The following is a 72,089-nucleotide window of genomic DNA, read 5'->3' on the forward strand; positions in this document are numbered from 1 at the left end:
AGCATATTTGGTGGAGGCAGTATTCATCGATCACAGCAAACTGTGGGCGGCTTATACTGAACCATGATCGAATCGCCTTGAAAAATGCATTGGAAAAACGCTTCGTTGAGCGGTTACGTTTGAACAACGATTTCTCGTTTTGTAGATAACATATAAACGTGAAAGTTGTTAGGTTAATAAAACAAGACATACTCTTTTAATTTGTGTTGGTTTGGTATTTTTATTGTAAAAATTGAACTGCTGAGAATTGTTACAATATAGTAAAGTTTAAGTTAGCGCTACATAAATATAGTGCCTACTTTAGATTGGCAATTAATGCATTCGAGTAGATGAAGCATAATGCCATCCAACGATAGTAAAATTGTTAGAATCCGAGCAGAAATGAGAAAGCTACAGCATATTTGGTGGAGGCAGTATTCATCGATCACAGCAAACTGTGGGCGGCTTATACTGAACCACGATTGCTCGTTTTGTAGATAACATATAAACGTGAAAGTTGTTACGTTAATAAAGCAAGTATTTTTATTGTAAAAATGAATTGCTGAGAATTGGTACAAAATAGTAACAGTTTAAGTTAGCGCTAGATCAATAATAATGCCTACAAATATTTAAAAATTAATAGGCATTCCGCTTTTACTTCTATTCCGCGTTTTTGCACCCTTCCTAAAAGTAGTTGCGTTTTTTTGCATGACGTCACAGATTTTTGTGACGTCACTAACCAAGGCGGCCGATCCTAAACCAGCACCTGAAATTGTTGGTGAAGGGACAGACCAAAGCTGTCATAGGCCATGCAAGGAAAGGTACGGTACATCTTAACCAATGTTATGTGACATTCTTGTAAGCTTCAAGTCTTTAGTTCAAATATATAAAACTTTTAAAACAAAACATTTCTCTTGCAACTTCGTTTCTTAGATTATTGTAGTTCTGAGCCAAACATTTAAAATGGTGAAAATTTGCTCTATCTATCACACAACATTTGTTTCTGGTGCAAAGGTGACATTTTTGCCTTCCCTAACAATTAACGTTTGCGAATTAACTGGTGCAAGTTTGCTCATCAAGTCCGCAAATGGAATGGACCCTTCCCTACCAGTGTTATCTGCTCAAATCACTTTCTTGAGCAGGATTTTGAAAATTATTTTGAAGTTAATATGGGATTTTGCAAACGTTACATTCTGAAGAAATCTGCTGTTCCCACCATAAAATGTACTTCTGCTACCGGTACGTCTGATGCTACTGCATCTAAGCTGGATAGAGATCATCGAATGCAAAAGCGGACAATAGTGAAGGTTTGTAGTTACACAATAGAAGCTATAGGCTGCATATCCTATGTAATGTTTTTAGGCCTACTTGTTTTAAATTTTATGAACATACAATGTGCCATCTGCTCAAAACGATTAAGTAGTTATGTAATACCGGTACCACTGTTATAGTCTAATTACCGTACAACAGATCACAACCTTGCAAAACAGCAAGGTTGCAAAACTTACTGTGTTGCTTACGGTACTTACTTTGACATAACACCTTTTATCTCTCAATTGGGATTAACAACTTTTGGCTCAGAATATGTGGCTTAGCAATTTTTTATACAAATTTGATGTCCAGATTGTTTTCTTTCCTAACTTTTACAGAATGTAGCTAGTGGGATTCATAATCTGATCATAATTCAATGTTGCCCAAACTACAATTGTGCTACCCAGGTCTTCATATGTGTTCAGGAGGTGTGTGAGACATACAGTAATCTGATATTAATTGTCAATTTTTTGTAGGCCATGAATGATGAAATGGGTGCGGGTTCGACCAAGAAAAGTAAAACCACTGCATCTCAACAAGCTGTGCCGACTGCTGCTGAAGATTCCATTGACGTTGCTATGCATGATGAGATGACAGTATGTAGCCTTGCATTGTTGTATTGATGAACCAACATAATTAATATAGGCTACAGGTTCAATCTAATGTGCTGCTTGTATTCAGTTACGGGTGATGTCCTCCTCTTTTATCTCTGGTGGTGGCCGAGGGGTTTATCGTTCTGTCATATTTCTTTTTTTTTTTTGTAAATTACCCAGTAGTCAAAATCACCGCATAATGCTGTTGCATTAATCTCTTATGTACAATTCAAGTGCATCTAATACTGGCATGGTACCAATTTCAAAACGTTATAATCTTCAATGGTTGTTAATAAAGCAAAGTGTACTTTACAATACATATTAGGTATTGGAGGTTGCGGAATGCGGATGTTGACAAACAAATGGTTAGCTGCGAGTTTTCAAGTGAGTCATTCGGATGTTTCCACCCGGTGTGAAACAGCATCTTTCCAATCCAAGGCTTGTCAGGTTTCATTTAAACAGGAGCAGACTACAAAGCGATCTGTTGGTGAGTCACCTATCAATAAGTGCTTATCTGCTATCTTTTTTTTAAAGTTTGATTGATTCTGCAGTCAATGTTAAAATGTTTCTTTTTGCTTATTTACAACTACTCATAACAGTCTATTGTGCCACTACTACAGCATTAGTTCTCAACAGGTACCCAAACGTGGTTTGGACGAAATACCGTGGGCACGAACACTGAAACAATGTTGCTTTCCAGTCTGGTTAAGCCAGTTGCATCTTCTACCCCACTTAAAAATAGAGATGCATCTGCTCATTCTTCATTTTTCTATCTGTCATCTGAATATGAACTATCCGAGAAGTCGTGGGACACAACAATTGAAGGGCAGCAATATTTGAAATAAAATAGTCAAAAAGATTGGTGGAGTATTGTAGAGTTACCTTAGTAGTATAACAATTGCATGTTATAACCGGCATATCTAGTATGCTCTTAAAACATATCCATTTGCATATGGGTGGAACCAGTATATGAAGTATATTCCTTCATTGCCTTGTAGGCTATTAGGTTTACATTTCTATTGACATCTCTTTTTCTTATGAGTGCGTTCACTTGAGCTTGTTTACTGTTCATTGTTCAACAGCCTTTCAAGAGCTGGTTGCGTAATTGTTCCATTCATTATTAAACGACTTGCTGTTACATTTCCCAGGCAATTCAGGCTGGTCGCCTATAGGCAGGTGCTGGAGTGGCTGTTAGATGGAGAAGTTCTGGGCAAGTCCAACAGAGTCGTGCTGCCATCCTGCATTGTGTCATTTATCCGCAGAAAGTATCCCAGTGACGATGGAGACTATGCTGGGTTCCAAAGACCAGTGTTAACATTTTAGTCTTGGTTTAACCTGGTTTATTGCAACCGTTTCGTTTATTTTTAGATTTGGTGTTCTTTGGTTTGGTTTGTTTTCGATTTGTGTGTCGTAATGTGATTTGTCATCAGTATTGTATGTTGGTTTATCCTTTTACTTTATTTCTGCTTCAATTTGGCTTATTCTAGTCTTTTTTTAGCTTCATCTAGATTATTTTTATAGAACGGAGATGTCAACACCGCCGAAGACAGTCCCAATGAATGCTAAAGCGTTATCGCATGATAGTCGACTGTACTATGTCCTGCAATACCGTACAATACAACATATTTTCGATATAACCAAGTTTGGCTGTTGTAATCTACGAAACTAGCCTTCGGCGATGGGCTTCGCAAACCACTCCTGGCACACAAGCATGAACAACTAAATTTGTATAATGCTGGCTGAAAGATGCGTCTTCACTATGGATGCCTTATAAATTTGCGCATTCAGTAGCAACCAAGCCTATCTCGGCTAGTTTGGTCTCGACTCCAACTGACGTCATATCGCTAGGTGGCGTTGACGAGTTTGCTACTTCCAGGTAGCGTGAGAGAGAAGCGCTTGAGAGCGTGAGAAAAGGATCGGTTTCTCGACTGTGGGCCTCAATTGTAAGGAAGTGAGTTATTCAACAGGTTCCAGATGTCTTGGCAATGGATTCTAGCCTATGTTAATTCAATCGTGCAGTTGCACTTTAACAATTTTACCATCGTTGGAAAGTACAGTTATATATCTACCCGAATCAATTAAACACAAGCACAAAGTAAGTACCGTACTAACTTTATCTTGTGATAACTTAAACTTCACCAAATTGTACCGATTCTCAGCAGTTCAATTTTTACAATAAAATCATTAAATTTTTGCAAATGGAAACAGTATGTCTTGCTTTATGCACCTGAAAAGTTTCAGATTTATATCTCATTTACCAAACGAGCAATCGTCCTTCAACCTTAACCGCCCAGCGACACTTTTTTTCAATGCATTGTAAAGGCGAATCAATCCTTATTCAGTATAGGCTACGCCACCCCCTGTTTGCTGTGATCGGTAAATAGTGCTTCCACTAAACTTGCGGTTGTTTTCTCGTTTCTGCTTGGATTTTAACAATTTTGCCATCGTTGGAAAGGAAGATCATACATCTACACGAATCAATTGGCTACGTATCCAGAACAAGTACTAACTTTATCTTGTAATAACTTAAACTTCACCAATTTGTACCGATTCTCAGCAATTTAATTTTTACAATAAAATCATTAAACTTTAGCAAATTGAAAGGGTATGTCTTGCTTCATGCAACTGAAAAGTTCAGGTTTATGTCTTATCTATAAAGCGAGCAATCGTCCTTCGTATTTGGACAACACTGATACATCTCACATCTAGGAAAAGAGCAAGATGCTAGCCGTTTTTGTCATTTGTCTAGTTCAAAGAACACGCGACACAATTTAAACCCTTTGAATTGGGATTGTTTGGAGGGTAGCTCATAGCTTTCCTACCAGTTCTGTAGCCAAGGGGGGGGGGGGGTTGGGGGTTACAACCCCCCCTTTAGCACACGTGTGACGTCACGATATTGAAAATGATGCTTTCAGTCTTTACGTCTCTAAAACAAAGTTTGCTTAATTTTAAACGAAACTGCATTAAAAGAGCGAGTTTTGCCAATACCAAACATTCAAATATCTCAACCAGGAATTCGCAACAAGAAAACATAGCGACTTAGCTCTATTACCAAAAAATGTTACGTTTGAACGACGATTGCCAGTTTTGTAGATAAGATATAAACTTGAAACTTTTCATGTAAATAAAGTAAGACATACTCTTTCCATTTGCAAAAGTTTAATAATTTTATTGTATAAAGTAAATTGCTGAGAATTGGTACAAGTTGGTGAAGTTTAAGTCATCACAAGAAAAAAATGGTATTTGTTTTGGATTTGTAGCCAATTGATTCGTGTAGATGTATGCTCTTGCTTTCCAACGATGGCAAAATTATTAAAATCCGAGCAGAAACGAGAAAACTACCGCACGCTTAGTGGAAGCACTATTTAGCCTACCGATCACTGCAAACAGGCGGTGGCGTATACTGAATAAGGATCGATTCGCCTTTACGATGCATTGAAAAAAGCTTCGCTGGGCGGTTAAATTTGAACGACGATTGCCTGTTTGGTAGATGAGATATAAACCTGAAACTTTTCAGGTGCATAAAGCAAGACATGCTCTTTCAATTTGTAAAATATTAATGATTTTCTTGTATAAAGTAAATTGCTGAGTACCGGTACAAATTGGTGAAGTTTGTGTTATCACAAGATAAATCTGGTACTTACTTTGTGCTTGCATTTAATTGATTCGGGTATATATATAATTTTACTTTCCAACGATGGCAAAGTTGTTAAAATCCGAGCAGAAACGAGAAAACTACAGCAAGTTTAGTAGAAGCACTATTTACCGATCACAGCAAGCAGGCGGTGGCTTATACTGAATAAGGATCGATTCGCCTTTACAATGCATTGGAAAAAAGTGTCGCCGAGCGGCTACGTTTGAACGACGATTGCCAGTTTTGTAGATAAGATATAAACTTGAAACTTTTTAGGTGCATAAAGCAGGACATGCTCTTTCAATTTGTAAAATATTAATGATTTTATTGTAAAAATTAAATTGCTGAGAATCGGTACAAGTTGGTGAAGTTTAAGTTATTACAAGAAAAAGATAGTACTTGTTTTGGATTTTTAGCTAATTGATTCGTGTAGATGTATGATTGTGCTTTCCAACAATGGCAAAATTGTTCAAATCCGAGCAGAAACAAGAAAACTACAGCAAGTTTAGTTGAACCACTATTTACCGATCACTGCAAACAGGCGGTGGCGTATACTGAATAAGAATCGATTCGCCTTTACGATGCATTGGAAGAAAGTGTCGCCGAGCGGCTACGTTTGAACGACGATTGCCAGTTTTGTAGTTAAGATATAAACCTGAAAGTTTTCATGTGCATAAAGCAAGACATACTCTTTCAATTTGTAAAATATTAATGATTTTATTGTAAAAATTAAATTGCTGAGAATCGGTACAAGTTGGTGAAGTTTAAGTTATTACAAGAAAAAGATAGTACTTGTTTTGGATTTTTAGCTAATTGATTCGGGTAGATGTATGATTGTGCTTTCCAACGATGGCAAAATTGTTCAAATCCGAGCAGAAACAAGAAAACTACAGCAAGTTTAGTTGAACCACTATTTACCGATCACTGCAAACAGGCGGTGGCGTATACTGAATAAGGATCGATTCGCCTTTACAATGCATTGGAAAAAAGTGTCGCCGAGCAGATACGTTTGAACGAGATTGCCAGTTTTGTAGATAAGATATAAACCTGAAAGTTTTCATGTGCATAAAGCAAGACATATTCTTTTAGTTTACAAAAATTTAATGATTTTATTGCAAAAATTAAATTGCTGAGAATCGTTACAAGTTGGTGAAGTTTAAGTTATCACAAGATAAAGCTAGTGCCTATTTTGTGCTACTGTTTAATTGATTCGTGTAGATGTATGATCGTGCTTTCCAACGATGGCAAAGTTGTTAAAATCTGAGCAGAAACGAGAAAACTACAGCAAGTTTAGTGGAAGCACTATTTACCGATCACAGCAAACAGGGGGTGGCTTATACTGAATAAGGATCGATTCGCCTTTACAATGCATTGGAAAAAAGTGTCGCCGAGCGTCTACGTTTGAACGACGATTGCCCGTTTTGTAGATAAGATATAAACCTGAAACTTTCCAGGTGCATAAAACAAGACATACTCTTTGCAGTTGCGTTAGATTGGTACTTTTATTGTAAAAATTAAAATGCGAGCTGAAATTAGATAGCTACAACACATTTAGTTGCAAACGTTTCATATTTTTTATTTTAAAGTTTAATTGGGTAAATTTTTAGCTGAATTGATGCAATTTGGTAAATTTTATGTCATTCTAGGTAGTTATATTCAACACTCGACGTTGGTTTAATGTTTTTATTGTAGAAACACAATAAAATTTTCAAAAAATCCATATCCATTCCGCTTTGTCACCTTCATTCCGCTGCTTTTCAGCATCCTTTTTTTCACCCTTTATGTAGTAGTTGCGTCCGTTTTGTGACGTCATATTGACCAAGGTGGCGGATTCTATACTTGCACCCAATTTTGTAGGCTCTGGCAACTTTGATACACTGCACTACAAATTCTGCATTGCAAAGTACAGTAAAGTAAGCAAAAATGCAAAATAAGTTTTTTAATGTTGACTTGAGCAAGTCGTGGATTGATTGATTGGAACTTTATCCTCGGACTTTGAAAGCTTCTTGCAGAGCTTAATCACTGGCAGTTTTGCATACTTGTAGAGGCTTTGAATCACTGACACAGGCCCGGTCACCGAGAGTGACAGAGTGAAGTTTTCCGATTGTTGAAGTCTTGTTGCCGGGAATTATTCCATCTATTAGATGCTACTGAATGGAGTGGAGGGCAGTCCTTAACATGCATTGCTCAAGTGCACACCCCAAGAGTCGAACCAGCGCCGCTTAATCTTGAAGCTTCTTCGTTCCAGAAGTGACGCGCTAACCAACTGAGCTACGGTATCAGGGCGGACTGTACTAACGGGGCAACTGAGCTAACGGGGCGCTTGTGATAGAGCGCAAAGGTCTCAAAAAAATGTGTCAGCATTGACCGGTTGGTCTAAAGCAGTGGTTCTTAACCGGGGGTGCGAGAGCTGTTTCTAGGGGGTGCGAGAATGCTGAATGATTAGGGTTGGTTATAAAGGATTATTAGGGAATCATGATATTCCTGCCTGCTTCCCTATAAAAAAAACAAACATTGATTCGACCCTTGACATGCGAGTATTAGTCAGCACAACACGATTTGATGCCATCATCAACAGGAAACAACAGCAAAAACGTCGCTGAGCTACTACTACAGAGAAACTATTTTGCATTTTTCACATAAATAACGGTAGCTTCGGAGCCAACTGCTGACAATTTATAAGGCAGAATTCGACGTCGTTCTGTCTTTTGCTATCTTAGTGACATGATTGGGTCTTTTGCTATCTTAGTGACTTGTAGAATGGAGAATGCCATTACAGAATAGAAGATTGTTGGCCACCAACCTTCATAATACGAGAACAGGCGTCGTTAAATCGCAGACATGAATAGAAACACAAAACATAAAAAACGCAATTTTCAGATCCCCCGTATGGGGAGCATCATATTGTGATATTTTATTCAAATATATGAATACCGGTAAGGATTAGAGAAACACTATGGTTTTGTTATTTACCCATGAGAACAACATTACTTTTAAGTAATTCTAGAAGGGGGTGCAAGAACTTGTTGTTGGCTTCAAGGTGGTGCCAAGCCAACAAGGACAAAAGTTAAGAACCACTGATCTAAAGAAAAGCTGGGGCACTTGTATAAACAAACCAGCAAAGGTACTGTATGCAATGTATCTGCTACTTTAAAAGTGCTAGTGAGCTTGAGATACCACTACAATATGCCAAAAGAAGGACACTCCTGCTACTTGGCAAGTCTACCAGTGTATGAAAAGTAACATGCTACTTCTACTTGAACTAAAAGTAGCAGTCATGCTCTAATTTTGTCTTAAACTGACACTAGAAAGTTCTATTCAAGTACGGTACGTCCGTACGGTGTCGGTAGCCCACTACTATTCCTTGTGAAGTCAAAATGATATTGAAAACGAATTTAAACTGCCATTTCAACATAATGGAAAACAAGTTCTAGGTGAAATTTTATTATATTTCGGTGTTTCCTTAAAAAATCTTTAAAAATAATTCTATTTGTCCTTTAGGACATGTTTGGTCGACGGCTTCCACAAGCCAAAATTTTTCCTCTCTGCTAGTATTTCAAACTTTTTTCTCCACTTGCGTTTGGATGTGAAACGTTTTTCTCTTTACTCGTATTTTTTTCACAAACAAGGCAAATATTGCTAATAAAAGTTTCGCAAAAAGGCGAAGATCATTGTTTGCATTGTTTTTACTTGAGTGAATGTAAAAACATGATATCAATTAACCGTTTTTACAAGCACAAATTTTTAACAGACATGTGTATGTGTCGAAAATGTTTAAGTTGATTTTTTAATCATGTTGTATATATATATCTCTTTGTAGTAAAACATGTAAAACCCACTAAAGTTACATTATTTGGTTTGTTTATGGTTCAACAAAGCAAACTCTCTACCAAAGCTTTATTGTTTAGACAACATGGCCACATCCCCTTTTCAGTCTACTATGGTACTATTCAGATCGGAGAAATCCCAACTAGGAGACAGTTTTTTCGGAAGAACCTTTTTTTGAAGATTTTAAAATCTTTTAGCAGCATCTGTTTAATGTTTATTTATAGGAATTAGCTTACAATTAACAAGGGGAAGGAAGACAAGCACCTTCACGTGGTCCCCCCCGTCAGTAACATACAAAATTATACAAAATACGTATGCGAAACGAAGCTTGTCAAACAAGAGCTAATGAGACTGTTCAGCGCAGGGTGGGTAGGAAAATGCCCTTTTCAGGGCACGGCAGTGCTCGCACTGTCGAAAAGTACCGACGACCCACCGTGCTGCAGCTGAACACCGAGGGCATCACGGCCAGCAAGCTCAACATCATCGAGCACCTGGCCACCAAGCATCAAGCCCCCAACCTCCTCCTCCAGGAGACTCACTGTACATCTGTAGATAAGTTGGTAATAACCAACTTCACACTCGCAGGCGCAACCTGCAGCAGGAAACACGGCCTCGCCACGTTTGTCCATGATCGGCTGAGCTGGTCCTTGGTTGACCAATCCCAAGCTCAATCGGAGATCGAGTGGCTTTGTGTAGATGTAGCAGGCTACAACATCGTCAATGTCTACAAGCCCCCACCTTCGCGGATAACATCAACAGCCATCCCAGTGTTCCCCCACCCCAGCCTCTACGCTGGCGATTTTAACTGCCACCACACTGACTGGGGGTACAACTCCATCAACAACGACAGAGATAGTCTGGCCGCTTGGGCAACCAACAACAACCTCGCCCTCTTATACGATCCTAAGGGCGCACCGAGCTTCCACTCCGGTCGTTGGAACCAGACCTGGCTTTCGCAAGTGATAACCCCGATGATCGCCAGCCGGACAGACGTGTGTTAGAGAAGTTCCCAAGGTCTCAACACCGACCCTCGCTAATCACTGCCCCCTTGCTTGCCACACCTATTCCGAGCAAGCCTGTCAAGCGATGGAACTTCAGAAAGGCCGATTGGGAATACTACAGCTTCCTCACAAACGAAGCTACGCAGTACCTCCCATCCCCACACACCATCAAAGTGGATGAAGCCTACCAGGACTTCTGTGATGCAATCATATCTGCGGCAAAAGACTCCATCCCGCGAGGTCGACGGAAAAACTACATACCTTGCTGGGATGTGGAGTGCGACAGGCTTTACCGCGACTTCCTCCGTTCACCCCAGGGTACCGCCACCACCAACTCAGCAACAGCCCTGCTGGCAAGATTGGATTCAAAGAGGAAGAAGCACTGGACAGAAGCCATAGACTCAATCGACTTCACGCACTCCAGCCGCACAGCTTGGAGTACACTCAACAACCTCACTGGCAGACCACGTGCCTCTCGTCGCCAATGCCCCATTTCAGCAAATGCCATCGCCTCACAACTTGTGAAAAATGGAGTGCACAGAACGAGAGACCGTGAATCAGACAAGTCCGTCCTCAAGGAAATGACGGACCTCTGGAAGGTCTAGGGTTGCAAAATTCCCGGGAATTTTCAGAGCCGAAAGTTTCCATGGAAATTTTGGGAATTAACGGGAATTTTCGGGAATTTTGGGGAATTTTCGGAAACATTCAAAACAATCTCAATTTGATGTTGAAACAGAAAAATAATGGCTTTATAGTGTTCAGAATAAAAGTACTATGTATAACTAAAATACTTAAGAACATACAAACACATGGTTTAGTTTAATAACTCCAAAAATGAATTATCACCAATCTGTTTTTTACAAAGAAAAACAATACTGAGTCAGTTACAAAGTCGTTGTTCTAGTTGCTGCCGGTTAGCATCTCCTCCTGCTCGGCTTCTTCAGATGATGTACCGTACTAATGACTGTTCTGGCAGCGTCACCGACTTCAGAGTCAACTTCAATTTGAGTTGACTTGTCTTCACAGGGCTCAAACAATGCCAAGTTTGACCTGACTGATACTAATTTTTCCACCCTTTCATTTGCGAGCGTATTGCGGACCTTGGTATGAGTGTTCCCAAATATGATCAGTATTTTTTTAAATATTGAAAAAGTATGCATAATAAGCCTCATTCTTAATTAACACCAAATTAGTGTTTAGAATAATTAAAGAAAATAAAAAATGCTTAAAATAGGTTTTTGATATTTTTTTCTAATTGATGAAATATTTAACAAATTTTTTAAACATAATAAATGCCAAATGAAAATTCCCCAATATTCCCGGGTCCTTCAAAATTCCCGGAAAGTTTCCAAAATTCCCGGAAACTTTCCACCCCTTTACAACCCTAGGAAGGTCCCAACACCTGTCGAGGGCAACATCTCTGGTGAGTTTACCCCAGAAGAATTTGCCTCCGCCCTCCAGCACCTAAAGCCAGGCAAATCCCCGGGCCTTGACCACCTATGCCCGGAACTAATACTCCAAGCTGCCCCCTCTATGAGGTCCTGGTTAAAAGAATTCCTTTCCTGCTGCTTGTGTCACCTGCGCATCCCAAGAATCTGGAGAAGAGCCCTAGTGGTTGCAGTCCCAAAGCCGAAGAAGCCCCCAGGGGATCCGAAGAGCTATCGTCCCATCTCTCTGCTCTGTATCCCCTTCAAGATACTCGAAAGACTTATCTACGCCCGTGTCGAACCGATAATAGACCCTCAGCTCCCTCGGGAACAAGCCGGCTTTCGCCACGGAAGATCAACTGTAGACCAGGTCACTCTGATGACCCAAGACATCGAGGACAGCTTCTCGGCAAAAAAGAAGGCTGGCGCCCTGTTTGTCGATCTCACGGCTGCCTACGACACTGTATGGCACAGCAGCCTTACCTGCAAACTACTCCGTCTCCTTCCTGACAGGCACATGGTTTATATGATTATGGAACTTGTGCAAAACCGCAACTTTACCCTTTCCACCGGTAGCGGCCGACAAAGTAGACTACGTCAACTCAGGAACGGCGTCCCACAGGGCTCTGTCCTGGCTCCCCTCCTCTTTATCACTTACATCTATGACCTGCCTGACACCATCTCCAGGAAGTATGCTTATGCAGACGATCTGGCTCTCCTGCATCCAGCCGGAGATTGGCAGTCAATGGAGAGGAACCTAAGCCAGGACATGTCAACTATATCAACATATCTCCAGAAATGGAAGCTACAGCTCAGCAAGGCAAAGACAGTGTCGGCGGCCTTCCACCTAAACAACAAGGAAGCAAAACGTGAGATCAACATTACCACCGATGACGAACACCTCCCCTACTGCGCCGAACCCACCTACCTCGGCGTAACCCTGGACAGGTCACTCACGTACCGACGACACCTGGAGTCACTGCGCAAAAAACTATCTGCGCGCGTTGCACTTTTGAGGCGGCTGGCGGGTTCCGGTTGGGGAGCTGATCCCAGCTACCTTGGCCCTTGTCCATTCTACCGCTGAGTACTGCGCACCAGTGTGGTGCCGCAGCTCTCACACCCGCCACATTGACACCGCCATCAATGACGCACTACGCACTGTGACTGGATGCCTGCGTCCCACTCCAACGGACTGCCTTCCCATCCTTGCAGGCATCCAACCTGCTGAGCTTTACCGTAAAGGAGCCATGATTTCTCTTGCTTGTCGCGCACTGGACCCCGACCACCTCCTCCACAGTACATTCCAGCGCCTACCTGGAGGACAGCAGCGACTGAAATCAAAACGCCCTTTTGTGCCCGCCGCACGACAGCTTCTGAACAACGTTGAAGATCTTGGAATAAGTGCGGCACACTGGACGAACTACACATGGAACATGGAGTGGCAAAACAACACCTCCCGACTCCGTGATTTCCTACCCGACGTCGATCCCCACCCTCCGGGAATGTCCCTCGCAAGACTTGCATGGGTCCGGCTTAACCGCCTACGAACCGGCGTCGGTCGCTTTCGTTCAGACATGTGCAAATGGGGCCTGGCTCCCTCACCGGGATGCGAGTGTGGCGCCACAGACCAGACAGTAGATCATGTCGTCCATGACTGCCCAATCCATCAACCACCACATGGAGCGCCTGGACTGAAGACCCTGGATGACGAGACTGTCGAGTGGCTAATGACATCATGCCCAAACATATAGTCCAGAAGAACAGCTCATATGACGAAGAAGCTTACAATTAGGGCCATTTTTATTTATTTTATTACCAGTTACCCAAACATAATATTTTGTCAATTTCAGACCCAAACGTAATATTTTGTCGAAAAGTCAAGGTATTTTATGGATTATAAAAAGTGTGTCGTGTTTTTTGGTGATAGATTTAGATAACCTGTGTTATTTTGTCCTTGTGGAAAAAGCACTTTGCCTCGATTTTCTCCGCATGGTAAATTAAATTCATCAGCAAAATCTTAACAAAAGTGTAAATCTGAAGACGATTCAGCTTGCTTATGCATTTTTGTATTGCAGAATGTCAGTAGGCTATTCCTAAAATCCAAACTGTTGATCTTCGAATAGACCACATTTGTGACGAAGTGTTTTATAAGAATTATTTAAATACGTAACAATGAATAAACAATGGACAATTTGCGATAAAAGTTACTGCTGATCCAAGTGGGCATTGTGACATATCTCCTGCTTTTATGGGTTAATGTGGTTTAATTGTGTCGCAGTTCTTGATTTACAATGCTTCCACCAGGATTTTGACAAAAATTACTAGAAGAAGGTTAATCGAGGTTAATATAAATATAAATAGAGGTTATATAAATAGAGGTTAATCGAATAATGTCTCAGCAAAAAAAATATAAATATAAATTGTCAAACGGCGTTTCATGATTAACAATAGTAGTTTATCAACTGAAGCCTCAGCGAAAATGTCTAAACTAAAATTGCTAGATATCGCTGTACCGTAGTATATACCTGCTAGATATCAGCTAATTTTCATCTACCTCACTGAAAGTATAACTTTCTCGTTTGCATGGGTGTTGGAAAATAAACACAAAAACTGCCTACTCAACAGATCCCAACAAATTCTCTAAATATACAGAAGCCGTTGCTGGATTTAAAAAATCACCGAATTGGTTCTCTCAGAAAATCGTGGTCTCCAGATTGGAATTTCTCCGAATCAGCCTCTCCAAATCGGATTTTTCAAAATGAGCCATTCCGTCCCCTTGTTTATAAACAAAAATTCACCAAGTAAAATTCTCAATTCCAACACTATAAAAAAAACACTTAAATCTTGTTAGTGTCAATTAACATGGCATATAAACGTTTGTTTACTATGCTCGATAATTTTCTTAAATTCACACTTCAAATGAAATGAACTATTGCCAAGGCAAATACCGTAGGTTTAGCATAATTGAATTATATTAGGTAAGAGATACTGGATTACTGGCATGTCTATTATGACTTCGAAACCATCTGCTCAATAAACTAAGAATAACCCCTTTTTTCAAACAAATACTATAGAATTGAAAAGAACCTATACATGCAGATTGTTCTCATTTCAAAGATTTGATGCCAGTGATTCTTAACTTTTTTCTTTGTAGATACTCTTGTGAAATGACCACCATAACCAGTTCTTGCAACTCCTTATTCATATGGTTGATAAAGTATACCCATGTATAATTGTATATAAAGTATTCTCATGTATAAAGAACACATTAAATAATGTGTTTTATATTGTATTGTATTTTCCCCATTATAGAGTATGATTTGTGTCCTCACCTAAAATCATGAAATCTCCCCCCCAGGAGCCACTGCTTTGTAGTGTGATTAAATTCTCAGTAAATCTGTTCTTAGTTCCATTTTATAATTAACCCTGATAATTCTGCTATCAGCATTCTTGCACCTTACAGGAGTAGGTAATACCCTCCTAGATTATGATTCTCAGTTTTATTTGATTAAAACCTTAAACATGATTGAGTTTCAGAAACAGTTTTATTGTCAGCTTGTTTTCTTGAAAACTGTGCAAACGGTTTTGTTTGGGAAATGTTATCTAAGCTGTTGGTTTAAAGACACAATTTTTTCACAGAGATTCTATATTTACTAGGAAAAATACACTGAATAATGTCTAATCAAGAAAAAATTATCCCGAAGCGTTACAAATTCTTATTTGGTGGTTCGGCTGGGTAGGTATGGCTTTACTCCTTATGTTGTTTGGACGTACGGTGTCGGCAGCTTTTACTCCACTCATGTAACATGCTATTGCTTTTGTGTAGGAAATGGGTATTATCCGTGCGTGCATTTTTAGTGTACATTGCTTCCTTTTATTGTTAATAAAATGTTATCAATCTGCATAGTTTATACGTTTTACAGATTTTCAAAACTTAATTTTTTGGTTTTTATTTACAGAATGGGAGCAACTCTGTTTGTTCAACCATTAGACTTAGTGAAGAATCGCTTGCAATTAAGTGGAGAAGGCGGCAAGCAAAAGATGTATCGAAACAGTTTCCATGCTGTCACCACTATATTACGCAGTGAAGGCATTATCGGGGTCTACACAGGGTATATTTGCATTTTTAGTACCTTCAATGTTGTGTGTAATGATTCGCAAGTAGCTTTTTAGTAGTTTGATGCCATATCGACAATTCTCATGCAATTTTTGCCACCATCGAGAGTATATTATGTAATCATGCCTATTTAAGTGTGTTATGAAAGTCTGGTAGTTATGATGATCCACAAAAGAAAAGTAGCTCAGTTACTCTGATGAGATCTCTTGATATTTTCATCAATACCCATTACAAAGAATGGTTGTTGGTTACATGATCAAGGGATAAGAGCATCTGAACATTTCTTGAAAGGTCGTTGGTGTAACATTCATTAAGACCATGTAATGGTGCCTTAAAAAAATACTTGCTGCCATGCTTCTAAGTAAGTGCAGAGATAGATTTCCTTGCTTTCCTAAAGTTAAGTCATCCTATGATCCACCACCTGGCATGAGTCTGAATATGATAAAAAAACAAGATATTTGAGAAACCATTGCCGCAGTTGTTTACAGCTGTAACTGTAAGTCACTAAAGCACAACATTATTAAACAGACTTTCAGCCGGACTTTTGCGACAAGCAACCTACACCACTACACGTTTGGGTGTTTATACAATTCTTTTAGAAAAATTTTCTGGCTCAGATGGAACTCCTCCGAATTTTTTCATGAAAGCGGCTTTAGGTAAAGTATGTTTTAATTATCATAATACTTATTTTACTTTTGCTGATTTTAGTTGCCTGGTATCTTTCGTGACAAAAACAAACTTAGGCTGTAAAAACACTCAGCTTCATTGCTCATCTTTGTCTTTCATAAACTACGGTACCTTCTTCTAATGTGAGATGGTCCTAACCATTCATTGTCACTAGATGGGAAAACATAGTTTGAAACTAATCAAATATAAAGCGATTAAGAACAAAGTATCAATAGTGGTTTATTTCATGTAGTTCAGGTGTGTTCATTTGGAAACATGACAGTTTTGGTTTTGTTTTCACCTCATAAGCGCATTAAAGTGATTTCATGAATTAATGCCGATTCTGGTACGGGTTCTATTCCTCAGTTTAATTCCTTAGTAGCGTTTTGTAAAAAAAAGTTATATAATGATCAACAGGTGTGCAACAAAGTACTACAATTACTAAAAGGCAAGGTTTAATTACAATCGGTAGTAGTTGCGCAAAAGCCGCACGTTTCAGTTTCATAGCGTGTATTTTAATGCAAAGGTATGACTGCCGGTGCAACGGGTGCTTTTGTCGGAACCCCAGCTGAAGTGTCTCTGATAAGAATGACAGCAGACGGCCGCTTGCCTGAAGGTCAGAGAAGAGGCTACACCAGCGTATTCAATGCCCTTGCCAGAATGACGAAGGAAGAGGGATTGTTTACACTATGGAGGGTGAGTGTCATGTTGCATTCACTAATATGTCACAGGCGTTCAGTGATTTTCATTATTGCTTTACAAAGAGGATGTACATTGTGAGAAAATTCATCTAATTGAAAAACACAACAGTAAATTTATTTTAAATTCTGAAATGTTGATTTCACATTTAAAATTCAGAAAACACCAAATCGAAGGTTTTGTGAGCAAGTTGTTTTTATATCATTTCCTTCATTTAAAATTAGCTGTTATGTAATTGCACTAGTTTTATAACTAAATGAGCTTTTCTCTATTAACGAACGTGTAATTATGCCAGAGGTCTATTTATATCGACGTTAATAACAGACTCTTCATCTGTGCTATAAAATACACACAAGATATTGTAAATATTTGCTTTCCGTATCTCTTGTGGTTTTACGATCAAGGTTGAACAGCGTTATAGCTTGAACTCTTGTCTTATCTACGCCTTGCATGTTGGCTTTCCTTCGCTCAATGTGTACATTGTGGGTTTATCTCGGCAGGGTTGCATTCCCACCATGGGACGAGCTGTCGTCGTGAACGCTGCACAACTTGCTTCCTATTCGCAAGCCAAGCAAATGCTACTAAACACAGGTTTGCTGTTCTTGCTGTCGATCTGCAGCGACTGCATGACATTGTTGTCTTTAAATACACATTGATCATAGATTAGTAAAGCCGTCGGAAGAACATCGTCTTCTATCTTGTAGAAAGTCAGTCCAAAATTGGCTTTTTAAAAGTACTTGCAAGCTCTGGTCTTGCAGTTACCCAAAGATTTTTTTCGCTGTTTAGTTTTTGATCAACGACAGTCACATTGCTTGCCACGAATTCCGCAATTCGTTGTGTTGAAAAGTTACATCAATCTGATGTTATTTTTGCTTCGCGGCGGCGCAGTTTTTAGTCAATGAACTATTATTGTGATTACTGACTATTATTTTGAACGATATATATAATTGAGCCCTTCTGATGTCAGTCGCAATTTAATTTAAAACTTTGAGTAGTCATCAGGGATTGCCTTCATTTACTCGCACTGAAGATGAAAACAGTTTTGTTTTCGAAACTTTTGCTGTATCTACATGAGTTTTGTATCTACATTTCGGGCTCATTACTTTTTGAGTAGATTGAACTACATTCACTAATGATTATAATGCTTTGTGTCTGCTAAACATCGCATTTAAATCTCATTACTTTTTTTCGCAAACTGAACATAATTAAAGCATTAAAGCATATATAAAGTTTTGGCACCTTATAGAGCTTGAGAGGTTTTGGATTCATGTTTTATGTTGAAAGCTCTTGTACTTTTCAAGAGATGAAACCTTGCATAAACTTTTTATTTTTTCAGTTTATTTTCAAGACAACATCTTCTGCCATTTCGTTGCCAGTATGATCAGTGGCTTTGTCACTACCTGCGCTTCCATGCCGGTCGATATTGCGAAAACAAGGTTGGTTTTGACGCTTGAAACGTGATTAGTTGCTTAAGCTTTGTGCTGGAAATCTTGATAATGCGACCACTTTTATAATCCAGGAAAGAGGAGTTGTATTAGAGAGATTCACTTGATCAGACTGTGAGTTTCACTGTAGTAGATGGTTTTGGTAATACGTGCCGTCTCTTTCAGACAATTCTCGAAATTTTATGGACAATAACGCTGGTTTCGGTTTCACTTTGGTTTCAAATGTTTCATTTCATGAACCACGATTTTGACTTCTCTGTATCACTTCCAATTAAAAACGTTTTCTGTCACAGAATCCAAAACATGAAAATCGTGAACGGTGTTCCGGAATACAAAGGCGCCATTGTAAGTCCTGCACTTATTAATAAATATCATGTTTCGATCTTTTGTACTTGGTAAACCTGAACGTTGAAAGCTGTCGCTATTGCCACCGCCATTATTAACTTGCACATTCTGTGCGTTTCGCTTGAAAGCTGCTGTTTCAAGGTTAAGGTTAAGTTGCTTATTGACTTTCTATTCCGTGTTTTACTGTTTTTGTTTAAACTTTCAGGATGTTCTTGGGAAGGTCGTCAGAAATGAAGGGTTTTTCAGTCTTTGGAAAGGTTTTACCCCCTATTACTTTCGTTTGGGACCACACACAGTACTTACTTTCATATTTCTTGAACAGATGAACAAATTTTACAAGAAGTATGCGATGACAGATTCTTAATGCCGCAGTTCCCTTTCATCTCATTGTTTATTTTCAAACTACATCTCATCACTCTTAAACCTTTTATTTTGAATTTTTTTTTAACTAGATTAAATTTCAGCAAATTTCACTTTGTGTTTGTGTGTGCTACAACAAAGTCAGTCGACAATCAATAGATTATGTCAAATCAATTCGTTAGTCCACACTAAGTTTTTTGGATGACCAGTTAATGTTATATCATGATGGCTGTCAGATGCATAACTCATGAATTTACATTGCAAGTACTGTGCAGGTACAAACCTCGTAGATCATATTTATCTATTTTGAACAAGCGTTATAAACTTTGCCCAGAAACGGTTGAAACTGAAGAATTGACAGAACTACACTTGGTACATTGGTATATACAGTAACGTACGATTGTAACGCAGCGTTTAATGTCCAATCCTACAACATGATGGTGTTGATTCTTGCGGATGTTTTTGGAAAGTTTCTTTTTCTCAGTATTGTAATTCCTTTTTGAAAAACGAATTAACAAATTTTCATGTTTCTAGAAAAAAAATGTACTGGAACTTACTCCAACGTAATCAGTTTGTCACCATTTCGTTTTTTTTTTTTTTGTTTTTTTTTTTTGCATAAGTAGTTGCTTGATGCGTACAATTATAGTTGCTTCATACCACCTTTTCGTTTTCTTCGTAGATTTTCAAATGCCTAATATTAAAAAAAAAAATTGAAAGCAACTTGATCAGTTTCTCAACCAACAACAAGATTTTTCATTTGTTACGGTAATTTGTTTTCAAATGATGCGTAGTTGACATACACATAAATCTTTGTCCACAAACCACAGTATATCACACACTACATAAGCAGGGCAAAGTGAGTAGTGACCTATCCAGTATTATCATAATGAATGGTAATATCCTTTATTTTTGGCGTGAATTTGGCAAGAATCAAAATATTTTTGTCATAACTGTGATGAACCTCGCTGTTTCGGCATCACTGAGGGTGCTATGAAAACAATCATATTTTCACTTTTGATAAATATTTTCAACATTACTTTTTCATTTCTAGTTGTCCATATCCAATATCCATTCAAAGTATGGGTAGCCTACATTGGAACTATAATACAGTTCATAAAACGTCAGCAATTTTTTTCAGTTTTCCTTGCTACGGTGTTGCCCTCAGTTTCTCGTGCAGTTTTTACTGTGCCCCTTACGTTGAAATAAGTGAAAACGGTATCAAAATGGGCACGGATTTGTGTGAAGTATTTTGTTTGTTTTCATGTCAAGATTTTATGATGTTATTCTATCATGCTTGAAATAGCCTATGATGTTTTCAAAATTTACCATCTATTGAGTTTCTGTTTGCGTAATAAACAACAAAGGACTAAGTTAAATACATTTTTAAGAATATTGTGCACCCTGCATGGCTTTTGCTCTCATAAAAAACTTAGTTGCTGGTTGTGAGCAAAGTGTAGCCGGAGGAGGCGGCCAAAAAAACATAGCCCTCTAAAATTTTGGTGGTTCACATTTACATATGTAGAAGTCAGTACAAGTGTGACTTTTTACTGTGTTGGTTCGCATGAACATGTTGTAAGTGAATGCAGCACATTCAGCGCTGTGGCATCTTTTTAAAATGTGACAGCGTGTTGCTGCATCCAGTGTGGCGTACGCATGGCGGGGAGAGGGAGCATTGGGCCATGTGAATACCTAAGCTTACTACCAATAATTTAGCAGTCGATAGACGAGCAATTGCGTTGTGTAGAGGTTTGGGCATAATTGTGCAGGCGGCAATCGTCATGCATGGTCGGTTGTAAGGCACAGCCAATGTGATGCATCTACAGCAAGAAATGTCGGAGCATCACGTGTGGGGACGCATTCTCAGGACATGGATGAGTTCGTTTGAGCAAAAACTGCTTCAGGTGTCCAAGTAAGAAGTTTCCCACTGGCCTTGTAAGCGGACGGCAAGAAGTGCAGCGATCTAAGAAAGTTTGCGGCACCAGATATGAGTTTACAATAAAAAGCAATTATGCCGACGAAAGTGGGGCTAAACGGACATTTGTCTATAAAAATAACATTTTTTTTGCTTTATAGGCTGACTTTCAAATTACTTGAACAAATATTCTACACAAAGTAGATTGAAAACTTTCGTGCCATAGCCTACTCGGCGGCAAAGAGTTTGAAATAATTTTCTCAGCTTTTTGTTATAAAAAAACTGTCCACTTAAATGTGATAGGCCGGAAGCGGGGGGGCAGAGGGGGCGAATGCCCCCCCTGCCCTCCATTTTTCCGCAGATGGAGGGGCAGGGGGGGCAATGGTGCCCTTTTAAAGCTACTGCACATTTTGCAATATAAAAATTTCTGCTATTTGCTTTTAGCCTAATTATAATCTTTCATTTTTGCCTCCAAATAATACATACGGCACAAAATTTTGCAACACAGTACAGGCCTTAAAACTCTTTTTTTTGCGGCAGCCATCGTGGCCTACCGGGAGCTCCTCTGAGGCCAAAAATAAAAATAACGATAGCACAAGTAAATAGAATTAAACTTGCAACATTGCTAAAATGATCACTTAGCGTTGTTGAAGTCTGGGCCTGGGCGACGTCCTACAATAGAACTGTTGCACCACGCAATAACTGCTTTATCGGGATTGTAATCCAGTACTGCGGGACCATCTAACGACACTCGCACGAGTGTCTCCAATGTGGCTGATTTTAAAGAAGTTCGCCACTCCCCTAGAATTCTTTTTAGCAACGAAAAACAATGTTCGACATGTGTTGACGATGACGGCAAGGTAATAAAATAAGTATTTCAATGATGTGAAGGACATTACTAAAAGAAGCCCAATTTTTGTAAAATATGATCAAAAAATGTTTCCCCTCAGATGTCAACTAACCTAGTTCTCTTTTTTAACAACGATTCAATGTCCGACAACATTGAATCAACATAAAAACGACAATATTGCCAGCCGATGTAAATTAGCACTTCGGAGTAAGACTTTGTTAAAATAAACGTCGGGAATTACAAACAAGACTTACGGCGCTGGTGATCGCAGATGGATATATTCCATCAATAACAAATATTCCTGCACAATGGAACAGTGGCGATTATGAAGCGCTGACCTAATTTTGCGTCACTCTTTGATACTACATATTTTCGACAGTTAATCCAAGATCATTCTATTGCAAAATTGAATAAATGGCTAGAAGAGACCGGCGGCCAAACTTGGCCGATTTCGGAGGTAGCACCGGTGGTCATTCAAGCACTACTTAGCGGCTATGGCCGCAGGCTGCTTTAAGGCTTGACAGTAGATTACATCATTATAACATAATGTCATAGCATGATTTCCTTCTTTGTATACCGGACACTTGTAGGCTATCATTACTCAATACATAGTGGGCTGATAGATTAGCATTATCGCTATATCTTATCGTAAAACTTAAAAAAAATGACCTTTTAGTAAACAAAAGTGCCCTTTTTGCGTAATCTTGCCCCCCCCCCCAGTCAAAAATCGTTCCGGCGCCCCTGGTGATAGGTCTGCTTTCAAAATTAGTAGACAATGGATTTGATCGCATGTTTTCAAAAAAGTTGGCTTTCTGTATAGGCTACTTTCTTTCTGCTTGTAATTAGGCTACAGATGTTCTTGAGCTGCTTCAGCTCAGTTTGTTTTTATTTCTGACCATCCCAACAAAAAACAATATAATTATGGTATGTCAAACATATCAGAGGTCTAGAGAAAGGTAGTCGCGACAAAACGCGGACGTTATAACGTGCATTATACCAAAGTAACACAATCAGTTTAATATATGGCATAATTGCAACATCTTAATAGAATTTTTAAAAATTTAGAAAAAAGGCTACGGTAGTGAATTTTTTTTAACAATTTCTATGAGTAAAAGTAACAAAAAGACAGTTGCTATGTTGATCCACCTTGCAAAACAGACATATCGATGGTAGCCTTATAAACTACACATTGACGGTAGGTTTAATTGTAAGTTATCAGCCCAAAAAATAGGGGAAAGTGGTGTAAATTGGACCCTCGTGTAAAATGGACCCCGGCTGATTTGAGACTAATAGCGGTAGGTGACGTCACGAATATCACGTGACATGGAAGAGGTTAGCAAGACCACGCGGTAGCAGTTGCGTTTGATCTCATTTCGTTTGTGGCGTAGTTACAAAAACGCAAGTAAACTATTAGGGGTGCTTGATCTTATTTTGGTTCATGCGTTATTTTGATATATTCGGAGGCCAGAGGCAGGTAGGAAAATAATTTTAACGTTTTGAGACAACTACAACATTCACAGATACTGTACCATGACAGTATTAGACTCTCAGTTTGAGATGTTAGTGACGAGCCTGAAAGAAATTTTAACTTAGGGTTGTGTAAAATGGACCCCGATAAAATGTGTAATTTGGACCCAGGGGTCCAAATTACACGTGGAGGCAGATAACATGAACTATTTTCTTGGGGTATTAAACTTTAGGTATGTTAGCAGATATATATCTGTAACAGATGTATCTGTAACATATATGTATCTGTAACAGATATCAGCCCTCTACCAAAGCGATCCCGATGTGTAAATCCTGATACTAAACGGCGAAAATCATCAAAAGCCACAATTTTGACAAGTTCTCCTCATAAAAACACTCTGAAAACAAGAGATAGTGATATGACAATAGCAACACCTAAAAGGAAAGAGGTGGTGCGCAAAAAACTGAACAGAAGAGGGGAAGAAAAACAGACAACAAACAAAATTCCATCTGCCTGGTGTGTGGAGATTCCACAAATGAAGACTGGATTCAGTGTAAAAAATGCAAGGAATGGGCCCATGAAGCGTGTGCTGATATTCAAGATTCCAAGTAGGCTAGCCTATTAATTACTGCGACAACTGTTCATAAATGTGTGTTTCTGTTTTTGTAACAAAAACTTGTGCATGGGATGTTCTATTTTTGTGAGTTATCGATGGGTCCAGTTTGCACAATCACACTGTGTAAATTGGACCCCTTATTTGAAAAAGATGAAATTGACTATTTACCTGCAAGTGCCATTGAATTAGAAACTTATAGAGTGATGTTAGGTGCTATCCGAATAAAATTGTATATTAAGTTGTATGTTTTGGCCAGGAATGGAAGGGGTCCATTTTACCCAACCGTTGTGTAAATTGGACCCTCACATGAAAAAATTAAATTTGGCAGTGCTACCTGCAGTTTAAATGATTTAAGCCCGATACTTCGTTATGTTGTACCTTTCATGTATGTAAATAAACAAGTGAAGTTTGGAAGAAATCGATCAAGGACTTTCGTTATTATCACAGATTTTGCTTAAGGGGTCCAAATTACACGAGTTTCCCCTACAATAGTTTTTTACGCTTGAAGATTGTTTTCAAACAGATAGCTAGCCTGCTTTGGAGACCTGAAAACAGCCCGGATGCACTTCTTAATTAGTTTGATTTTATTTGAATAAAAATTCTGCAAAAACTGTTTTAGGGCGATGAAAGCTTTATTTAGAGCCTAATACATAGGCTATAGCCTATTACGGAACTTTCTGTTTTTATATATGGGGAAGCTTGATCTTGACAACTAAGCCTAGGCTAATTAACAAAATGCACTCAGAGGCCAGTGGTTCCCAACCGGTGGGGAATTCCCCACTAGGGGAGGAATTTTCTGGGGGGAATGTGGTTTTAGGATTGTAAACCTTTTTAAGCCTAGTAAGTTGGCCTAGACTAGAGCGTTAAAAAGGAAGTTATTATTAGATTAACTCCCGATTATTTAAGCAACTGTGCACTGACATGGGTGCAGACCATTAGCCTACGTAGGCCTACTCCTTTTTCATGCAAATACTCGATAGCTTTGAAGAGGAAACGTAATCAAGCGAGTGTTGGAGCTCAGAGACGGGCTTAAATTATGTTTTAACCTTTAAATATAATTGGAATTTGTTTCATTGCTAAATGAATATGATGACAGATGGATTAGGTTCCTTGCTTATTTGGTTGAAAGGGAAAAACACCAATATACGGTAGCCTATATAGGCTACAGCAGGAGTGGGCAAACTTTTTGTACTGAGGGCCACATTTGAAAAAAATGTTGCAGCCGGGGGGCCGCACACTTTCATTACAAAATAGAAAAATTTACCCGGTGTGTAAATAAACGCATATTCATATTAAACACAATTTTTTTATTTCACACTCAGTTACGTTTAAAGCTATGCAATCATCATCACAAAAGTTAATGAGATTTTGTGCAACTGTTCACAGTTTTTCACAAACTTTTGGTTTGGTTGTGTCTTTTTAAATTGTACTCCTTGAAAACAGCCACGGACTCACGGCACAAGCAAACTGCTTTATTCCCAATTTCGATAAAATAGTAGCCTATTTAACAGTCCATTCCCTTATTGAAAACACGACTTTCGTCTTCAATCTTTCGCTTCTTATCAGCACTCATTATTTTAACAGAGTAAAAATATAAATCTTTTATTTTTTAACAAAAATCCTGTCGAAGTAGAAAACATTAAACTGTGCGTCTCAAATAACAATGAAAAGCTATTTGGAGGAAAATAGAAGTACTGGTAGGCCTACCGTAGCCGCTACCGTATTTGTATTTTATGATCAAACAATGCGTGAGAGCATGTTGCAATACATGCGCGACTGACGTAAGAGAAAAACACACTCGTAAAGGGAATAATATTTTGTCATGTAACCTGTTTAATTAAAACAATAAGTGATGAGTAGTAGTTTCTGCAAGTGCCGGCGGGCCGCATAAAATGATCTCGCGGGCCGCATGCGGCCCGCGGGTCGTAGTTCGCCCACCCCTGGGCTACTGTATTCAATCGCCATCTCCGTTTAAAGCTGATTGCGTATCAGCATGGGCAGTGGCGTACGCAGGGTTTTCTCAAGGGGGGGCCATTGAGAGTAGCGTAGCCAAGAATTTTGAAAGGGGGGGAGGTTGACGACCGGTGGGCGAAGCCCGACGGCGTTTTTGCTTAAGACGACACCCAGCGACGGGGGTCTGGGGGCCTCCCCCAGAAAATTTTGAAAAATTACTTTAAATTTGGTGCATTCTGAGAGTATCTTCAACAAAAATGTGGGTATAAATATTCCTGTAAAATGGTGCTGTCAGGTGGCATAGCAAAAGGATAAGATCATGTTTTCTTCGGCATTTTTCGGAAATAAAGCTAAGTCTCTATGTTTTCTTGTCGTTAATTCCTGGCTGAGATGTTTGAATGTTTGGTATTGGCAAAACTCGCTCTTTTAATGTAGTTTTGTTTAAAATTAGGCAAGTTTTTTTTAGGCTGAAACCATCATTCCCAGGCATAAAGAGACTGAAAGCATCATTCTCAATATCGTGACGTCACACGCGTGCCAAAGTGGGGTTGTAACCCTCAAGGCCCAATCCCCTTGGCTATGCCACTGGCCATTGATATCCCAGACGTCTTCATGATATCCCAGTATGGTTTTAGTTTAGACTTTATCCATTTCTCTCTCACTAATCACTATAATAGGCTTACAGAACACTATGCTACATTGGCATACCTGGGGTGGGGTAGGTGGATTGGGCCATGTATTTCGTATTGGCTTAGTCCAGGGGTGGGGAACCTTTTTAGTATTGCGGGCCACATAAAATGAGAAATGACACAGGCGGGCCACTAAAAATTTCGAAATTTTATTTACAGATAAAAAATGCAGCGAAGTAGACAATGATTTATTTCACTTTCACAGCTAGTGGGATGGCTGAAAGTTTTTATTTTTGGTGAGTCGTGTGATGTCTGCGGACACGGAAGATGTTGCAACTTTTAACTGCATCACGTTTTTATCAGTCAGTCTGGAGCGAAGTCGAATTTTTGTTAGATTCAATTTGGAAAAAAAAATTGCTCACGACAGTAGGTGCTTCCAAACAGAGACACATATTTCAAAGCATGTTTCCGCATGACTGAAAAATCATCAGCATTTAGGCTATGTAGCGTTGATAAAAGTTGAGCAGTGGAATGTTTTGGTAAACTTACATCGCTTTCAACGTACCGTCACTCTGGAGCTCTACTATTTCATGTTGGAAGTTACTAGGAATATCAGTTGCAACCACATTACAAGGAGAGGCAAAAATATCTAACTTCATTTCTTTACTCTTTATGTCCAACAATCTTGCTTTAAGTCTCTTTTGTTGACTCTGGTGACATATCACACTCTTCCAATCTGCCTTGAGCCAGCATGGAAGCAGTACGGCTCATAAAATCACATGGAACCCTGTCAAGTAACCCATGTTGATGCGTAATCTGCTGCAAGCGGAGATAGCGAATAATTATTAAGTCCCTTTTGAGCTGTTGTTCCAATATACTTTGGGTAAAGAAATTTTGACGCGGGCCACATGGAAAAGTCACGCGGGCCGCATTCGGCCCGCGGGCCGCAGGTTCCCCACCCCTGTTAGTCTATAACACAACATTGTTACAGTAATTGCTTTGACAGAGCAATGCAAAACATATTAAATGCCTTAATCTACGTCGTTAACTACTAAAACATTTTTAACAGGGGGGGGGGGGGGCATGGCCCAATGCCCCCCCCCCCCTGCGTACGCCACTGAGCATGAGTTATCTGTATCCATGCGCCATTGACATATTGATGGTGTCCGACGTTTTCTTCGTAAACAGTTTTTCGTAAAACAATTGTTCGTAAGCAATTCTTCGTAAAAGCAATTCTTCGTAAAGCAATTCTTCTTAAAGCAATTCTTCGGGCATGCAATTGACCGTAATACTAATTGTTCGTAAACAAATGTTCATAAAAGTTAGGCTACAGCTTTTTTTAAAAAAACAGTTACATATGTTTACGAACAATCAATTAGGGTAGCCTATATGCTAGAGATGTGCTAATTGTGCTTAAACACATGATTGTGCCACTGAAAGAAATCTGCAGCTCCTTGCCCGTTCAAAGCACTGGTATGCTGACGGCACCTTCAAGACAGTGCCTTCACTGTTTGAACAGCTTTACACAATAAACGGACTGAAGGAAAACACTTCAGTGCCTCTGGTGTATGCCCTGCTGGGGGACAAAAGGAGAGGGACATACATTCATGGAGTTGTTACCTGCTGTTGCTGTTCCAGAGACAATCATGACTGACTTTGAGATCGCCATGGTCAATGCAGTAAGCAGAGAGTACCCACTTTCAACTCACCGTGGCTGGTTCTTCCATTTGTGCCAGTGCATTTGGAGAAAAACGATGGGAATGTATTACCAGATGTTGCTCAGCCAGTAATTGACTACTTTGAAGACACTTGGGTTGGGCGCCCAGATCGTCGTCAAGGGCGCCGTCCTCCAATGTTTGCAATTCAAATGTGGAACTGCTATGATGGCGTCCTCAGTGGCCTTCCCAAAACTAATAATAGCATTGAAGGATGGCACAGAGGGTTCATGTTCCAGGTATCTGCAAATCATCCAGATATTTGGAAGTTCATATCTGCAATCAAGCGAGAGCAAAACCTAAATGAGGTTCGCATTGAACAGTATGTCAGTGGCCAGGCAGGACCCCCTCCAAAGAAGAAGTACAAGGACAGTGCAGAAAGACTAACTAGAATCGTCCGAACCTGGCGTCAAGACTTTCAAGATGATGAAATTTGTGATTACTTGCGTGGAATTCAGGGATATCTATAACTACGGGATTGGAAACTCTGTGGAAGTGAAAACCATTTTATACATCAGTAGGGTCACTTTTCTTTGTGCGTTGCTGTGATAAATAATCACATAAATTGACCTCACATGGCAGCAAGTAAGTTAGTAGACTAAACAAACAACCAAAAGTATAACAATCAATTTACCTGCTGTAAATTGTAAGGTCTACGCATGCCTGGTTTGTTTATTTGTTCGTATTCCATTAGTGCAGTCATGTTGTATTTTGTTTGCTGCTTAAAAAATTTCCAGAATGACTATTGGTTTTAGTTCTGATGACATCGTAAACGGATTGGTTTCGTACTGGATTGGTTTGTGAACAAGTTGATGATACAACAGCATATTTCACTGATTGCTGAACACTCCTCATTTACTTTTGATCCGATTTGCAGTATGCAAAATGCTAAAGAACAACAGTAGGCGGTTTTTGGACTCGTTGTATTCATTCATTTTTTGAATTCATTGTTTTTTATTTTCGAGCAGCGTAAATGAACTTTTATACATTAATTAAGTTTTAATGTGAGTGTACATTTTGTATTATTATTGTAAAATCGAATTTTGTATATTTTTTAGTCGGTATTTTATTTTGTTTATCTTTCTGTAGTGGTAGACTCGTAGTAATGTGATGACGCTACTGATGTATAGCACTTGATAGAGTTTCCAATCCCTGGTGGAATTGCACACAATAGGCCTACTTCATATTAAACTTCGCTCGTGGACAATTTGTACGAAGTTACTTAAAGGAGTATTGGTAGTGTAAGCAAAGAATTGCTAAACACAGACAATTGTTATATTCCAATAAATAACAAAAAATGCGTTTTTTCATTGTGCTTATTTGTTTATGTCGTCGTAACTTGGTTATTCAGGAAAATTTGCATTATGCACCTTCATCGGAAATTGCAAGACAAACCTTGCTGTTGCAAAAAATTGTTCACGAACAATTGACCTATCAACTGTTTACGAACAATTCACCTATACGAAGAATTGATGTATACGAAGAATTGCTTTACGAAGAATTGCTTTTACGAACAATTGTTTACGAACAATTGTTTTACGAACAACTGTTTACGAACAATTCACCTATAACCCATATTGATACCATGTGAACTTACAAACTGTAGGCCAGGCTTGCCAGATTGGCCCTTTTGGGGCCAAATTTGTGAAATTTGGCCCTTTTTAGAGGTAGTAGGCCCCCAAAAAAATTGTTTGGCCCCTTGGCCCTTTGTTTTCAATATTTGGCTCTTTTTGGAAGCAGTTGGCACATACTACCAAACTAGCTATTTAAGTATATGATCTTCGGGAAATTGAGACTGAAAAGTGTTATTACGATTTTTTAGACAGTATTTAGTTGACAATGTTTATGCCAATGCCAAAGATTCGAGTGGAAACACTGTAGAGTGTAGAAGATGAAGATTTAGAATTGTTCTTGTAGAATGTAGACTGTGTGGTTGTTGTAATATTGTAACGTTATAAACGTTGTTAACGTTATTATGTTTTATTAGCAACGTTATTAACATTATTGAACAATTTGGCTCTTTTTTACTCAGTTTGGCCCTTTTTTCAACATTGTTTGGCTCTTTTTCTCAAAAGCTGTCTGACAACCCTGCTGTAGGCTACTGCTTCCATGCTGGCTCAAGGCAGGTTGGAAGAGAGTGATTGATTTATGTCACTGTCATTAGGAGATTGTCTTAAGGTAGCCTACTAGAAAGCTTTGCTGTCCTGGTCGTGGGGGACTACGTTTTGTCTGGCCTCTACATTTCGACCAGCCTGGCTTGGGTTATCCCTTCCAGGAGCAAATGCCAGTAGGCTACCGCTCAGCATTTAAAGATGCTTTGGAAGCTTTCACCAGCAAACTTGAAAATTGAAATAGAAAAGTTAGAATGAACATGTTACCATGTTTAAAGAATTATCATCAGTGCTGGTTGTTGACGGCAAAGAACACGGCAAAAATTCTTGAAGAGTCTAAAGATTTCCATCCGAAACTTTATCTTAGGTATGTAGATGATATTTTTGCTGTTTTTGATGATGAAGATTCGTGCTCAACTTTTCTAAATGTGGTAAATTTCCAACATAAAAACATAAAATTCACAGTGGAAAAAGCTAGAGAAACTATACCATTCTTGGATGTTGAACTAAAGATTAACGAAAGTACTTTTGATACATGGGTTTGGCGAAAACTTAGTAACACTGGATTATTATTAAATTTCAACGCAGTGTGTCCTATGAAATGGAAATTTGGGTTGGTGTTAGGTTTGCTTAATCGTGCTCGTTCTATCTGCTCAGACAAATACCACTACATGAATAAAATCGCCAAAATTAAATCTATGTTATGTGCGAATGGATATCCCGGGCAGTTTTTTTATAAGGTTTTACAACGTTTCAATTCAATATCTTTATCGAATACTGACGTCATAAATTTCCAGAACTCTATATCCATACCTTTCCTAGGAAAGGAATCTCTCGTATGCGCTAAAAAACTATCTAAACTCTTTAAGTGTAAATTTGATATCGACATTGTTCCTCTGTACAAAACCTTTAAAATCAGTAGATATTTTTCGCTGAAATCTCCCGTTCCGCAGTTTCTTCGTTCCAACATTGTCTACAAATTCACTTGTTCGTGCGACACGAACATGACATACATAGGTATGTCCACTGGCGCCGACTTACGGGGTTACGGGGTGGCCACGCCACCCCGTAACCGTTGTGGCGGGGTGGCAGCCACCCCGTTTAGATTACATTACTTACTGCAAATAAATGTAATTTGAACGGACGTTTAAATCTTTTTTTGATCATTGGTTTTCGCTTCAAGTCAACGTAAAGCAAAAGGTGAACCAATACAGTATTGGGAAGAAAATGATTGTTTTTGTCACAAGCATGATACTCGCGTAACATCAAGCAAGCTACGTGAAGATTACGCAACACGTGGCTACGAGTTTTTTCCTTGTTGTTGTTGGGATCGTTTTATTTGTTACTTGCAGTGGCGGCTCGTGGCCTTTGGTGATGGGGGTGCTGCAAATGTTGATGGTAAGTATGACGTCATAATGTGACACGAACAGTCGAGCGCCGAAGGCGCGAGCTTCCTAGGGGGGTCTGGGGACATGTCCCCCCAGAAAATTTTGCACTTTATATGCTCTAAAATGCCATTGCTGGTGTTTTCAGGACAAAAAAATAAAAATTTTGAGCAGTTGAAAATGTGGACTTTTAGAACTTTGAAACAAAAAAATTGCTTTTTCTGAAAGGTTGGTACAAAATAGGAAATCTGAAGTAGGCCTAATAGATGGGAACATTTTGCTCATAATCTTCTTCTTCAATTGCCTTGCCTGAACCAGGCATCGACGGCCTCAGATGAATAATTAGACCAAATGTTCCTATTATATGTTGCATGGATAATTGTTTCTGTTTTGTCGTTAAATTGTTCCAGATGTGTTTGTCTTTGTCTGCCAGGTGCCCGCTTTCCAAAAATTTTACCAGTTAAAGAGAAATGCTCCAGTTTTTGCTTTCTTATTACATGGCCGAGAAATTTATATTGTCTGGTTTTCATACTTTTTAACAGAGTTCTGGTTTGGTTCACTTGGTGTAGAATTTCTTTATTTGTTTTCTTTGCCAGCCATGAAATGCGTTGCATTCTACGGAAACACCACATTTCAAAAGCATTAATCTTTTCTGCCATTTTTGTTGAAATATTCCAGGTTTCAGAGTTGTAATGAAAAACAGGATAAATATAGCATTTTAAAACTCTAGATCTTATTTTGAAAGAGATATTTTTATTGCAAAGAATTGGTTTCATTTGTTGAAAGCTTGCTTTTGCTTGGGCTGTTCTTATGTTGAGCTCTGTTTCGTCTCTTGCATCCCAATTCACCATAGTACCGAGGTATTTGAATTTTTGGACCTGTTTAAGAATTGTTCCATTAAGTGATAAATTACAAATAGGAGTTTCGGTTGCTTTTTTCTTTGTTATGACCAATGTTTCTGTTTTCTTTTTATTTAATTCCATGCCAAATATCTTGCTTTTCGTACACACAATATCTAATATGTTCTGCAGTTTTACGTCCGAGTCGGCTATCAAAACGGTGTCGTCAGCATATCGTATGTGGTTAATGTTGTTTCCTCCAATACTAATACCTCTTTCATCTTCAATATGTCTTAAAATTATTTCGCTGTATAATGAGAAAAGGTCAGGTGATAGCACACAACCTTGTCTTACTCCTTTCTGAATGGGCGTGTAGTCACTGCAGTCATCATTTATCCTGATAGCAGCTGATTGTTCGTAATATAAATTTTGAATGATTCTTAGATCTTTGTCGTCTATTCCAATTCTGTCGAGCATGCATAACATTTCATTATGTTGAACTCTATCAAAAGCTTTTTTATAGTCGATGAAGCACAAGTACAGGTCTTTTTGCATTTCGATTGATCTTTGAGCGAGGTTTTTCAGAATGAAGACCGCATTCCTTGTTCCTTTATCAGGCATAAACCCATATTGGCATTCATTTATTTCTGGGTGTAATTTGTTTCTAACTCTGTTCATGATGACTCTCAGCAGTAGTTTAATAATATGGGACATCAGACTAATTGTGCGATGTTCTTCGCATTCTCTTGTGCCTGGTTTCTTCGGGATTGTAATGAAAATAGATTTTGTCATATCAGTTGGAATTTCACCGGTGTCATATATTTTGTTGAAGAGTGCGTGGAGTACGTCAATGCCAATGTCATCTAGTACTTTTATCATTTCTGTGCTTATTTCATCTGGGCCTAATGCTTTGTTTGTTTTTGTTTTACTTAAAGCAAATGTTATTTCACTTTTTAAGATGGTTGGTCCTGAAAGTGGCTCAGAGAATTTAAACGGTTTTGTTGTTCTTTCTGGGTCCCCATATAACTCTTCAATGTATTCTTTCCATCTGTTAAGGATCTTGTCTTCTTCCAAAAGTATTTCACCTGATTTAGACTTTAAACACCCAGATTTCTGTATTGATTGGAATTTTCTTGTTATTGCTTTAATCTTTTGGTGTGCTTCACCTGGTGTAAAATTGTAGATTTTTTCAATAGTAGCACATTCGTTATTGCTAAATAACGAAAATCTGAAAATAAAACTGAAAATCAAGCTTTGAAAGAAGAACTTTGTGCTCTAAAAATGCAACATGAATCGCAATCTCTTCTTTTGCTACAATTGCAAGAAGGGTCATTTTTTAGTGCAAGATCCATTTTAAATTCTCCTGTTAGTGAATTGTTTGCATATTATACTGGTTTAAGTCACGTGCAATTTAAAACCCTGTCTGATTTTTTGACGCAAAATGTTACAAGTGCCATTAAATACAAAAAATGCAAAGAAAAATGTTTGAAATTGTCTTTGGAAAATCAGCCACTTTTGACTCTTTGCAGGCTAAGAAATGGGTTTCATTTAAAAGATTTGGCCTATAGATTAATTTTTCACTCCAGTGCATTGTAACAACTCAAACAAACAACGTAGCAGTTGCAGCACAGCACACCATCCAGGCTATATAACTTCTTCTATAAAAATATAATCAACTATTTAAACCATTGATAACACTGCATGGCTCTAACAACCCAGTTAAACTGTGTCTTAGAAAGCATTATTTGCAGCAGGTTTCCGATTTTAAGTTTTCTAAGACATCTCAAATAGGTATTTGCTGTCAAACCTGCAAGTACCGCAGAAGAAAATTCTACTTCTAAAAAATCACAGCATAAATGTGACAGAAACTGCATAAAAGCAATGCTAGATAATGGGCTAGCAAAAATAGCTTGCTCTCCTTCGCTCTGATTGGCTGAGCGTTGCTAGGCGATGGATCGGTCTATTGCTCAATTGATATCGGATCTTGCTACAACTACCATTGTTGGGACAAAAAATATGATGAATTCAAAGCAGATTTTTTCTCCTAATTTACAAGTAAAAAGGAAGTGTCCAACAGGAGAGTGACAATCTAGCCTATATAATATACATTGGTTAAAATTATTTGCAATATCATATATATAATATGTATATAAGCACTGTTTTGTAAATAGTTACCAGTTTTAACAAATTAGATAGGCATAGGCTATTATAGGCCTAACCCAAAACATAAAAAGATTAATTAATCAGTACGATACTTAACTTTAGGATGGCTTCTGAAGATTTGATTATGTGTGTCTGTGAATAAATAAATACAAAACTGTTGCTATTGATTGTTCAGACATTTCTTTTCCCAAATTGGTGTTTTGCATCGTTGACGAGTTGAACACTCCGTTTAGTGAGGGACTCAGTCAAGGCCATGGATGATCCAGCAAAGTTTTTCTTTCGCTGAAATACAAGATTTCTTGTGGTTTGTCTGACAAATTATTTTATGATCCGTTATTTTATTACTATGAATAACAAATAAACAAAAGACACAAAGTTCCTACAGTGCATGCTGCACATGCACTATGCAGGCTATAATTAGGGTGCATACAAAGGTAAACAGTGGGATAAACTACAAAACATAAGTTACTTACAAATAAACTGCTCCATGTCAACTGGAACCAAGCTTATTTATAGACAAAATCCATTCTTCTTGTTTACTTTTGAGCAAAATGATGACTTTGTCGTTAATGTCTGGGTAACGAAGAATTTTTTCTCTGTTGAAATGACGGCAAGAGCATTTAATGATTGGAGCCTTTCTTGATTGATGGTACTCAGAAAAGTTTTGATTCTTTTTAATGTCGAAAAGCAGCGTTCAGGCTCTGCTGTGGTCATAGGAATAATTAGGAGGATTTTTAACAGTTTGGAAATTTCACTGAGAGCATCTCTGAATAAATGTCAATAATTCAAATAACGCGGAATATTCATGCATGTCCAATCTGCTGTAGAATACTGCAAGTTCAGTTTCAAACTTTTCTTTTTCTATGATAAGATATGCTTCCACAGTTACTGCCACCTCATGTATGGGCAGTTTATTCTTAAAGCTATTGAAGCTTCTCTTGTTGAACAATTTTGCAGTTACTAATTGTTTGGTGAAGCAATATCTAGCCATTATGTCAACACATATGCAGTCACACACCTCCTTCGCTTCAGCCATAAGTGTTTTTGAAGAATTCTCACAGTACGGTACTTTTGAGTTTCTTATCACGGAAATTGCACTTTTGAAATTGCTTATATATTCATGTACTTTGAACACATCAATATCTCGAGATTGCATTTGGTTGAAAATCACTTCAACATGAGACATTATTTGATAAAAAAGCTGCAACCAAAAGAGGAATTTTTTGTTGGTTAGGTAATGCAAAATACCTGTTGCTTCTGAAATGGTATGATCAGTAGTTGATGTAGACTGTAGTGTATTTCATCAAGGCAGGATTTTAAGGGTTCCAAATGTTCATGAACTTTATTAACTGTTTGTAGGATGAAAGTTCACATTGACAGCACCACGTTGCAGCCTCCCGTGTCATAACCTATCCTTCTACCAGTCTACAGCTTGCTGCACAACTAGACTAGCACTTATAAACCATCAACACACAGCCTGAAAATAACAACGCTATGTGGAATTAATGTAAATATGGCAGACCCTGCTCAGCAAAATGCTGATAAAAAAATCTAGCCAATTAAGAAGTTGCGTTGTTCTTACAGTTACACCCCTAGATCTTTGACCTTAACTTATTATCGCAAGTAAACAAAGAACCTAGCTTAAATTTAATTAAGTAAGAACAATAATGATAACCTAGTGACTAGGTCCTAGTCTAAGCTCAATCAAGATAACCTAGTCTAAGCTTTATCTTTTTGTGCAGAAAGCAAAGCATATTAGTCTAACCATGTAACAGCATCAGTCACAGCCACCTAACATTGTGCTTGAAAACGATGAAGTATACTTGCAACAATAGTTAGCCTAACCAGCAACTGCAAAATTTGCAGTTCGGTATCGTCGAGTTTTAAAGCAACCTCAGCCAAAAATGACGTCACGATTCCTGTTTGTTCTTCTTTTATAAAATCACAACTGCAGAGCTTGCAGTTCAGAGCTTCCAAATATAAAACTTGAAAAGAGAGAGAGAGAGAGAGAGAAACCTTTTATTTTGTCTGTTGCGAGAAAAGTATACGGTACAAAATATAGACAATGCAAATAAAATAGCACCATAACTAGAATCTACAACAGACAGGAAGCAGCGAAAGACTATATTAGTCATCGAGTCAGCTGCTTCCCGTGTTTTTAATGTGACAAATGTCAAACATCGGCATTACGTTGAAACCAAGATATGCGTTAAAATAGGATAAGCTTAAGTTCCGTAAAAAATGAAAACATAAAGTTGTTTACTGCTGCGACAGTCAAGTGATTTGCTGTGATTTTATTCAAATATCAAAAAATATCATGCCCTACAAAAGTAGTAAGTTATGAGAAAAAAAACAAACAAAAAACTAAGCATAAACAACAACTTCAAAATGCAAATTGAAAAATCATAATACTTTTTAAAATCCAGAAATTATGAAACTTCTAGTCGATAGGATCTATAGAGAAAATGAAAAAAAAACGTGAAATTAATAAAAAAAATAAAATTCTGAAATGTGCAGGGGGTGCTGCAGTTTTGCAGTTTCTATAGACGAGCCGCCACTGGTTACTTGTCATTAGTCATTGTTACATTTGTTAGGTTCACAATGGGATTTATTAATCAATAACATACGATCTTTCCATTGCCTCCCTCAAAAATTTTTTTGAAAAATTTTAAACTGCTCATAATATCGCTATAAATTATGACAGCTATAAAATACTTGGAAATAAAATTATCTCAATGATTGATAGCTCCACCTCGTAAATGAATGTCTATTTTCAAGTTTCATTAAAAAAATGCAATTTTCGAAACTTTTTGCGTTTTGTTTGAAAAGTGCACTTAGTAAAGTAGCAGTTTTAACATTCTGCAAATTTAGACATTTACATAATTCTATTCGAGGAAAGCTACACCCCCTGCCAATTTCCAATAATGAAAGCAACCTTTTTCAATTATATACTCAAGATTTTGAATTATTTTCCGATTTCAATTGGAGTGTACTGTCATCTACTTCATGCTTTAATTTCTACTTTGTTATCTACTTAATGCAGTAATATTGCGTGTCAATGCGTGACAAACTGTGAGGCGGGAATTTATTGGTCTGACATAGGAGTTGCTTGTTAGGCTACATCATAGAAAAAATTACGAAAACTCGTCTTGTAAAAGTCTGATGCGGAAGTTTATTGGCCTGACATAGGAGTTGCTTGTTACATCATAGAAAAAGTTACGAAAAAGTCGTCTTGTAAAAGTCTGATGCGGGAATTTATTGGCCTAACATAGGAGTTGCTTGTTACATCATAGAAAAAATTACGAAAAGTCGTCCTGTAAAAGTTTTCGCCGACATTCCAGTTTTATTCAGCTTAAAGATGCCACCGAAAAAGCGTTCAAAATTGCAGCTCTCCATTGAGTCATTTTTTGTTGCGTCTAGTCAGGATTTCAGCCAGCATGAAAGTGACCAAACGCCTGAACGAAACGAAAGTGTGCCACTGCCAGAAGGCGTTAGCACGATCAGGGAGGTAGAAGAACCGAGCACGAGCAGGATAATCGCTGTTGAAGGGAGAAGCTATCAAAAATCGTGGGAGAGCGAATTCCCGTGGCTAGAATACGATAGATGCAAAGATAGAGCATTCTGTCCGATTTGCAAATGGGCAATTTCGCACAACAAAGTAAATGTGGCGTCGTTAACTCCATTAATTCAGAACTCTGTAAAAGTTTGGACAGAAACTGGGAATGGTAACTGGAAGAAAGGAAAACAAGGTATCAAAAAACATGGGGATAGTGGTATTCACAAGGATAGCACACAAGCGAAATTAGTCTCTGAGCAAGGTCTCCAAGCTACAATTGCTTTATCCGAAAAGACATGTAAAAAAATGCAACAAAATCGTGATGCTATCAAAGCAGTATTCAATTGTCTTTTGTTTCTTGGTCGGCAAGGCATTGCTGTTCGTGGTCACACTGACAATCGCTCAAATTTTTGCGAATTAATGAAACTCCTGGGAGAATACAATTCAAACGTAGCGAAGTGACTCAACCGTCAACGGTACAAATGGTTAAGCCATGAAATATGCAACGAAATTTTGGAAATGCTTGCTCACAACGTGCTTCGTAATGAAACTGCTAATGTCAAACAAGCAAAGTATTATTGTATCATGGCCGATGAAACAACAGATGTTACTACTAAAGAACAACTTTGTTTATGTGTTCGGTATACAGATGAAATATGGAAAGTTCATGAATCACTTCTCGGTTTAATCGAGTGTCCGTGCACTGATGCGGCGACTCTTCATAAGCTAATATCTGATGGATTGACTTCTCTTGGCCTTGACCTTTCCCTCTGTCGAGGTCAAGGGTATGATGGAGCTGCTGCCATGGCAGGAAGACTTTCAGGTGTGCAAGCTCGCTTTAAAGAAACTCGCCCAACTATGCTTTATTTGCATTGCGCAGGTCATCAAGTAAATCTGATCGCACAAGATTGCTTCAAATCCACTAAACAAGGACTGCATGCAATATCAGTGTTAGGTGCTGTTGTTAATTTTATAAAAGCATCTCCGAAAAGACTGGCGAAATTTAATGATTTCATGAAGATAAATGAATCTTCTTCCTCGCCTTCATTGCGCCCTCTCTGTACCACACGCTGGGTAATGCAGCTCCCAGCCGTAAATGCTTTTCTTTCCCAGTATGAGGTCATACTAGATTGGCTTGACACAGCATCGAAAGAAGATGGCATGGATGCTGTCACTCGAAACAATGCCATTAGCCATGTTTTATCCATGGAGAATTTTGACGTTTACTTTTCCTTGCGTGTCTTGCAAAAGCTTTTGCTTATTTTAAGCCCTGTACATATCGCTGTTCAGAAACGCGGGATCAATGTCGGAAAGGTACGTGAATTATTGGAAGCCGTATCATCAACAGTTTCTTGGAATGCAGCAACAGAAAGTGAGGCATCTGCGTTGTTCGACGCATGTAAAAAATCAGCTGTTGATATGGGTTTGCAGTTGCCATCTTTGCCGCGTGGCCGTGGTAGACGTACTGCAAGATCTTTCGATGACCAGCAACAGCAACCGGTTTTTTCTACCGTAGATGCTTACTACCAAAGCATTTATTTAGACGTATTTAAACAGTGTTCTTCTTCACTTTTGTCACGTTATTCACAGCAGGACATGAAAACGATCAATGACATGGAAACAGTTCTGCTTGCCAAGGATGATGATGATGGCGTATGAGCGATCTTTCCAGGCTAGATTGGAGGGCAGGAAATCTTCAGCCACTCAGCAGTCTCGTCGTCCAGGATTCTCAGACCATGCGCACCGTGTGGAGGCCGGTGGATTAGGCAGTGGTGAATGACATGGTCTGCAGTCTGTTTCGTGGCACCACACTCGCATTCTGGTGAAGGAGCCAGGCCCCACTTGTGCATGTCCGAACGAAAGCGGCCGACGCCAGTTCGCAGGCGGTTAAGCCTGACCCACGCAAGCCTTGCGAGGGACATCCCTGGTGGACGGGGATCGGCGTCGGGTATGAAGTCACGAAGCGTGGAGGTGTGATTTTGCCACTCCGTGTTCCACATGTGGTTCGTCCAGTGTGCCGCACTTAAACCAAGTTCTTCTGCGTTCTTAAGGAGTTGTTGTGCGGCAGGCACAAAGGGGCGTCTTGATTTCAACCGCTGCTTTATAGGTGGTGGTCTCTTGAGTGTTGCATGGAGGAGATGGTCGGGGTCCAAAGCGCGGCGAGCGAGAGAAATCGTGGCTCCTTTACGGCGTAGCTCAGCGGGTTGGATGCCTGCTAGGATGGGTAGGCAGTCCGTTGGAGTGGGACGCAGGCATCCAGTCACAGTACGCAGTGCGTCGTTGATGGCGGTATCAATCTGGTGGGTGTGAAAACTACGACACCAGACCGGCGCGCAGTACTCAGCGGTGGAATGAACAAGGGCTAGGGTAGCTGTACGAAGAGTTTTAGCACCAGCTCCCCAGCCGGAACCCGCCAATCGCCTCAAAAGTGCGACGCGTGTAGATAGTTTTTTGCGCAGTGACTTTAAGTGCCGGCGGTACGTGAGTGACCTGTCTAGGGTTATGCCAAGGTATGTAGGTTCGGCACAGTAGGGCAGGCGTTCCCCATCAATCTTGATGTTTATCTCACGCTGTGCCTCCCGGTTGTTAAGGTGGAAGGCCGCCGACACTGTCTTTGACTTGCTGAGCTGTAGCTTCCATTTCTGGAGGTATGCTGATAGTGTTTGCATGTCTTGGCTGAGGTTCCTCTCCACTGACTGCCAGTTTCCTGCTAAGGATCAAGCATCGGAAGAGAACAGAGCTGCTTTTGAAAATGTCACTGCCACATATAAAGATGACATAAACCCAACGCTTCTGCGTCTGGAATTGCAACAGCTGGAAAGTTTTCAACAGCAAAAACAGATTTTTGTTTCAACTATGTCGCAACTGCTTGATCTATTTGCAAGCAATGAAACAATTTCATTAATGCTTCCAAACGTGGTCTGCATTGTGAAAATATATTTATCGTTGCCTTCCACCACCTGCGAGGCGGAGCGATCGTTTAGTGCACTCAGGCGCATAAAAACCTACTTGCGATCTACCATGACGCAACAGCAATTGAACCACGTCCTAATTTTAAATGTTTATCAAGCTGAAGCTTCACAGTTACAACTTGACCAGTTGATTAACAGTTGGATTGACAGAGCTGCTGTGCGCAAAAATACTTTTGCCAAATGTTAAGTGTCAGAGCAGCAACGTAACAATAAAATTCACGACATACTGTAACATTGGAAACGTGTCTTTAAACTTTTAATTCTTTTGAGAACTTGCCTTTTAAGTTTGTACCTTGTGTTTCGCATTTTGCCTTATGCGTTTTCCATGATCTATTGATTGGCTGCTGTTAAATACGCTTTCCTGATAGCGTTGCGTCACTTCAAAACTCGAGTTCCAACAATAAGTTCAAACGTTTAGTGCCGCAGCTATGTGGGCGTTTACCTTGCTAGTTTATGTTGAAATCTGAGTGCATGTTGAGATTCAAATAAAGCTATCCGTTTGTTTATGAGAGTTCGTCCGAGATAGTTTAGACTTTGTTTTAAAGTTGCTTTGTAAATTATCGAGCTAAAAATCAGGTGTGAAAAGACAATTGCATCTACCAAACACGCTTAATAAAAATCAAACAAAAACATGCAGTTTGAAAGTTTTTAGGTTGCCAATTGCCATATTGTGCTATCCGCCACCCCGTGCAAAAATAAAAGTCGGCGCCTATGGGTATGTCCACAAGACACTTGGTAACAAGAGCAACGGAACGGAACACCTAAATTTAACAGACATCAATAAACACAGTGCAATCAAAGACCACATTTATGACTGCAATATTTGTTCCAACATCAAATTTACATTAGATTCATTCAAGATAATTCGCAACTGTCAATCAGAGTTTGAAACTAAAATTCATGAGGCACTCCAAATTAAGCAGCACAACCCCAGGCTCAACAAACAATTATTCGCTGGAGGGGCATCTTTTTTGTTGAATTTGTATTAGCTTACGTTTATTTTATGTTATGTTGTCCGCTCACTATCTTGTCTCATAACCACACTCCCGCATAATTATGACAGATTGCTACCACCTTTTGTGTTTGTTCGTCAGTTGTTGCTTGTACGCAGGTCAGTGCAGTTTTATTGAATTTCAGCCATTTATTATTAACATTTCACGAATAATTGTTTTGTTTAGATGAATTAAGATATTTTCCTGAAGAGGGCAGAAAGTTTTGCCGAAAACGTTTGAAATTATGTATTTATTTCATTTCTGTATTAATTTTGAATTATGCAATTCAATGTTATTAAGTTGTTATCGATTGTCTGTCTAAAGAACAAGTTCTTCCAGAGTTGGAAAAAGAATGATTTTGCAACATCTCACAGCATTAGAACTGGAATTCATTCAATATTTTCCTGAAATTTATGATGATGAGCTTGATTTAATACGAAATTCATTTACATTGTTGATGGAAAAACTTCTCAATACATTGCAAGATAAATTTTTGAAACTCAAAATAGATTCTTGCGCAAGAGACTGAACCTATGTAAAAAAAATCAATCACTGGATTTTGGCCATTAATGTGTAATTCCTATCTCAAAGTGGCAGAACAAGCTATTCGAAGTATCTTTTCGTTTGCTTCCACTTATCTATGCAAATCAGGTTTTTCAACTCTTGCAAATGAAAACAAAACAGACAAACAGATTAGACGTGGAGAATGATATTCGTTGTGCTCTTTCCAATACTCTTCTACCACATTCATGAGTTGTCAAAACAAAAAAAATCACAAGCTTCACACAGACTTTTAAATGCATTGACTCTTATATTTTGAATGTAGCCTATTCTTTGAATAAAATACTTTTCAGCAACGTTCTTCGTTAATTAAATTATTTTAGCATGAAAAGGAATATTAGCCTACAGGCTAAAAGGATTATTACTAGTGAAAGTTTAGTTTCCCAAGACTTAGATTAAAATATTAATGTAAACGAGTTTTTAACAAACTAAATTTATCGGGGGGAATTTAGCTTTGAATATCGATTAAAAGGGTCCACCGGATAAAAAAGGTTGGGAACCACTGCACTAGGCTATGATGCAAAATGTCATAGGCCGGGGTAAAACGTAGTCTACACTTAGAATATAAACAATTTTTGCAAATAAAGGTAGAATAGCCTACGTTATAAATTTTTATAATTTAATTATGATAAACTGTTTTTAAAATCTCACAGCAGAATGCCTATTATAACCTCAGTTGTATAGCCTAAGCTACTATAGCGACCTATGCTATTTTTGATCTGGCATTCACACTAATTGTGTAGCCTGAAGACTTTACCTCAGTGGTTATGCACCCCACTCAAGATCAAGCGGCGCCGGTTCGGCTCTCCGGGTGTGCGCTTGAGCAACGCGTTTCAGGGTTGCTCTCCATTCAGCAGCACCTAGTGTATGCAATATTTTCTCGGCAACAACTACCGGAAACTCCACCCTGTCAATCTCAGTGACCGTGCCTGCGTCAATGGTTCAAAGCTTTATCTACACAATCTACAGGTATGCGAAATTGCCAACATTAAGCTCTCAAAAAAGCTTTCCCATTCCGAGGATGAGGATCAAATCGCGGTAGCCAGTTCGGTAATCGATCACATCAGTAGCCACAACATGTTAATCCCCAGTAAGATCCCAATTGCAGCCAGGGCCGTGTAAGCGCCATCTCGTCCTCCTCCCTGAAATCCACTAGTGGGCCCCTATGTTTGGCGATGGCGCTTAAAAATAAGACAAGAAGTCATTCAGGGTCGTGGCCTGTAATGTTCATAACTTACGTATAACGGTAAGTTGATCTTTGTGGGCTCTTCGTAAATCAAGATGAAGGCAGATTCATTTACTCTAAAATCTGGTGACCTACCACAGCTGTAAACATCACATAATAATGAATGGTTTGATCGGCACAGTGCAGTAATCAGTGGAGCGTGTTAAATCCACATGAGGCAGTATTGCTTATCTGTTACACCTCCCTTCTTGCAGGATGTTCTTAAGCATTACTAATGACATTCACAACTGATAACAAATCACAAGCACGGTATAAATAATTCAATCACGATATCTCGCAGGTGTCTTAATATGTCTGCCAGATCGTGTCGTGCGATTAAGAGTATTCTCAACAACCTGCGGAGTAGTTTCATTTGGTGGGGACACTAGGTTGCTCTGTGTGGATGACACTTGAGCATTGTGTGGGAAGCTGGATGAAACTATGTCATCTAAATAATCATAGTTACGTACAGGTGTTGAATTACAAGCTTTGTACAAATCACGCCGGTTTCGTCTAATTTGTCCATGAGAATTTTCAATGACGTACGAACGAGGCTCATCTCTTTCATTATTTACCATAGCTTTTTCCCAATAATTGTCTTTACGATAACGTACTTCATCTCCCTTTTTCAATACAGGCAATGACTTAGTTCCACGGTCATAATAGTGTTTCTGACGACTTTGCCGGTTACACAAATCATCGTAAGCGTCAACAATTTGCGGTACAAGCAACTTCGTCGCGATAGGCAATTTTGTACGTAGTCTTCTGCTCATCAACATTTGTGCAGGTGAATACTGCAATCCAGCAATAGGCGAGTTACGATACTCTAACAATGCAATATAGGCTACAGATCAGTATCATCATCATACGCTTTTTTCATCAAATTTTTGACAGTTTGGACAGTTCTTTCAGCCTGGCCATTACTTTGACTAAAACCAGGGCTAGATGTTGTGGACTTAATACCCCATTTGCTGGCAAATTGTAAAAACTCTTTACTACCAAATGGCATATTATCCGACACAATTTCCTCAGGAATGCCATGACGTGAAAAAATTTGTTTCAATTCATTAACAACACTTTTTGCAGTTTTATCAACTAGTTTCACTACTTCAGGGTACTTGGAGTAATAATCTACTACAACAAGATAATCAACATTATTAAGAGTCATTATGTCCGTTCCAACTTTAATAAAACGTCCATTCGGAATCACATGAGAGATTAATGGTTCTCTCTGATGACATCTTTGATACTTGCCGCAAGTTTGACAGTTTGCAACAACATCTTCAATGTCTGCACACATTCCAGGCCAATAAAGCAGTTCTCTTGCCCTAGATTTACATTTTTCACCACCTAAGTGGCTTTCATGAATTAAAGTCAACATTTCAGATTGTAACTTAGAAGGAACAACGATACGTTCATTTGAAAAAACAATGCCTTCAGAGAAGTGCAATGTGTTCTGCATATCCCAAAAACGTCTTGCTTGAGCCGGTACGCTTTTTCGTAGACTTGGCCATCCATTCAAGCAGTAGTTGGATATGGTTTGTAAGGTTGGGTCTTCCCTTGTAGCTTTTCGGAATTCTTCAAGTTTCGGAGAAGAAACAGGTAAATTTATAATCAGTGAGTGTATAACATACTCAAGCTCTTCATTCAATGCATTGTCTGATGTCTCCGGTAAATATGCTCTCGATAACGTGTCAGCCATATACATGTACTTTCCTGGTACAAATTTTACTCGAAGATCATATGGTTGCAATCTCAGCATCAGTCTTTGAAGTCTCGGTGGAGCCTTGTTTAAAGGTTGCTTCATGATTGTTTCCAGCGGTTTGTGGTCGCTTTCAACAGTCACGTCTTCTTTTCCATACACATACTGATGGAATTTCTCGGTTGCAAACACAATGGCAAGCATTTCCTTTTCAATTTATGCATAATTCTTTTCGGCTGATGTCATTGTTCTGGACGCATATGCAATAGGCTTACCCTTTTGCAATAAACAAGATCCTAACCCACTCTGTGATGCATCGCACTGAATTGTTACCGGATTGTTTACATCATAAAACGATAAAACTGGCTTACTTGTTAACACAGTTTTCAAGTGTGTCATCGCTTTGTCGTGTTCATCTGTCCATTTCCATTCAGCGTTTTTCTTTAAAAGTTCACGAAGGGGTGCTGTAATCGTTGACTCATTCGGTATGTACTGCGATAAATATTTTGTCATTCCCAAAAATCTTTGCAGAGATGCAATATCGTTTGGTTGAGGCATGTCTGCAATGGCAGATACTTTCTTGTTGTCTGGCTTCAACCCATCTTGTGACACGAAATTTCCCATGTATTCAACAGTACTGACTTTAAATTGAATCTTGTCCTTGTTGAATTTCACACCCTTGTCCTGTGCTCTGTTGAGCACACTTCGAAGAATTTCGTCATGTTGTATTTCATCAGTGGCTGCGATAATCAAGTCGTCAGCAATAACATGTACACCCAGTAAGTCGCCAAACGTTTCTTCGTTTCGTTTCTGCATAACTTCACTGGCGGATGAAATACCGAAGGGCATTCTTAAAAATCTCTTTCGACCCCATGGCGTGTGAAATGTTGTGAGATAGGATGATTCGTCACTCAGCTTCACATGCCAATACGCATTCTTCATATCAATAACAGTGAAAACATTTTTCCCTGATAACTTTGCTTGTACATCTCCTGGCGTCGGGATGTTATGACGTTCGCGCATGATAACCGCATTAAGTGGTTTGGGGTCTAAGCATATACGCAAGTCTTTGTTTTTCTTCTCAGCTACCACCAAGTTGCTTACCCATTCTGTTGGGATGTCTACATTCACAATGATGTCATCCTCTTCAAGCTTGTCCAGGACGCTTTTCAGTTTGGGCTGTATTGCATATGGGACTCTACGGGGTGGTTGAACTACAGGTTGTGCATCAGGCTTTATCTGAATGTGGTACTCCTTTGCATAGGTACCAACGCCGGTGAAAACATTAGCATAATTAGTGTTTACGCTGTCACGTGATAAGGGTTCACTACATACATCCACTCGCTTAACTAAATTAAGTTTCGCACACGATGATTCACCCATTATCGATAAGTTTACAACATCAGTAACATAGCACAATAAATCAAAGTAATCACCGTTCTTATTTGCACATTTAATCACAGTAGTGCCTAAAGGCTTCACATTTAGATTTCCAAAACCACAAAGCTTAGTGTTGGTTTTAGTTAGTACTTGGCCAGTCATGGCACTAAACAATTTCAACGGTATCACGTTGGCTTCGGCTCCTGTGTCTAGTTTAAACAAGACAGAAAATTTGTGATTATCTCCATCAATAACGGTAAGATGAGTTTTCATTCTGGATGTAAACTCTTCGTTACTGTTAATTGATGAGATTCTCAGGAAACCTACATCCTCATTTTGTGCTTCAATTTCATGCACGGGTACATGTCTTGCCGCACTGTCATTTGATCTCCTACAAACACTAGAAAAATGATTACGTCCACCACATTTATGGCACGCTTTGCCGTAAGCTGGGCATTTTCTAGGAGCATGTTTACCACCACAATATTTACACTTAGTAGGGCTATAATCAGTTTTTGCTACTGCACGTTTAAAATTATTGTGCCTAGTATTAGTACTGTGCTTGCTCAAAGCATTGATAGCATGTCCGTTTGCAGAATTCATTACTTTCATGTGATCCTTGCTGGCTTCTGCCGCATGACATATGTCCAGTGCTTTAGCTAATGTTAGATCAGGCATTTGCAATAACCTTTCTTTCACATGCGAGTCCTGCACACCAAACACTACTTGATTTCTTAAGTTTCGCTCTTTTTCACGTACAGTCTCAAAATTACATCCTGTGGCAATGGTTCTTAAGTCATTGATCCATGAATCAACGCTTTCTCCTTCCCGCTGTGTGCGTTGCTGGAAGCGATGCGTTTCAAATATTTCGTTCTTTTGTGGCTCACAGTAGGTCTTAAACTTTTTTAGGACATCTTCTAGAATATCTTTCTTGTCTCCCTCTTCATTGGAGAACACGAAATTGTCAAAAATTTCCTGGGCCTCAGCTCCAGCCGCATTCAAAAAATTGGCTATCTGGACTTCCTGTGCCTTTTTGGTGAGTTCAGCTGCTACGTGGTACACTCGATATGCACGCTCGAATTTGCGCCATGCTTCTGCAATATTTGTCACAGAGAAGCTCATTTCCTTTGGTTGCCTTAACTCCGACATGTTTTTTACAATGTACGGATTACTAGCGCAAAACGTACTGGTCACTCCAGTTGGATAACTTCAGTCCAAATTAACGTCTACCAACTTCTTATCTCACTCTGACACCATGTAATGTTCATAACTTACGTATAACGGTAAGTTGATCTTTGTGGGCTCTTCGTAAATCAAGATGAAGGCAGATTCATTTACTCTAAAATCTGGTGACCTACCACAGCTGTAAACATCACATAATAATGAATGGTTTGATCGGCACAGTGCAGTAATCAGTGGAGCGTGTTAAATCCACATGAGGCAGTATTGCTTATCTGTTACAGTGGCCTATCACTCTTTCAGCGTTGGGGAAAATTTGCATTCATCATTTCAGCAAAAAGTAGGCTAAACAACTGTTAAGATTTTTTAGAAAATAAATAGTTACACCTAACAGGCCATGCTGACAATGCAGTAGCGGATGTAGAAAAAAGTAGAGGAAGTTGAAAAAATAATTAGGCCTAAAGAGGGTGTTTCTTGTTTTGATCACTTTTTAGGCATTCTGGCAAAAAGGTTTATGGCGATCTGTTTATGGTCTTGCTTAGGCATTACAGAGGTTGTAGGCCTATTTCAAGCACATATTTCGATTGGCAAGCATTTAGGTTGTATGGAGGCCACTATCGGAGATGAAACTTTGAAGTCTTGAAGTTGCACATTAAATACACAGAATACTTAGTGCAGTCTGCAAATAATCTGTCTCGACACATTGTGAACTCCACGATGACTTTTACTGCACTTTATCTGAAAGAGGTTATTTGGTCAAACTGCTGCTCAACATAGTAAATTGTCTATTTTGTCTTGTTTTTCTTTTTTTACTCATATAAACTTTTGAAAAATTCACTTGCTCTATATTTTTGTCTCTTCGTTTTGTAAAATTTTAAAATTCTGCTAAGGTGTTGCGACCGTGCTATATATTAATATTATATACAGATTGTCCTGTTTGGGTATTATGCATTGCACGTTATAATGTTTTATCGATTCTACCTTTTTCTAGACCTTCGCTATGTTTTGGTATACGGTATAGGGGAGAACCTCCATCAATGGGACAAATTTTGCGTTTTGCTAATTTTTTTAATTTTGTAAAGAAATGCAGTGGGTTTTTTTTTGCAACACTTTTGCCAACGCATTTTTTTTCAAATAACACTTGGTTTGATTTCATTATCTCCAGTGGTTTAGAAATAACCCACAGTTTTTTTAAGGTTACTCAAAACGTCCCATTGTTGAATCTGGCTCCACCATTGGGACAGGCAATTTCTAACAATGGGACAGAATTTATTTTCTGTGTAAATACATATTATAAACTTGATATTCACTTTGTTATTGATTATATTTACTGTAGTGTATTATTAAAGTTTTCTAAATTTTTCTTATCTTCATCATTAAAAATCTTTTTGACACCATAATGAGGTTGAAAACGTAGATTGCTTTGAGCATTATTTGCTTGGGTTCTTTTGTATGTGTCAATCCAGTTTTTCAATGTTTATCTTGGTATGTCAAATTCTCTTGCTACAGGTCTATTTTTTCCGGTTTGTATTGCTTTTTCAACTACAGTTTTCATAGTTAAAGGATCTGTGTTTCCCTTTTTACGAATGAGTCGAGTTGATTTACAGTGTCCCATTGATGGGCAAGACCTGCTGTCCCATTGTAAGATGCCGTCCGAAAATGAAAAAAAAATCAGCTAGATTCTTAAAGACTACCTCACTGACAACAACGTTTTGTCCTAAGAACTACCAGACATATAGACTATGCTACCATGCGTTTTCAACCTGCTTCGCCAAGTCGGTACAAAAATATCTTCAAGACCAATGACCTATCTTTTTTTACTTTGGGTATCAAAAAACACACTTTCTTTAACAAACCAGTCATGCGTGCAAATTGAAGGATCCCACTGTTGGTACAAGCTATAGACTACATGGCGAATTGGAATTCGTCATGTACGTTGATTTCGCTTGATCAACCAAGCGTGGGAGACCAAGTGTCCCATTGTAGAATCGTCCCAATGATGGAGGTTCTCCCCCTAACTAACTAATTTTCCCACACTTCAATTTTCGAACTTTGTGATGGTTAGAAAAAAAAACTGAACTGAGAAGTCAAAACTAGGGACATAGTGAGTAGGCTACATAACCTAATTCAAATATGGCTCACTAAATCTCCGATTAAAACTAAAAAAGTATTAATTATACAAAAAAGTAGCCCTAAATGGTATTTAAATATCTCATTATACAAAAATTGAATTAAAGACTATGTGTTACAGATAATTAATTTTTTTGCAATACAGAATTTCAGAACAAGTAGGCTAAATGACGATATAGAAATAGCCTACATTGTTAAAAACGCATTTTGTAAAGCGAAGAGCGTGACTTTATTTACGAAAAAAGGCATTTTTACAACGTCATTTAGCCAATTGTAAGAAAGAAGTAGATGAATATGTTGCAAGCTTTCTAGTTTCTATATGACAATATGAACAATGTAGCCTAGACATCACACCTATTACAGAGCAATGCCCAATGCCAACTTGCAGCAAACATAACAGAGAAGGAAACATCGCTTGAATGCACAATACGTAGGTAGCCTACACAACACCTTTAACCTTCGTCCAGCGACATAATTTTACAACGATAATTAGGCGGCATAGGTACAATTTGTACCTTTACGTTGCATGAAAATTAGCGCATAGGTATAACCTACTTTCTGTATGGTTTTTGTTGGTCTGAACGTTTCAATACACTACTCAAGACATATCTTATTATTAATAATTATGATTGTTTGGAGCTGCTAATGTCTGCAGAGACCAGAAGCGAAAACAACGTAAAACCAGGAAAAGCCGTGTTGTTTGCGACGAACATTTACATGCAAAGACAACAACTGTTATATTTGAAAATAAATAAAAAGCTTCCTGTGTCATTGTTGAAATTGTAAATAAGGTGTTTTGTATTCTTTTATCATAACAAAAATTCTATTCCTTCAAACATAAACATTATGTCTTTTTTCTTGCATTAATTCGACAAAATATGCAAAACAACTTGACCGTCTATTTTCGGAACGTGTGGAGATTTTTTTTCTGAAATTTGGCGGACGCAATTTAACTCCAAAATATAAAGATGTCAGAAAATTCCAGGTCTATACGGCGCCCAGTAATAAAGCTACCACAATTTAAAAACGGAAGAGTTACAACTGTACCTATGCCGCCAACAAAGGTTAAAAATCTTAAAATAAAAAAACAAAATAAAAACAAGCTGAGCAGGCCGTGTTGCAATAGGCTTACAATATCAATATCAAAAGTCAGTCTTGCATTTGATTCTCCCCCTGTAAGCTACAAGACGTAACCTGAAGTGCTGATAGCAAACCATAGCCTAAGAGTAAAATAAGTAAACTATCCCGCAATTGTTTGCTGTGCATCTGAAACTTAATGTGACAGCAATAATAGGCTAAGATGCAGCAGCAGGCTATGTCCAAATACAAATTGATAGTCGTATTTATTTTGCCTCCCATTTCAGATCCCTACACAAGCTCGCACGGTTTGTACACCTCTAAGTACAGCCAGGTTAAATCAACAATAAATAATATGGCGCAACCAAACACAGACTCATGATGGTAAATGTTCTAATTCCATTGATCATAAACTGCTACTGGCATCATTGGTGTATATTGAACTTGCGCTGACATCTGGTTTGATGCACATTCAGTATGCAAACTGCATTGGTCCTGACGTCCTTGTTTAGAATACCTCATAGGTTGCAAGTATCTGGATGGTGAAACCGTTGGAGTATCTATAACCTGTTTGGGTTCTGTTACATCTTCAACAGATGCAGAAACCACTATAGGATTGCGAGGGCATCGCGGAGGAATACGCAAAGAGATAGCTTGACCGTTTTCATCTTGAAAAATGCTCATTGGTGGTGAATCGTCAAATCTGAAGTTAAAAATCATCTATAACGTTTTCATTTACTTTTCAGCGGTAAAATAAGGCTAAATACATTTTGAAACCAAAACTTACCTCCACCGTCTACGCCAAGCTTCGATATGTTCACCAACTGAATCATAAGCTCTATTTCCGGACTCCGGTCGTATGCCGTAGATAATGGCATTTTGTTGAAAAGGAAACGGCATCGGCTTTCGAAAGCGATATACAGGATATCTAAGAAAGGAAAATTTACTGTAGATTGTAGAAGTGCTGCTAGATGAAGAATTTTGTCCCAACTTAGTAGGCTAATACTTAGAAAAATTTTGCGATAATTGGGAACAAAAATTTGAAATTGGAGAAAGTTTTTGGCTCCAAAAGACCACGCATATATAGTTTTCCCAAAGGTTTTTGGCTATTTGAAAATAGCGCTACAAAGCTCGACATTAAATGGCTTACATGAACCTTAAACGCTCCTGAATTAATTGCGAAGATATTCGATATTGGCATCCAGTGGCGTTGACAGGAATGGTTCAGGATATAGTTTTGGACTTCATATTATTTTGTTCTCAGTATTTTTTAATATGGGGCTGCATTCGGAAGACTCGCAGTGTAATTGATGCTGAGTCACAAAAGATTAGGGCGTCCTGTATTAAACAATTCTATAGATTTTTGCGTTGTTATGGAGTCAAGGACAGTTTCGTATCCAAGTTGGATGTTTTCGATCCCAATTTGCAATCAATATTAGAAGCACAACATAGTCTTAGTGTCAAAAACAAACTAAAGCGTAAGCTCTAAAACAAATTAGGTATTGATTAAAAAACATTGTTGCACTTAGAAATCCCACAAAAGTGACCAAAACAAAATTAAATTTGTCAAAATCATTTGAAGGGCAAGCCCCTCAGACCTACTTTCAAGTTGTTGTTTTTTTCGAATATTAACTTTTGCGTTGTGTCCATTTATCCCACAACCTTTGCTTTGTTGAAACTCAGAAAAATGCTTTATTTTGTATACAAGATATTAACCTGTTGAGTATTTTTGTAAATGGTTTTGTTTTTTGTAGCTCGGTTGCGATTAGACTGCACCCCATCTCCATTGGCTATAGGCTAGATGTAGCACTATGTACAACATACACCATGATTTTATCGTGCCATCCAACATACTCTTACTTCAATTTTGCTTGCAATTCTTCATTTGTATTGTTCGGAAGATTCACGTCATGATAATGATTGATGAGGTCCGACAGTTTTGTAAATTGCAGATCATCTTCGGCGTAGAAGCAGTTCTGATCTGGAGCGTGAATGGAAACGTGGCCAATTTTTCCGGCCACTCTACAAATCGTAAGTTTTTGTTTTAAATTTTAGATCAGTGGTCCAACCTTATGTATCCAGAGATCCTTTTTCAAATATTATCAAGTCTACGAAACACCTAAATGCAAAAGTGGAGTGCTTAGAATTGAAACTTTTAAAGAAGATGTAGGCTAGCCTATATGGATAAGTAGACTACCTAAATTTTGTGTTGTTTCAAATCAATGCATTTAAGGATCATTAAAAACTTCAACAGATCCTCAAGGGCTCTTTTCAGGATGGTGAAATTTGAATGGAATGATGAACAACTGTTTTTCATCCTATCATTCCAACTTTGCACTCTATTTCAGTCCTAACATTTTCCAAAAATCAAATAAATGGAAGAAACATCTTTTGACAAGTGTCCAAGTCCAACCTATTAGACTACAATGCTTAACGTATACGAAACGGTTAGCCGTGTCTTGCATTAAGTTACAGATCAAATTATTTTACACTAGTCAGTTCAATCCTAAGCAACCAAAAACCAGGTTTGAAATATCGGTCTTTCAGCTGCATAACATTAAACTGACTAGTATGGAAATAAAGTTATTTTTATTGCTGTTTTAATCTTCCATCCGAAAATAGGCCTTCCATCTCAGTTATTCAAAGCTTGTTAAAGTAATTGTGATGAAAAACAAGTCAGGCCTCACAAGTTACTATAGCTTTTCGCTGCAGTAAGCAAAGAGGCAAGATAAGAAACTGTGGTTACACAGTGAACCTACATTCTTTCATGGCTGTAATTACGATTTAATGCCCGGTCGCATACAAAACGCATAGGCTCCGGAAAGTTTAAGTGAAGTTTCTTACATCACGGTGATGGCATAGCGTCGATGCAGACTGCTCAATCGTACCAAGAAAGACCCTTCATAATTGATATGACGACGCATCACGTCTTCTGCCTGCAATAAGTGTACACAAAGTTATTGTGAGCTGGTCTTACTTTTTGGCGTGGAGATATCGCTAGGTGCAGAACCGCTAAGAGGATAATTTGGGCCCGGTACCAATGGGGTTCTCGGGTCCCAAATCAAAACACATTTAAGAAACGCACTTTATTCAAAGAATATGCGGTGGTTTCTTTAAGTTTAAGTTCCCGAGCCTTTTGGAAAGGTTACGGGCCCCTAAAATAATACCTGTCCAAGGATTCAAAAGTACCCCATGTACCCCCCTGTAAATGCTACTGGTTGGGTGTCTTATTGGGGTGCAGAAAGAAGCAGTCTATAAACCAAGTTTCAGTTCACTATGTGTCTAGTTTTGACCATTAGGCCTACTTCAAATACGTAGCTCCCCTACTGTAGCTCCTTAGGCCACAAGCAGAGAGCTGTCCTTGAAGTGTAGCCTATTGTTCAATCACACACCCGAAGAGTTGAACGATCGTTTCCGCTTGTTCTTGAAGTGTTGATGCCTATTAAGCCTTTACTATTCAACCTACATGGATCCGTTGAATAGAGAACCGTCCTTAGAATGCGTTGCCAAGCCCATTGAGACGATAATTTGGGCCCGGTGCCAATGAGATTCTCAGACCACAAACTACGACACTTCCAAGAAAAATTCAATAATGTACAGTATATCCGACGAATACGAGGTGGTTTCTTCAAAGGTTATGGGCCCTTAAAGTCACCCCAGGCCCGGATCTAAAAGTATCCCCTGGACCTCCCTAGGAAAGCTACTGTGCGGTACTCATGCAAACTCCAAGAACCATGCTTGCTTAATTTTTACATTTCTTTGTTCACAATCAAACGCTCAACTAAATGAGCTATCGAGGCGGACCTTTTTATCATTTTATCAAACGCGTTTTTGCTTTTATAACTGAATCTGGTTGATTGGTTGGTTTTGAATCTTTATCCTCGGACTGACAAAGTTTTGATAGGTTATTCCTGGTAGTTTCGCATACTTGTACAGGCTCTTGACGCAGGGCCAGTTACCGAGATTGGCAGAGTGAAGTTTTTCAATTGTTTGAAGTCTTGTTACCGGGTAATTATTCCGTTCACTAGGTGCCGCTGAATGGAGTGCAGTCCTGAAATGCGTTGCTCAAGCGCACACCCTGAGAGCCGAACCAGCGCCGCGTGATCTTTAACCGGGCGTGTAACCACTGAGCTAACGGAGCGGATCTGTTATGTGTTACTGTGAAGCATGGTTGGTTGGTTTTGAATCTTTATCCTTGAACTGACAAAGTTTTTGATAGGTTGTTCCTGGTAGTTTCGGGCTTTGGACGCAAGGGCGGTTACGAAAAAAGTTTGTGGCCAGTTACAAAAAATGTATATGTTATGAAAAAGTATGTGGCTGTATAGTTTCAACTCAAGTTCGCTAGAATGTTAGACTACATACTGCGAAATGTCTTAACAGACATTCCAGGTTAGGTCGTGACGTAACGTTAAACAAATGAGTTGAAATTGCAAAAGCACGATGCGACTACAAGACGTTTAGCGAAGCTGATTTTTTTTAATTTGAACAACGGTAGCTTGTGTATTCGTGTAAATTGTGCAAAACTGGCAGTTTTCTTAGAAAGTTGTTACAGCTTTTTAAAATAATATTAAGAAAAACCGGAGAGGGGATATATTCTGCCCCCTTTTAGTCTCAGACTTGAGGGGTGTGTGCGCCACCCCTTGCTCACGCGTAATCGACGCCTATGCTTGAGCTTGCACTGTGTTTTCTGCTTCGGACATACATAAGCTAAGTTTAGTTTTTACCAAGCCAGCAAGAATTTGTCGTATTTACATCGTTTTATTGTCTGGCGACTTTGAAACGATGTAAAAACAATGTGAGGCTACTGTGAAAAAGAAAGCCATACCTGACTGCGAGACAATTCGGAATAAAAATAAGGTAACTTCTCTATACATTCCTCAGTCTTTTTGTCATTGGTTTCATGATTATGCCTTGAAGCCTGCCTGCTGGATTTTCCACCCATCACGTATCCACTGATCAATATTACGTCTTTTTATGTAATCAAAATTTTTACAACACTTGTTTCTAGCATACTTAATAACACTGATTATGACGATATACTTAAATTTATCTGTAAAAATTACGAAAGTGAATTGCTGCAGCGTCAAACAGCCTTAAGTTAAGCTACTATTTTCTTTCAGTGATTAATGTTTAACAGTAGCCTACAGTTCCTCTCTTTCTCTTCGCTGAATCAACTCAGCCATGACATACGATACTTTTGTCATAGCTGCACTGTCAACACAACTTTACTACGTCATACATAAGTTACACCACTCTGGTATTGACTTTGACAACATTGTAAAAAAGGCTGGAATTAACATAGGCTACGTTTTTTCACGCGTAGCTTACATCGCCATCCTGATCCCTATGTGCAGGGCCGTACGCAGGATTTTATAACTGATGGGGAGGCATTCGATTCAATTTGAATCTTTTTGACATAGCAATAATTTAATATCTTCAAGTTACACTTAAACACTTAACTTCAAGTTATTCGATTCAGTTAGAGTTAGACAAACAGTTGCATCGACTGTAAACATCATTATAGGCTATTTAAAAATCACAACGTCGTGACATCAGCCTTGTTCTGGCATCCTATTTTAACATCCACCTTTAAGGCTAAGTGTCAAATATAGGCTACGTATTCAGTAACTATTACCAATCTTGGTATAAATTGGATTACGCTTGACTAGTACCGAAGCGTTTCATGGGCGCAGAAGGCACGTGCCTCTCAATGATTTTTAAGTTACACTATACTTTCTCACCAAAAGGGCTCAAACTGAATATAAACCTCAAACTGGAGTTGCCATACTTCAGGAGTTTCCTTGACATGTTAGGGAATTTAGAGTTTAAATCTGCGTCAGGGAGAAATGTTGAAACGTATTTAAATGTCTGGAATATCAGGGGCTCCGAACACTTCCTGGGAGTAGGGAGGTAATTTAAGCAGGGGCGGGTGACGGGAACGATGTTTTGACATCGCCAAGGGGGTTATTGGATTATCGCATCACATCTTTCTGTATTGTTCCTTGGCTCAAGTCCTCCAAATTTCGCACTTCAGACGCTAAAAGGTTAGATTTAAAAGGTTAAAAGCGTCAAGGTCAAAGCTTTAATGTATAACTTAATTTACAATTGCATGAATGCAGTACAACACGATAACATCCACAGTGAAAGGAAAAGTTGCAGCATCTAGGCCCAGGTAATACCTTGTACAAAAATCTCACAAAAACTATAAAGAAATAACATTATAAACGAACACCTCAACTCAAACAAAACACTGTGTGCACTCTGCTTCTATTCTAAGCAGAACAGTCAAAAGTCCCCAAAGACTAAATCTTTGTGCATTGTTGAAAACAAAGTTTTTGCAGATTTCTTCTGCACTTAGTTCATCCAAATACACTTGATGGGCATGGCACATGACAACGGAATTGAGTCTTAAAGCAGTCATTGTGATCCATGCTTTTAAGCGGCGTAGCGAGCTAAACGATCTTTCAGCTTCTGTAGAAGAAGGGCCATTGACCAATAGCAATCTTACCAGTTTTCCACACTGATATACAACTCATTGACAATAGGTTTAAGTCCCATTAACTTGTTTCGAGCATCGCACAAATACTTGATCGGCCCAAATTTCTGATGGAAGTGGCTTAAATCTTGGCCCAAAATTTTCACGTCATCGTTCCAACGTTGTAAATAACAGCATTGTCGTAGCCAGAGGTGGGCACCCGCTACTTTTAAAGTAGCGCGCTACTCGCTACCGCTACTTGGACCAAAATAGCGCGCGCTACCGCTACCCGCTACCAATTTACAAAAGTAGCACGCTACCCGCCACCGCTACTCGGACCAAAGTAGCGCGCGCTACCGCTACTTCTTCCGCTACTTTTGTCTAAAATGACAATAGGAAACACTCGTCCCTAATGACTCAAAAATGACCTTGAAAACGAATGTTATCATTCGTTTACGCTGTCATTTTAACGTCGTTATAGAAAACACATTCTAAGGGAAATTTATTGTTACGCATCGTTCAAAAACACGAGCATTTCAAAATGAGAGTCACTAAGTCCTGCCCGCTTTGACTTATAAGCACATCTTTTCCAACAGAGAAAAGTCTCTCCACCGCAGCACTGGAAGGAATGGGGGTGTTGTATTTAATGAACAGATGTTTTAACTCGGTATTCGAAAAGCTCAAGTACTTGCTCCTGTCCGAAAAAAAGGCGTCCACAATTGCTGCTTCCTTCTGCACCGACGTTTCACGAGATGGCGCCAACATACCAAAAAATTTATCCTCGGCGTCGTGACTGGTGCTGATGTCACTCTTCTCAGTATCAACCCGTCTTGATGTCTCCGCAACAGTCGAATTACATCTGTCTTGACTTTTTCTCGCAGTGCATCAGCATCATCCGTGGAAACGTAGTGCAGAAATTGTAGCCACGACGTCTTGAAGGAGGGATGAAGACAGCGCATTTCATGTCGTTGAAGCTCTTGTTGAATCGTTTCTTCACCCCTTCAAGGACTTTCACTTTCAACTCCTCACAGCCTCACAAGATCACTGATCTCGATCAACTTCTTTGCGCAAATTGTAATGGTTGGAAGCAAGACTCCGTAATACGCCTTGGACTCGCCTTGGAGAACGTCTAAAGCCTGGCAGATAGGCTTCATCACTCGGAGATATTCGCCGAAGAAGTTGACGTCAGCTAGAAAAGACCGAAACTTTGCAACCAAACCGATTATATAGCTGCACCACTCCAATGTTGCCAAAAAACAAGCATTTTTTCAATTTAAATTAAAAAGTAGCGGGTAGCTGGAGTGCGACTGAAAAAAAGTAGCGCCTTTCCCCCTACCCGCTACTTTGAAAAAAAAATAGCGCCGCTACCGCTACTTTTACCAAAAAAGTAGCGCACTACTGCCCACCTCTGGTCGTAGCCTGTGGCAGATGTTAAAACTTCTTCAAGCATTTGGTAAGTTTTAATTCCTTCACTATTGAAGCAGTGGATGAGGCCTTGCACTATGCTGTCAATCGATGCATAGCCTCGAACTGCCTTCTGTAATGAGAAGCGAGGTCATGGAAAGCACTTTGCTCACAGACCTTTCTTGAAATTTTGGTTTTAGCTAAGCTTAAGCTATTCACTTGCTGCTGAGATTCCTTGTATAGCTGCATAAATTGTCCTTCATTTCTAAGCCTCTGGTAATTAACTTTTGAGTTTTCAACCAGCTCCATCATGTGGCTGATGGTATAAGACTTGGTCTGCAATAGGCCGGTTATCTTTTCAATTTAGTCCGGGGCTGAAAGTGGGTTTTTAAAGTCAACCTATACTGGAATACTGAGTGGAACTTTTTTGTAGAAATACTTAGAGGGGTCCTATAGGAACAACTTTAGAGATGTTGCCACCTTCCAAACCCTGGGCAACATCCCGATTTCGTTCGGTTTCCAAAGTCCGGAAAATCCGGAAAATCTGCCAAGACAAAACTTGGAAAAAATCTCAATTGGTCCAAACATAGGCATGTTATATATCATTTTAAAGGACTTTTTGTCCAGATTAGCAATATTGAGGTCTTAAAAGTTCTAATCACTTTGAATTTAAGTTATTTAAATTAACAATTCTCAATTTTTTTTATAAAAAAATCGTAAGAAAAAAAGGGATTTGGAGAAGCATTATTTTGAAAAACTGCTGAACTCTTCTTTTTATTTAACAAAATACATATATAGTCATTCTTTAGCAGATAAAAGTTCTTCGTCGCTGTCACTCTCACTCGGACTATTGCCAACATTCCATTCATTTTCGCAATCGCTGCATGTACAAAAATCGGTGTTATAGTCGTCATTTTATTTACGTTGAATATATGTAACTCGTGACCAGCGTCACTACATAATCACAGTTCAGCGTTTTCTGGTACAGACGTTGGAATTGATTACCACCGCACTGCGCGTGTAATCAATTGAGCGTTCTGTACCACGTTCCTTAGTTGATTGTTTTGCGTTTCTTTCTTACTATATATTGCGTTGCTTTTATACACTGAATCAGTAAGTAACAAGAGGTAAATGGTTTTCTCACTTGGTTGGCTATCGCTACAATTATTATTGTTTATTTTATATTAAACGTCTGGAAATACAACAGACATTTAACTGGCGTCGCCGGCAGGATTTTTACAGAATTTCTACAGGATTTTAGAAACAGGGAGAAACTGATCGAAGTCCTACAACAACAAATTGCCAACCAAGAACGCCAGACGAAGGAGCAAATTGCCAGACAAGAAGAACGTCACCAAGAACAAGAACAACGTCACCAAGATCAGACGAAAGTCGCTTCATCGTGAGGGAGCGATTCCGTTTCTGGAGCGAAATGAAGCGCAAGCCTGGTGAAACAGCTCAAGAACTAGCCGTCCGCATACGCCAAGCAGCTGCCACCTGTGACTTCTCGTCCATTTCAAACCCATTGGACGAAGCTTTACGTACTCGTTTTATTTGTTCAATAGGTAACGAGGCGGTGCTTAAGGCGTTATTCAAAATCAGAGCTGATGAACTTACTTTCAAACGTGCGGTAGAGGTTGCATCAGAAACCGAAGAGGCAGCCAAGGTGGCCAAAGAAACTGTTTACGGCACTCCACCAGCACCAGTTGCGAAAGTAAGGACCATCAGCAAACCTCCAAAAACTAGGCAACTTACAGGTACTTTCTTTTTTTCTAAAAATAAAGAATGCTATCGCTGTGGTAATTCCAACCACAACGCCAATGACTGTAGGTTTAAGTAAGCCACTTACCATTTCTGCAATATTACGGGACACTTACAGAGTGTTTGTCGAAAGAAAGCTAGACAGTTCAAACCTTCTAAGGTAAATTGTATCGAGGAAATTAACATGCTTTCTAGTTCTTGCAGAAAACCTCGAAATTCAAAGTTGGAAGTACCGATCTCCATTAATTTGGTAACCACACACTTAGAACTGGACACTGCTACGAATGGAAATTTCCTTTCCAACGACGTCTGGACTCGGGTAGGCGCACCTCAAGTGCAAGCACCAGTGTCGCAGTTCCAATCTGCTACCAAGCATCTAGTACCAATCACGGGTTCTTTCACGGCCCAGGTAACTTGTCCTTCCACGGGAAGGTCAGATAATATTTCTTTTGTAGTCACGACAGTCAAAGGACTAAACTTGCTAGGTCGTGATGCAATCTCGTCTTTAGGAATTTCTATCGATAAATTCCTTCTGTCTAACTGTTCTACTTTACAGAGCATCCAGTCATGCGACAAACCTGATAAGAGTCTGGAGAAGGCATGCTCCCTCTTATGTGACGAGTTCAAAGATGTTTTTAAGCCTGAACTCGGGTGCTTACGAGATTATGAACTAGACATAGATTTTAAGTCTGATGCTAAACCTGTTTTTCTCAAACCTAGGCCTGTACCTTTCGCGCTAAAGGAGGACTTAGCACAAGCCTATGATTCGGGCATTGCACGTGGTGTATGGACACCAGTTCAGTTTTGCGATTGGGGCACACCGGTTGTTCCAGTCCGTAAGCCTTCAAACTCTTCAGGAGCGAAGGCCAAGTTACGCATTTGTGGCGATTATTTAGTCACGGTGAACCCTTCCCTGGAGACCCATCGTCACCCGTTACCCTTACCAGAAGACTTAATGCAAAAGTTGGGTGGTGGGTACGGTTTCAGCAAGATAGACTTGGCTGATGCCTACAATCAGATTCGACTTGGTCCTGACAGTCGAAAACGACTCGCATTAAGCACTCACCGTGGCGTACTTTTACAAAATGTTTTACCTTTTGGCATATCTTCTGCTCCAGGTTATTTTCAGAAGATCATGGACGACCTTACAGCCGACCTTCCAGGGGTTGCAGTCTACCTAGACGACATTCTTGTCAGTGGCACTACTGCTGAGGAGCATCTCCAGAATCTTAGACGGCTCCTCGATCGACTTCACTCAAAAGGCCTGAGGTGTAGGAAAGACAAGTGTAAGTTTGCACAACCTCAGGTAGAGTATCTCGGACACATTTTGTCCAGGCAGGGCATCTCCAAAGGTCCCAAGGTAAACGCCGTACTGGAGATGTCTGCCCCCACTGACGTATCTTCTCTTCGTTCGTTTTTAGGTTCCTTACAGTTTTATTCGAAGTTTCTACCGTTGAACGCTTCTACTGTAGCAGAACCACTATACCATCTCACGAAAAAGGACATTCCTTGGAGATGGGGAAAACAAGAGGAAAACTCTTTTGCTCAGCTGAAGCATCATCTATCTACTGATGAGGTTCTTACACATTTCAATGCGTCACTTCCGGTAGGTATCGCATGTGATGCTTCTAGTGTGGGCATTGGTGCTACTTTGTTTCACCGTTACCCAGATGGCACAGAACGGCCTATAGCAAACGTTTCAAAAGTATTAACAGCCTCTCAGAGAAACTATAGTCAAATTCAGAAAGAGGCTTTGTCGATAATTTTTGCGCTAAAGAAATTCTATCAATATCTTTTTGGTAGATCATTCATTTTGGTCACAGATCATAAACCATTGCTTAGTCTTTTTGGCCCGACCAAATCGACACCTTCTTTGGCAGCAAATCGTTTGGCTCGTTGGGCACTCTTTTTGTCGCAATTTACATACACTATTCAGTACAGGAAGACAAAGGATCATCAAAACGCTGATGCTTTGTGTCGCTTACCAGCAGGAGGGGATAAAGTCTTCGATGAAGAGGAAAGTGCGGATGACATTGATATCGTCTGTGTTATCGATGCTTTGGATTTGCAGGTCCAGACCCCAAATGCCGCCTCACTGCGTAAAGAATCTTCTAAAGATCCTATCATTTCCACGGTAATGCGTTTCATTCATGAAGGAAGGCCGGCCAAGTCTTCTCCACAAGACCCGGTCGAACCGTTCCGTAAGTACGCAGACTCTCTTTCTACTTGTTACGGATGTCTACTTTACGGTTCCAGAGTGGTCAGCCTTTCCAAACTTCGTCCTTCCGTCTTTCAGTTGCTTCATGAAGGACATTTCGGCATTGAGAGAATGAAGCAGTTGGCAAGAACGTCCGTCTACTGGCCAAACATCGATCAAGACATCGCGGAACTTTGTCACAAGTGCAGTACCTGTGGCGAATATCAACCGCAATCTAAAACCCAGGTCCAATCATGGACGGTTCCAGAAGCACCGTGGAGTCGCTTACACATAGATCATGCGGTAGAATTCATGGGTTACCATTGGTTACTCAGCATTGATGCTTTTTCTAAATACCCTTGTATTCATGCTACTACTTCCTTATCTTCAACAGCTACTATCAACCTGCTAGAAGAAGATTTTGCTCATTTCGGCTATCCCCATACTGTAGTTACCGATAATGCTACTACTTTTAAATCCACAGAATTCCAAACTTTCTGTAAGGAGAGGGGTATGGTACACATCACGGGTGCCCCTTACCATCCGGAAACCAATGGAGCGGCGGAGCGCCTCGTACGTACGTTCAAGCAAGCACTTCGCAAATCTTTCCTGCCCCCGAAACAAGCAGTCTTGGAATTCCTACAGCAGTATCGACGCACGCCCACTCCGAGTGGCTACTCTCCAAGCCAATTACTCAACAATCGTCAGATTCGAACCAAGATCGACACGCTTCTCCCCACACCGTCTCAAGTGGTACCCCGACAAAACCCTCACAACGCGGACGCCTCTGAAGTTACAAAACGACATTTCAAACCGGGAGATCCCTGTTACGCGCTATCATTCACTCCACGACGGAGCCAGGATCCTCGTTGGGTTCCAGCCGAGGTGATTAAGCGACAGGGTAGCCGAATCTTCCTTGTACGTCTGCTGCCACATGGTCCGACGTGGAGGCGCCATATGGACCAATTGCAACCTCGCTATGCATCATCGGAGGACCAAGAGCCGGGAGAAACTCCTGCACCAACAGTGGACTCCTCCGCTGTTTCCACCTCAGCTCGAACGGATTCGGACGACACACCGACTGTACCGGAATTCGGGTCACACAACCCACGAAGGTCGAGCCGTCGCCGCAGACCTCCGGCCCGTTTCGGACTTTGAGAGTTATTGTTTAATTCGGTGTCTTGTTCATATTTTTCTTTATGTATAAAAATTATCGGGGGAGGTGTTATAGTCGTCATTTTATTTACGTTGAATATATGTAACTCGTGACCAGCGTCACTACATAATCACAGTTCAGCGTTTTCTGGTACAGACGTTGGAATTGATTACCACCGCACTGCGCGTGTAATCAATTGAGCGTTCTGTACCACGTTCCTTAGTTGATTGTTTTGCGTTTCTTTCTTACTATATATTGCGTTGCTTTTATACACTGAATCAGCAAGTAACAAACCAGCTCAATGGCCGAGTGGTTTCGCCTTCGGCTCTGGTGCTGGTAGATTTGAGATCGATTCCAGGTCGGGTCAAACCGAAGACTTAAAAAACGGTACCGATTGTGTTCTTTCTTGTGTAACGCAGTGAGAATAAATCGGGTAATAATGTGATAACATCGTAAAAACCTGATATAAAATTAAACATGAGCCCTGTCGCTAAAAGACCTTAGCTGTTGTAGAGCGACAATAAATAAAACCATAACATTATTATTATTATTATTAGCAAGTAACAAACCAGCTCAGTGGCCGAGTGGTTTCGCCTTCGGCTCTGGTGCTGGTAGATCTGAGATCGATTCCAGGTCGGGTCAAACCGAAGACTTTAAAAACGGTACCGATTGTGTTCTATCCTGCATAGCGCAGTGAGAGTGAGTCGGGTAATAATGTGATAACATCGTAAACCTGATATAAATTGAAAATGAGCCCTGTCGCTAAAAGACCTTAGCTGTTGTAGAGCGACAATAAATAAAACCATAACATTATTATTATTATTAGTAAGTAACAAGAGGTAAATGGTTTTCTCACTTGGTTGGCTATCGCTACAATTATTATTGTTTATTTTATATTAAACGTCTGGAAATACAACAATCGGTATACAGCCAATTTTTGATTTCGAACAGGAACATGCTTTTGTGTTCCATTTCGAAGCTGAAAAAAGAAGAGAGTTTGTCTTAGAGTTTTTCATGTTCATGACAATCCTTGTCTTTTTACCACTAAACATGGCTGTTAATTCATTCTTCTAAAAGTGGATGGAGCAGCCAAATTGAAGGGTGAAACAATGAATTCGTGTATCATGTGACGTGACTATCATTGATCGAAGCTATGGAAAGATTAAGCTTGCTATTATATGATATCATACATATCAAAAGCACTTTCTGGATGGTTTGAAAAATCGAGAGGATGAAGGCATGTTTCAAGAAAGTTTTGGAGCTTTACCTTGTCTGTAAGATCTGCTTTCATCCTTACTTCTGTTTCTTCCTTGTGGGTTGGCATTGTACATTTTTGATTCTCTCTGATGTCATCCAAAGATTGAAGTAGCCTACATCATTGCATGAGTGTTGACTTTTGGCCCAGATTTGCAAGGTTCTTGGCTTTGTTGTCTTTCCGATGATTCCATTAGGACCTTTGCCGAACTTCATGTAGGAGGTTTCAATCATCATGTCAGACCAAATACCATTCCATATGTCTTCTCTTTGGCGCTTAACATGTTCTCCTTTCAAAAACTGGTCGAGGATTGTAAATGGTAACCTTGCCATTGTCAGCAGATAACATAACCCAAACCTTGCATAATTCATATGTCCAGCAGCAAAGAAGTAAGGAATCATTTGATGACATGCATAAAGATGTAGGGGAAATTCTCCTCGTTCTGCTCGTACAAACAACATTATAAGCAGAACTGGCCGTATCAGATTGTTAATCCAATGCTCAGCAATCATACTCTTCTGTGCTAAAAATTCCATTCTTTTCTCCAGATCTTCAAAAAAATATACTGTACATCATCCATGAAACTCTTAAGCAATTCCATGACAGCAAAACGTAGTGCGCGCATGTTCATAAGGACCTTTTTGCCAGTCATCATTTTCGGTACACTTGCAAAAGCAGATTGTAACCAAGGGGCAAGACCACTGTTTTCCATTAGAACTCCAACACATTCTATGAAACTCATTAACCAGTGCATACCACCAAGTCTTGGAATAATGTGGTTCCATCGTAACGCATGAGACCAGATAACATCTAAAGCTACTTTGTAAAGTTGCTGATCCAATGTGAAAACAGTAAATCCGTTCCCTGATTGAGCAGTGATTCTTTCAGCCTCATGCATCTCAGTCAAAATTGTTGAGGGATCAGATGATGTTTTATCGATGAGTGGTAAGAAAGTTACCTTGGATTTTGGTTTCAACGAGATGCCAGATTCTCGCAGCTGCCTGCAATTATATCCATTGAAGTCAGGAGATAACTCTGATGCATGATACTTCTTGATAAATGAAAGATCGTCACATCTACTTCTATTTAAACTCAAAGCTTGATGACACAATATCTTCAGTGGCAGTATTTGGTATTTGCAAAATGATTCTGGCATAAGGGGGTTCTTTTGCCCCTTGAAATACTTCATTTCAGTTTCTTTCAGTTCAACACCTTTTAAGTTCTCTTGTTTCAGTCTCGGAATGGGTGTCTTCGACGGTTCAGATTTTGGTGTTGGTTGAGCAACGATTGTTGCCATATTGTGCTTTTGTTTTAAGCCATTTTGGGAATGAATATGTGCATCGAAGTTGTCTGCAATTATTTGGATAAGACCATCTCTCGACTTAACTTCATTATCGTTGTTGTCACTTGATGCTGCTGCCGATATTTTGAATCTTCGGACTTTTTGATACGTAGATGTGATCCCGTACTCATGCAAGTGTTCAATCAATTTCCTGTCATTTGCTAGAAGTGAAAGTGCCAATTGTAAAAGCGGAAGATATATATCTAATCATAGCAGCAGGTAAACTTCTTTCTTAAGTCGGAGAAATATTTGACAAGAAAGTCATCAGAGTCTCGCTGCATTCATCCATGAGATTTTCTGGTTCAATAACACTTTATTCATTCTTGGAATGTGGCAGCTTACGAATCTCTTCCTTTATTTTCTTTGAAAGGACACTCGTTGACGAATCATCGTTGTCGGTTTCAGAAACAACCTTTACCAAATGGGACGCTTTTCGCTTCAACATCATAATGCTTGCTACTCCTGGACAAGAAAAGACATAGATTTCTTCATTCATGTGATCCTTCGATTTAGTGATAAATCTTGATCGGTTTCCTTCTATCCCTCCTTGGGCCCTATACATCTCATGAAGCTCCAAAGATGATAATGATTTGTCTGGAAGGTTTCTAAATGACCTCGAAACGTACTTGAAAGCAGAGATTTCTGGTGAATTGATAGAATTATCACCCTTTGCTGATGCGATCTCTTTGGGGTTCTGGAATCACTTTAAACATTTTTCATGGTACCTGTATAAATGACATAAACAAAACAATGGGCAATTAAAGACAGTTGCTTTATTTTATTAAGAAGGAATATTGCACCACACAGACAAAAACAAAGTTCAGAGAAGATCACTGTGCTACCTACCAAAAAAAGGCTGTACGCTGGTAGATATCATTTATATTTCAAAAACTATAATGACTCATTAATAATAAATAGTAACACTGATACCTCGCTTCTGCTGCATGCAAGTCGCTACATGCACCTTCTATTCTGATTCTAACTAAATCTCCATTTGCATCACCACGTTCCAAACATTGCTAAAACAAATATTATCCAATTTTAAATATGCAAATATCTAATACTAATCTCTAAATACTACTCTTTAATCTCTAATTGAACCATGGCCAAATCCCAAAGAATTAAAAAAGTACACTCGGAATTCATGGACTTTGTTTAAAGCAAGATTTGTTTTGTAACTCTACTAAAACTTTTCCAGACAACACAAAATTCAAATGCAATTACGCATACTTGAAGAAGTACGTCTTTAAATGATAGCTTTCCCTTTCCACGATCGGCAGTTCTGCACAAGAAGCTTTTGTTCTTTTCACATCTTTCTAGATGCTTTTTATCCTTCTCAATGTCACATGCTTCCCCACATATTAGACAATTTTTCTTAAAATCAAAAAATGTACTTGAAGATCGTTTGCTACGTTTCACATATGACGTTTCTTGATTTTTGTTCATCCTTTTCAGATATCTCCCGATATGATTGTTTGATATATAAGTAAGATAACAGTTTTGATGGTAATATAAAGCATTGCTTGAATCCAATTGTTCATGAAAGTGATCACCTCTTCTTTTGCTGCATTGTTTTACTTTTTCTTTACGTGTCAATGTCAATTGTGTCTCCACTAGCTTATGCGTATCAGAGCAATCCAATATACTTTAAAACATACAAAGAGATTCCATACTCTGCATATTATTATTTAGAAAATTACTTTTTATTTTCTGAAAAAACGAAAAGAAATAAAATAAGAAAACAAACTTAATGCAAATATTCCAAACAAGAGTAATGAAGACATGCCATAGCAGTTTAGAATGAACTTCACAATGCAATACCATGTCTTCATGTTCTGTTTCTACACAATTTGCCAACAAAATGAACAAATACTGATGGGAGAAAATGTGATAAACTGATTAGAGTTTTTTTGTGAATAACTTAAGACTTCAATATTATTAATCTGGACAAAAAATCCTTTAAAATGATATATAACATGCCTATGTTTGGACCAATTGAGATTTTTTCCAAATTTTGCCTTGGCAAATTTTCCGGATTTTACGGACTTTGGAAACCGAACGAAATCGGGATGTTGCCCAGGGTTTGGAAGGTGGCAACATCTCTAAAATTGTTCCTATAGGACCCCTCCAACTATTTCTACAAAAAAGTTCCACTCAGTATTTCAGTACAGGTCAACCTCACCAGCCCCGGACTAATTGGTTAATTTCAACATGTTAATTTGGGAAGCATATGTTAATTTGGGCACCAACAAAAACGATGAAATTATCAGTACCAGTAGCGTAGCCAGGAATTTTGAAAGGGGGGGTTTTGACCACCCAACGGCGGGGGGTCTGGGGGGCCCCCCCCAGAAAATTTTGAAAAATTACTTTGAATTTGGTGCATTTTCAACAAAAAGCATTTTCAACAAAAATGTGGGTACAAATATTTCTGTAAAATGGTGCTGTCCGGTAGCATAGCAAAAGGGTAAGATCATGTTTTCTTCGGCATTTTTCGGAAAAAAAAGCTAAGTCTCTGTGTTTTCTTGTTGCTAATCCCTGGCTGAGATGTTTGAATGTTTGGTATTGGCAAAACTCGCTCTTTTAATGCAATTTTGTTTAAAATTAGGCAATTTTTTTTAGACTGAAAGCATCATTCTCAATATCGTGACGTCACACGCGTGCCAAAGGGGGGGTTGTAACCCCCAAACCCCCCCCCCCCCCCCCCTTGGCTACGCCATTGATCAGTACCTACTGTAAATCTGATTAATCTATCTTTAAAACTGTTGAAATCATTAATCTGGTACCAAAGAATATGAAATTGGTTGGTTGATTTTGAATCTTTATCCTCGGACTGACAAAGCCTTGTTAAGTTATTCGGAATAACTTATTCCAATATTCCTGGTAGTTTCGCATAGGCTACTTGCAGAGGTTCTTGACGCAGGGCCGATTACCGAGATTGGCAGAGTAAAGTTTCCCGATTGTTGAAGGCTTGTTGCCGGGGAATTATTCCATTCACTAGGTACCGCTGAACGGAGAGCAATCCTGAAATGCGTTGCTCAAGCGCACACCCCGAGAGTCGAACCAGCGCCGCGTAATCTTGAGCCGGGCGCGTAACCAAATTTACCTGAATCTAAATAATCTTTCTATGACACTGTTGAAATCAACATGTTAATTTGGACACCAATAAAGTATAAAATTATCTGATTTTGATTAATCCATCTACGAAACTTTTGAAATCATAAATTTGGGTTCTAACAAAATATAAAAAATTATAGCTGATAAATCCATCTATGAAACTGTCCAAATCAACATGTTAAGTTGGGTACGGTACCGTACCAACAAATTATGAATTTACCTGAATCTGATTCATCATTGTATAAATCTGTCCAAATTAACATGTTCATTTAGGCACTCATTTTATCAAGTTCAGTACAGATGGCTATTTCGAATTGTATGTTTAGGCAATTTCAATAAAATTACGCAGATTTGGGTATATTTTGTCTCCCCAAGATATTTTCTTCCCGTATGGCTATGGCCTGTAGAGATGATGAAAGTAATCTTAACGCTTAAGTACAACTTCAAAGATATGTGTTGTGGGGATTTTTATGTGTTTTTGAAGTCAAACAAAAGCTTGTTAAAGAACAGTGGCGGCTCGTGCCACGGGCTGGATTTCAAGCGCTGTGATTGGCTAAAAATTATCCTTGAAGCTCCACCTCTTTTGGTATTTTACAGCAGTGATTTTCAACGTGGTCCAGGTGGACCTGGAATTTCTGTTGGTCCACAGAGAGTTCTATAAATCCTTGATAAAACGTTCTTTAAAATTGTATCGTTTACTACAGTAAATTATGTGAGGATTGCATACAGGTCTAAGAAAATTATGTAGCATGTAGGCTATGATTGTAGCCTATGTCAGCGTGACGTAATGATCATGTTTACTTCGTGATTTTTGCTCTATTTTTCTGGAAATGCTAGATAAGCATAAGCTCAGCAATTTTTGAACTTATTTTACTAGTTGACGAGTATAGGCTATTGAGCTGTAGCTCAAGGCATAAGTGAAGTGCTGGCAGGCTTAATCAATAAATCATATGTTGCTGTAATTGTTGTGGTGTTGTTGGTGCACGAAGATTGCGCCTCTTCATTGTATAGACAAAGTTTTTTTAGGGAGAGTAGGGCTATTCGCTGTTTTACTGATTATTAATTAAATTATTTTATGAATGTCACACATGTCACACATATTTTCAAACGCTAGATTGAGTACTGTATTCTGCAGTGCTTTCAAATTAACAAAATGTCAGAAGCTCCTATTGCTAAGAAAGCAAAATTGAGACATTACTATTCTATTGAAACCATTATGTGCATGATGTTTTGTTAGAATAAAATTTGAAATTAAAATTATGTGTATTCAAGTAGTTAAGGTTGAGTGTTCAAATTAAGAGGGTTTGCTTAATTTGCTAATTACGTATCATTTTATTGAGGACTAAGATTGAACACGCCCTTCAGTTTTCTGACCTATATAGGCCTATGTGCAATAGCGTTTCGACTAGTGGCATTCATGCGGCGTCAACATAGCAAAGTGGTCCATCGGGTATTTGTTTAAAAAATATGGTCCATGGGCCAAAAAGGATTGAGAATCACTGTTTTACAGCACACAGAACAGCATTTTTTGAATAGTTTGGGGCTGCATGGAAAACAGCCCCCCT

General features: G+C 39.1%; 2 protein-coding genes, 2 long non-coding RNA genes and 1 pseudogene across 7 annotated transcripts; 3 read left to right on the top strand and 2 right to left on the bottom strand.

Moving 5' to 3' along the window:
* Nucleotides 1-847: 847 nt before the first annotated feature.
* LOC145767555 (uncharacterized) lies at nt 848-3,535 on the top strand. Of its 2 annotated transcripts, none has more exons than XR_014288805.1 (4): nt 848-1,286; nt 1,767-1,886; nt 2,209-2,370; nt 3,032-3,535. It is a non-coding gene; the product is annotated as an uncharacterized LOC145767555 (long non-coding RNA). The 2 variants fall into 2 exon arrangements; XR_014288804.1 differs by having other exon boundaries at nt 849-1,286; nt 2,520-3,535.
* A 3,840-nt stretch (nt 3,536-7,375) lies between these two features.
* LOC145767554 (mitochondrial 2-oxoglutarate/malate carrier protein-like) lies at nt 7,376-20,064 on the top strand. Of its 3 annotated transcripts, XM_082579397.1 has the most exons (9): nt 7,376-7,425; nt 15,431-15,509; nt 15,733-15,885; nt 16,419-16,546; nt 17,083-17,252; nt 17,756-17,846; nt 18,592-18,691; nt 18,994-19,045; nt 19,251-20,064. In XM_082579397.1, exons 2-9 carry the CDS (start codon nt 15,448-15,450, stop codon nt 19,407-19,409), a joined length of 915 nt encoding a protein of 304 aa, XP_082435523.1. In that variant the 5' UTR covers nt 7,376-7,425; nt 15,431-15,447; the 3' UTR covers nt 19,410-20,064. The 3 variants fall into 3 exon arrangements, with proteins under 3 accessions (XP_082435523.1, XP_082435524.1, XP_082435522.1); XM_082579398.1 differs by lacking the exon at nt 7,376-7,425 and having other exon boundaries at nt 15,411-15,513; XM_082579396.1 differs by lacking the exon at nt 7,376-7,425 and having other exon boundaries at nt 15,412-15,509.
* A 15,149-nt stretch (nt 20,065-35,213) lies between these two features.
* On the bottom strand, nt 35,214-36,511 carry LOC145767595 (uncharacterized). Its single transcript, XR_014288817.1, has 3 exons — nt 36,295-36,511; nt 35,520-35,642; nt 35,214-35,328 (listed from the first exon to the last, which is right to left on the bottom strand). It is a non-coding gene; the product is annotated as an uncharacterized LOC145767595 (long non-coding RNA).
* Nucleotides 36,512-37,781: 1,270 nt separating this feature from the next.
* LOC145766564 (zinc finger MYM-type protein 1-like) lies at nt 37,782-41,761 on the top strand (annotated as a pseudogene).
* A 9,097-nt stretch (nt 41,762-50,858) lies between these two features.
* LOC145767068 (tyrosine-protein kinase FRK-like) lies at nt 50,859-56,828 on the bottom strand. Its single transcript, XM_082578813.1, has 5 exons — nt 56,646-56,828; nt 54,665-54,756; nt 53,681-53,842; nt 52,608-52,748; nt 50,859-52,523 (listed from the first exon to the last, which is right to left on the bottom strand). Exons 1-5 carry the CDS (start codon nt 56,760-56,762, stop codon nt 52,214-52,216), a joined length of 822 nt encoding a protein of 273 aa, XP_082434939.1. The 5' UTR covers nt 56,763-56,828; the 3' UTR covers nt 50,859-52,213.
* Nucleotides 56,829-72,089: the final 15,261 nt, after the last annotated feature.

Source organism: Aplidium turbinatum, chromosome 3, assembly GCF_918807975.1.
Source record: "Aplidium turbinatum chromosome 3, kaAplTurb1.1, whole genome shotgun sequence".
Classification (NCBI taxonomy): Eukaryota; Metazoa; Chordata; class Ascidiacea; order Aplousobranchia; family Polyclinidae; genus Aplidium; species Aplidium turbinatum.

What these genes read in the sequence shown, in the direction of transcription:
- LOC145767068 (XM_082578813.1), bottom strand. Translation starts at nt 56,762, where the DNA reads ATGGGTGGAAAATCCAGCAGGCAGGCTTCAAGGCATAATCATGAAACC. An exon ending in GAATTGCAAGCAAAATTGAA is followed by an intron (nt 52,749 to 53,680) that starts GTAAGAGTATGT and finishes TTCCTTTCTTAG; the next exon opens with ATATCCTGTATATCGCTTTC. An exon ending in GCTTGGCGTAGACGGTGGAG is followed by an intron (nt 52,524 to 52,607) that starts GTAAGTTTTGGT and finishes TTTTAACTTCAG; the next exon opens with ATTTGACGATTCACCACCAA.
- LOC145767554 (XM_082579397.1), top strand. Translation starts at nt 15,448, where the DNA reads ATGTCTAATCAAGAAAAAATTATCCCGAAGCGTTACAAATTCTTATTT. An exon ending in TTTCATGAAAGCGGCTTTAG is followed by an intron (nt 16,547 to 17,082) that starts GTAAAGTATGTT and finishes TTTAATGCAAAG; the next exon opens with GTATGACTGCCGGTGCAACG. An exon ending in GATTGTTTACACTATGGAGG is followed by an intron (nt 17,253 to 17,755) that starts GTGAGTGTCATG and finishes TTATCTCGGCAG; the next exon opens with GGTTGCATTCCCACCATGGG.